Source organism: Oenanthe melanoleuca, unplaced genomic scaffold (assembly GCF_029582105.1).
Source record: "Oenanthe melanoleuca isolate GR-GAL-2019-014 unplaced genomic scaffold, OMel1.0 S093, whole genome shotgun sequence".
Classification (NCBI taxonomy): domain Eukaryota; kingdom Metazoa; phylum Chordata; class Aves; order Passeriformes; family Muscicapidae; genus Oenanthe; species Oenanthe melanoleuca.
Window position 1 is genome coordinate 1 of NW_026612742.1, and position 55,795 is coordinate 55,795.

At 42.0% G+C, this 55,795-nt stretch overlaps 3 protein-coding genes and 1 long non-coding RNA gene across 6 annotated transcripts; 3 read left to right on the plus strand and 1 right to left on the minus strand.

Annotated features, from left to right (window-relative positions):
* The first annotated feature begins 445 nt into the window (after positions 1-445).
* Positions 446-7,792, plus strand: LOC130266584 (DNA-dependent protein kinase catalytic subunit-like). The gene is made up of 9 exons (XM_056515834.1): positions 446-619; positions 885-1,105; positions 1,415-1,507; positions 3,402-3,491; positions 4,704-4,775; positions 4,858-5,059; positions 5,497-5,685; positions 6,259-6,398; positions 7,417-7,792. Exons 2-9 carry the CDS (start codon positions 894-896, stop codon positions 7,619-7,621), a joined length of 1,203 nt encoding a protein of 400 aa, XP_056371809.1. The 5' UTR covers positions 446-619; positions 885-893; the 3' UTR covers positions 7,622-7,792.
* Positions 7,793-15,788: 7,996 nt separating this feature from the next.
* On the plus strand, positions 15,789-17,564 carry CEBPD (CCAAT enhancer binding protein delta). Its single transcript, XM_056515835.1, has one exon. The coding sequence runs from the start codon at positions 16,092-16,094 to the stop codon at positions 17,112-17,114; it is 1,023 nt and encodes a 340-aa protein (XP_056371810.1). The 5' UTR covers positions 15,789-16,091; the 3' UTR covers positions 17,115-17,564.
* A 169-nt stretch (positions 17,565-17,733) lies between these two features.
* On the plus strand, positions 17,734-24,545 carry LOC130266583 (uncharacterized). Of its 2 annotated transcripts, none has more exons than XR_008842922.1 (3): positions 17,734-18,460; positions 19,444-20,459; positions 23,945-24,545. It is a non-coding gene; the product is annotated as an uncharacterized LOC130266583 (long non-coding RNA). The 2 variants fall into 2 exon arrangements; XR_008842923.1 differs by lacking the exon at positions 17,734-18,460 and adding an exon at positions 18,471-18,590.
* Positions 19,054-46,020, minus strand: LOC130266582 (DNA repair-scaffolding protein-like). Of its 2 annotated transcripts, none has more exons than XM_056515831.1 (10): positions 45,865-46,020; positions 36,658-36,745; positions 34,195-34,338; positions 34,041-34,100; positions 30,673-30,868; positions 29,545-29,697; positions 24,099-24,192; positions 22,433-22,547; positions 21,890-21,943; positions 19,054-19,555 (listed from the first exon to the last, which is right to left on the minus strand). In XM_056515831.1, exons 1-10 carry the CDS (start codon positions 45,990-45,992, stop codon positions 19,424-19,426), a joined length of 1,164 nt encoding a protein of 387 aa, XP_056371806.1. In that variant the 5' UTR covers positions 45,993-46,020; the 3' UTR covers positions 19,054-19,423. The 2 variants fall into 2 exon arrangements, with proteins under 2 accessions (XP_056371806.1, XP_056371808.1); XM_056515833.1 differs by lacking the exon at positions 45,865-46,020 and adding an exon at positions 41,628-42,318.
* Positions 46,021-55,795: the final 9,775 nt, after the last annotated feature.

Consider the following 55,795-nt stretch of genomic DNA (forward strand, 5'->3'; position numbering starts at 1 on the left):
TCCCTTAGAAGAAAGTTGCTCTTGAGCTTTATTTCTTATATTGGCTATATGACCCTTCTTTCTGGCCTTAAGCCTTATCTGGCCTTACTTGAAATACTTACTGTTCACTCCTTATCTCTTAAATCCATTCTTAAGCCATAGTCCTGATTTTTAAAACTGTATCTAAGCTTGTATCTCTTACCTAAGAATTTAGTATTTTTTTCTAAAGGCCTGACTCCAGGAAATCTGATCTATAATTTTCTAAAGGCTTGACTCCAGGAAATCTGATATATAAATCTAATACATGTTTAAATCCAGTTCAAAAAAGGTTGTGTCTTCTGAAACCACCAAGAATTTGATTCTAACAGCTAAACAAGGAAAGGGTATCAGTGATTCACAGATAAAATCATACTCTGTGTATGTTGGATCTTTCTTACACATTTAAAAATATTTTCTTCATAGTTGTCATTCTACCAATTTGACAAAACATTTGGATGCGTGTTCTGGTGTTAAATACACTTTAAAATAGCACCAGGCTATGTACTAACATTTTTTTTCCACTACCACTTCAGGTCAGTACGACGGAAAAGGGAAACCACTGCCAGAGTACCACGCAAAAATCTCTGGATTTGATGAACGGGTATGTTTTTAAGATTGAGTCAAAATCCTGTGTGGTATAAATGTGTGTCCATATACCATTTGAAGAATTTGGTAGTAGCAGGGTCATTGCTTGTTTGCACATCTTGCAGCATACAAAGGAAGGGCTGCAAGTGGGCATTTGTTTTTCTAATTGAGTAACTTGATTATGTCATCTAGGAATGACAGATATGCTGAATTCCAGTGATGACTCTGTAAGACCAAGTCTTCTGTCACAAATATTTTTCTTTTTCCTGTTTTTTTGCAAGATAAGTGTGATGGAATCCTTGAGGAAGCCAAAGCGGATAACGATCCGAGGCAGTGATGAGCAGGAGTATCCTTTCCTTGTCAAAGGTGGCGAAGACCTGCGACAAGACCAACGCATTGAGCAGCTCTTTGATGTCATGAACATTATCCTTTCCCAAGATGCTACCTGTAGCCAAAGAAATATGCAGTTAAAAACTTACCAGGTCATCCCCATGACATCAAGGTAGGCATTTATCCTGAAGGGACAGAAATCCTTATGTTAACATCCATTACTTTTGGGATGTTGGAAAGTGGGAATTCTGTGTGCCAGATTCAGATGAAGTGTTTGGTCCTTGGCTTAATTTATTTTATTCCTTTTCCTTTTAAGCAACACTGAAATTGCTTTGTCTGAAAACTGCTTTTCATAATATATTGAAATTGGTAGCTTTTAATCTTCTTTTAACAATCACTAGAATGTATTGCTTCCCATTTGTGGTGTTCCTCTAAAGTTCAGCTCTGAGCTACTTGTTATCTCTGACTTACTTTGTTCCAGACTGGGACTCATCAGGTGGCTGGAAAATACTTGTACCTTGAAAGAATTCCTTAAAAATAGCATGTCTGAAGAGGAAGATACCAGCTATTACAGGTGATGCTTGGTTTAGCTGTCTGCACTACTAGAGACCACTACTAATGGGGTTTTGGATAACTGTCAGTCTTGTGGCAGGATTTTCTTTTTTTTTTTTTTTAATTAAAGAATAAAAGAAAAGCACTTATAAGCAAGGAGGCAGTTTGTACTTCCTGACCCAAATTACTAATTGGCAACTGTTTGTTTAATGAGTGCCATTGTAGCTGGAATATCCTCCACCCAGCTTGTTTAAACAAGAGGCTTATAATTATAATCATGTGTGACGTCATTATCATCACCATTTCCTTATCAGCAGATTGATTTTACAAGCAGAGGATTTTGATCTCTTGATTTGATCAGGCAGGAAATGGACTTAGGTCAATGGGGGGCAGGGGAAGGGAGTAGAGACAGAGCTATTCAGAACCTGAGTTCAGCAGTGAGTTAGTGATAGGGGATGGAAATTGGCAGCAAAGGCACAGAACACAACTGTAACAGAGCACTCTCTGATTTGATACAAATGCTGGGTTTGAATAAATTATATTGCTTTCTTGTGATTGTAATTGCAGGTTTAATATTTGTAAAATTTATTTAATTCTGGCATTTCAGCTGAGTTCTGTCCTGAAGTTTAGAAATGTGGTTTAATTTACAAATGTGGTTCTTAGTTACATAATCTCTGTTTGGGTTTGTCTGAGTGTTGTCATCATTTATTTTTACTAGTTAACATTTATGGGGCAGGTTGGAGGAAACTCCAGCGTGGAGGTTGGACTCCAAAGAGTCTTTATTTCCATGGTGATTTGACTTGTGAGCAGTTTAGGAGCTGCTAGAGTTCCTACATTACTGCTGTCTGATTCACTGTTGTGAACAGCAGTGGTATTATGTTGATCTCAATTCACTGAGTGGGAAAGTGAAGGAAGATTCACATGGAATCATCTTGTGAGGGGAGGAAATTTATCATATACTCAGTGTAGAAGATCAGTATCTTTCTAAAAGGAGGTCATAATTTATTTAAAAGAAAAACTTTGTATATATACTTTAAAACTTTATATATAAATGTTATTATTTTCCCATATGTTATTCAGTCAAGACAATTAAGACATTTTATATTGAGCTATGGTTAAGTCGCAGCACTCACAAATGAAAATTTTGGTTGGGGTGAGGGGGAGCAACTTTCTGAATTTTGAAATCCTTTTCTTTATCCCACAGTGATGGACTACAGTCTGTAACTGATAAATGCTTCTTAAATGGGAATGGCTTTCTCTATCTCAAAACATGCTTTGGAAGGAATAGAGAAGGTGGCTGCTCTGCTAAGTTGCTGCCTCTCTGAAATAGAAATTTAAAGTCTGATGTATTGAGTTAACATGGGAGAAAAATACCAAATTATTTCATGAGCAGTGCAGCTAAAGAATGCTGGCTTCTTATGATTAATACCCTAAGTTCAAGCACCCATTCCTCCTCTCTTGTGCACACTGAGGAGATAGCAAACTGCCTTCCTGCATTCCCTGCTATTTTGGAAGGACAAAGGGCAGCATGTACTGTGATGGACTGCATAATGCTTCTCAAAGGCTACAAGACTGTCAAAAATTTCCCTTTTCCTCCCTGGAGAAATTATTTTGGATCTTTCTTCTGGAGGTACTCACAGTACCTATTGAGAAATTAACACCTTTGAGATGTGTAATCTTCTGTCAGATATGACTGAAGTATGTTCAAAGCTGGGGCAAAGGAGATGAATAGATCAGCCTGTCCTCTGCATAAACTTCATTTCCATAGCAAGGCTAAAATTCATGTAGGCTGTAGCTTCCTGACTTTTCCTTTGCTTAGAAGTCTCATGGGTCAGAGCAGCACACAGCCTGTGGATAATCAGATAGAGTGGTGAGATACAGGGAAATCATCAGTACTTTTCTTTTTTTATCCCTAGCCCTAGAGGACCTCGTGCTACCTATTCTGAGTGGCTGTCCAGGATGGGTGGGAAAGCACAGGGCATCTCTCGATACCTTGCTATGTACAGGTAGGTTTCAAAAGAGAGCTGCCTGTGAAATACAGAAGCTGGAGTGTGCACACACACAGAGATGTAGAAATTCCACGAAAAAAAGTATTATCTGCATTATGATATCATGGTTAGATGTGATTTTTGCTCATTTTGCTGCCTTCTCTTCCTGGAGATGCTTTGCAAAATTTCTCTAGCCAGAAATCCTCCCAGAGTACAGGAATGCTTCCAGAAGCTTGCTCACTTCCTTTAGAAAGTGTCTGGAAGCAGATGCTGCTCTTCAACTTTATTTTCTAGGCGTCTTGTTCCCGATTATGCAGTTAGGTAGGCTGCCTCAGAGCCTGAGCATCTGCTGGAGTTGGACAGAGAAAATCACCATGATTCACTGAGAATTGAAGAATATTTGATGGTTTAGGTTCCCAACTTGAGCATCCTCTCAGAGGAACTTCCACTCCTACCTAGATCTAGCACTGTGGGTAGTAAAGTGAAGTGTCCAGAGCATTTCTTATAAGCTTGCTATACCCGCTTAAGCAAGTGTCATGCTTTTTAAAGGAAAATTTTGACTCATTTAACTGAATTAATACTTGTATTCAGATCCAGAATGTGCTTTTGTAGTTATTCCCAGTCACTTCCACTCATCTTCAGTCTGCTGCATCAAAGGACTGTCCTCTATTTCTCAACTCTGCTCCTTTCAGAGGGAAGTAGAGTGGAAGGAAAGCACCTGGCACATTTCAGCTCTCACAAGCATTCAGAACTGGATATGGGCTAGGACAAAGCCTCCTGCCCCAAATCTGCATGGCATGAATGCCCTCAGCACCAGTTCTGTAGTTCTGTTGCTTCCCCTCTGCTGCACTACTTTCTAGTGTCAGGATAGCTGCTGCTAGGAGGTGTAACTGGGGCCTTAATTCCTCTGCTTGGAAGAGACTGTCCAGCCAGAAGGAGCATGACTGCATTGCTTTATTAAAACTTAACCCATCAACTTAATTTGGAGGAAAATATACAAAAAAACACACGCTCTTTTGGATTTAGAAATAACAGTCTTGGAAATAACTGTCGGGAGAAAGAGGGAGGACGGGGCACTTCTAATATCAGATACAATTTGGGGGTGAACCCTTTGTGGTTTGCTGTACTGTTTGCTGGAGTAGGCACCGCACGCTGCTGGCTGTATCTTGACTTTGACCATCCAGCAGGCTGTTATTTCAGCAGCCACCTTTATCGTGCACTCCTTTGCAGAAATGCCAGCCGAACAGAAGCAGTGACATCCTTCAAGGGCAGGGAGAGCAGCGTTCCAGAAGACCTGCTGCGGTAAGTGCTGCTGATGGCTGCGCTTTGTGAAACAAAGGTTGGTGTTTCTGTGCACTCAGCAAGCGGGTTCTGTTTTGTTCAGGCGAGCCTTTGTGAGAATGAGCACATCCCCCCAGGCCTTCCTGGCCCTGCGCTCCCACTTTGCCAGCTCCCATGCCCTGATGTGCATCAGCCACTGGATCCTTGGCATTGGAGACCGCCATCTGTCCAACTTCATGGTTAACAAGGAGACAGGTGGCATGGTGGGAATAGACTTTGGATATGCTTTTGGTGCAGCCACACAGGTATTTGTTTTCAACTAATTTGTTACAGCTTTTGCATTTGGTATGTGTGATTACATGTGTGTTCTCAGTACTAAATTTGATGCTCTTCAGGTTCCCATTGTTCTGGTGCAAAATGATCTTTGCAAGTTATTTCTAGTCGATTGAATAAAATATCTGAGAACAGATATTCTCAGACAAGCAGTGAGCTATGGAAGTCCACAGACGCAATATGGTGGTATTTTACATAGTTCAGCCATGGTTTCAACCACTGTCACTGAATACTCATGACTAGAGCTTTGATGTCACAACTTGGTTCAGTTCTACTTTTGCATGTTATTTTCAGTGAAGTGGCAAAGAGGGTTTCAAATCTTAAGAAGAAGAAAATATTCCTGTTTAACCCTTCAGTTCCAAGGCTTCTTACTTCTTGTTTTCTTATGACTGTCCTTCCCCTTGGCTAGTTCTTGAGTGTGCCAGAGTTGATGCCCTTCCGCCTGACTCGCCAGTTTGTTAATCTGATGATGCCAGTGAAGGAGTGGGGACTCATTTACAGTGTGATGGTGCATGCCCTGAGGGCTTATCGTTCAGATCCAGACCTCCTCATCAGCACCATGGATGTGTTTGTCAAAGAGCCTTCTTTGGACTGGAAGGTGGGGTTTTGTCCTTTTTCACTTTTCTTCATGTGAAAATTCTTAAGCTGCTATAAGAATAAAACTGATGAAAAAGGAAGTATTCCTTGAGGCTCACTCTCAGTACTCCTTTTATCTTTCTTTGTTTTATTAAATTCTCAGAGAAACTGAACTCTAAAGTATTTAAAATGACAGAATTTTATATTGATGCACAAAAACCAGTAGCATATGTTTGTGTTATCAGTGTACTGTTCTTCATCTTTAATGATAAACCTTAAGAAGTGGATAACTCTTGATGCCACTTATGGCACCAGCATAAATATTTTCAACTTTTTGTATTCGCCCTCTTAATTTGCATAACAGCACTGTATATATCAAACTAATAGCTACAGAGAAAAAAATCTGAAACTAGTTGAACTTCAGTAACTTCAGCTGTAAATTAAAGTCATAGGCAAGTTACATACTATCTCACTGCTTTATCCTCCACTGCATCTGCAGTTAAGATTCTGGCTTGACTTGCTGTGATCTGCAGCTTAAAAACCTTTTTCAAGTGTGTGATTTATGATAAATGGGACAAATATGTTTTCTCCTTAGAACTTTGAGCAGAGACAGCTGAAAAAAGGAGGCACATGGATTAAGGAAATAAACACAACTGAAGTAAACTGGTACCCTTTGCAAAAGGTCAGCTATGTCAGAAGAAAGCTTACAGGTGCCAATCCAGCAATAATCACTTGGTAAGATGCTCTCCTTTTGCTTTACACTGCTCCACTAAGAGCTCTGGAAGGCTCCTATGTCAGATTTTGCTCCCTTTGGATAGAATGGCAGCTAGGAAAAGAGAAGAGACAGACAGGGCAAAATTTCAGCAAACCTTCTGTCAGAATCATTTTGGTCCATGTACAAGCTCTCTGAATCACCCTGCCAGCCAAAACACCAGATATCTCCCTGTGAGTTTTCTTGCTCCAGCTCAGGCCTTCTGAGCAGTTTTACTGCTCCTGGCAACACATGCCTCCCCTCCGTGTCAGGCTGCTTAATCTTATACTCCTCAGGCCCACTGTTCTTTATGTTTGTCTCCACTGCTTTTAGGGTAGGGATAATATTTAAATTAATATATGCTTCTGGTGGAGGATTGCTTGAAATGCAACCTGTACCAGCTGCAGGGGAGGCATGGAGGAAAGCTGCTTACAAGAAACATCAAATTCAAATCTGGTGGCATTCTCAGGTTATTTATGTCAGTCTAGTCAAGTCTGGCTCAAATCAGGATGTCTTTTAAGTTCAGTTAAAAGTACAATTAATCCCTTCCATCCTCTCTTAAAAAGTCATTTTGGATTAATCAGGGGAAAGACAGAAAAGCAAAGAAAGCAAGCCTGTTTTAAAACCGTACAAATATTGAAAAGTGCAGGATTTGGGAGGAGTCCCTTTTGCGGTCAAGGCTGCACTGGAAAAGGCAGCAAAATACTTGTTATAGACACAAATCAGGAGAGCAGGTAAAGAGATCAACAGCTTGGATGTGAACTGCTGCATCCTTCTTTCAGCTGGAGACCTTTGGCAAACCTGGCATATTCATGGTAAATATCCACTACTGAAGAGCCCCTGAAACCATCAGTCTTCACTGCCCAAGCCTTCTACAGCCTCCCCATCTTGATCTCAATTCAAGCTTTATTTTTCAAGTGCTGTTTTGTATTTAAAAATCCATCTCAGGTTTTTTTGCTTGTTTCTTTTAGTAAGAGCTTATTTTTGTGTTCTCAATTTCAGCGATGAGCTGCGCCTGGGCCATGAGAAGTCTCCTGCTTATAATGATTTTGCAGCTGTGGCTCGTGGTAACCCTCATCATGATCTCAGAGCCAAAGAGCCTGAGGATGGACTTTCAGAGGAGACCCAAGTGAGATGCCTCATTGATCAAGCAACAGACCCCAATATTCTTGGCAGAGTCTGGGAAGGATGGGAACCCTGGATGTGAGGAACTGTATCTAAAACCCTGTCTGCCAGGGGACCTGTACCCTAAAACACAGCTGAACCAGATCAGAATTTTAAGGCCAAAAAGGAAAAAAACTCTTAACTATTTTTATCACTGGTTAACTTGACTAGTAGAGAAAATAAACTTTTTGTATTAAAGCTATATTCAAACAGTGATTTTCGTTGCTTTTTTAAAAGTTATTTTTCTTGTGTGTGGTTCTGTAACAAAGCATCTTTATTGTCTTTGTGTTAAAATCAACGCAGAAAGAACTGGAGAGGCTATAGAGCTTAAAGATCTATTTGAAAAGATTTATTATATTTCCACTGAAATCCCTCAGTGGAAAGCACAAAATCATACCCTGACAACTTGTAGGCTTCAATGTAGTGATGTAGTGAGTCTGTGCTTTTCTTTTGCAGAGACCTTGATGGCAATCAACTGAAACCATTCTACAGCCACGTATTATTGTAGTTAAAACTTGAAGATTTTCATATCAGTACTATCCATGGACCACATGGTGAAATTAAACAGAAAAGGTCTCTTAGCTCTAGATAACACCTAAAGTATCTGAACAGCTTTTTCATTACTGGATAACGAGATAGTAATGATGAGACTGTTTTTAGCAATTAGAGGTTATACCCTGTTATCTTTGTCCTTTGGAAGTCTGCACTGCTCACACTGTTTTATTTCCAAATTATTGTTTGGCCCAAGCCAGAAGTACTCACTGCTGTCAGAGCTGAGCACGGTAAGCTTCTTGCCATAACTGCAGCACAGCACAGGAATGTCTACTGCACTTTGGAATTTGTATATTCCAAGCTGTGGAGGTTGTGCCAGATGTGACTTTGTGTCCAGCAGCCAGTTCTCAGGTGTGCTGGCTTTGGCTGAGGTTGAGTTCGTTTCCTGCAGAGTAGCTGGAGTGGGGCTGAGGTTGGGGTTTGTGCTGAAACAGTTGATAACACAAGGATGTTTCATTATTGCTGAGCAGACAAGCCCTGCTGTGCCTCTCACACCGAGAGGAGGCCAGGGCTGCACAGCTGAGCCCAGCTGAGCCAAGGCTAGCACAGCCCATGGGCTGCTGTGCTCAGCCTGCAGAGCTGGGGGAAGAGGAGGGCGAGGGGAGGATGTTCAGAGTGATGGTGTTTGTCTTCCCAAGTCTCTGTCATCCCAGCTTTCCTGGAAGGGCTGACCATCAGCCTGCCCATGGGAAGCAGTGAATGAATTCCTTGCTTTGCTTTGCTTGTGCACAGCTTTTGCTTTAGCCAGTTGACCATCTTGATCTCAGCCCCTCAGTTTTCTCACTTCCCAGTTCTCTCTGAGGGGATTGAGCAGCAGCTCTGGGGCTGAGCTCCCAGCTGAGGTTAAACTGCACATGGGAGTGAGGGAGAAGGAGAATTCTCTCAAACATCACTGTTGTTCATTACCCAGATTTACTGTAGGACATAGATTTAATTGAGGCTTTTAATAATTATGATAAGGGGTGTAATAAAAATTAGTCTTTGCCCTTTCACTGCCTACAAGATTTCCCTCCTGCCTCTGTGGCAGTGGGGCAGTTCTGGTCTCACTGAGGGCCACGTCTGCTGCTGGCACCAGTCTCAAATCTGTCAGCTGGAGAGTAAAGAAATCTGCCTTCTGGATGCTGCAGCTCCATGAAAAACTCCCAATGAGGAAGATTGCTGAGGCCTAGAGAACAGGGAGGGAGCTTGTCTTCTTCCAATACTTTCCAATTATTATTTGTTACCTTTCTTCTTCATAAACATACTCAATGGTTTGTGTCAATAGTGTTATAAATCAAGAAATTCAAAATATTTTATCACTTTATAAATTAAAAATGTTGTTAAGATGTATTTTTGTAGAGGAAACATTTAAAAATAACAATAAACTTTAAGCTGTATACCTCATTTCAAAAGTTAATTTAGGGCACTTTAGTCACAAGTTTACCCATTTATAGAGATTATAATTAGTGGACAGTAAGTGGGGTTTTTTTAATGGAAGAGTTTGATACAGTCTGTTTTTATATACACTATATAAGATGTCATGGTGTTTTATGCTTTTGATCTCTGCTAACAATTAGGACTGCAATCTTATGACTAAAACTTGGTCAGGTGAGGTACCCTGGCTTTCATGCTGTCACTATACAAATATAAGAAAGTTTAAAGCACAATAAAAAAGGCAACATGAAAAGGCAGGGGGCATTTAGAAATTAAGTGGCTGGGTGTACGAGGTGTTTAATGGCACTTCTGGTACATACCTCAGATAGTTACTGGGTACTTTGACCTGCCCTGCAGAGGACAAAGTTTAGGTTTATACTTTAACGAGGCTCTTCTCCTAGGACTTCTGATATCCTCAGCAACAGCAGCTGTTTGTGCACAGCAGGCTCCCTCCTTGGCCTTTGGGAGTGGGAGTGCAGGCTGGTCCTTCCCTCGAGGGGCTGGGGGTCACCTCTCCATGCTCTCTGCTCCCTGAGGTCCTGGTGCACAGCCCTCAGGCTGGGGGTGGGACAGGCAGAAGTGACACTGGCTGACAACATGGTCGTGACAATTTACATAGCTAAAAGCTCCATTTGGCCCCGGAATAAGTGCAATAGTGGAAAGCCTCAGCTACACCAGCCCTTATTAGTCATGTGTTTGTCAAGCTCATGTGTCAGCTGAGGCACAAAGAAAGAGGCTGTTGGGTCTTCAACACAGACACATCCTGTGCAGAGCAAGTGGAGTTCCCCTAACTTTCTTTGGGGAGCTTTCACCATGAAGCTGAATGGTCCTGGAAATAACCTCCAACACATGTGCATGGCAGCTGCTGTCCCAGGCCTGGCTGCTCTCTGTAAGATGCAGCAGCTAAATGGGAAGGCTGGAGCCAGGCTGTGAAGCAGCAAGGAAGGCACTGGCACAGTGCAAACCTCTCATTGCTGGGCTCAGTGCTTTACAGGGTGGGTTTATTTGGCTCCCAGAAAAGAGTTAAGATGATGTGAAGATCAGAGTCAGAGACTGCTTCAGGTCTCATGATGCAAAACAGAACTTGGGAGCTATTCACAAGTACAGCAGAGTATTTCCTTCTCAGATTAAATAACCAGATGGATGGGCACTATATCTGGAAATCCATTAGCTGTATCTAAAAAGTTATGTAAAACATTAGCATATATTCTCGCTAGGTTTTTCTTAGAGTATAGAATGACGTCGTGTTTAAGCTAATCCTTACCATCCCTGCCAATCTTGTAATTTCCCTCTAGCCAAGAATAACAGTACTGCTGAATCCAGAGGAAAACTCTGGAACTGCTGCCTACTGTCTCCTTTCCCAGCTGATAGAGAGGTTCCTGCTGCTTCTTGTGCTCAGGATTTTCCCCCTTAGTCCCCACCACTGCCCCCCAGTTTAAATGTTATCTTGGGGCTAAGAGGTGATGCAACACCAGCACACATTTGGGCACAGGGAGGAGCCTACGAGCTTTACACAAAAACAATGAATTTGGCTCATATTCAGACGTGGAATAAGGAATTTCCTGCAGCTCTTCTGGTCTTACACTTGCAGGTTCAGCCAGCTGCTTCCAAAAGTAAGCATCTATATATATAGAGAGAGACTTCTCCCCAAAATTCTTATTTCTTATCAAAATCAAGTATAAGAATTGATTTCCTCTGCTTTAAAACTTGTTTTTCCCCTGAGGCTGAGGGTCTGCCGAGTCACTTTGTTAATACTCTGCCTCATTTGGAAATTACATGGACTTTAAAATTTAATTTTTAAGTTATGCTCCCTGTAAGAAATGGCACCTACCCAGAAAGCTCACACCCTGGCAGACACCCCCAGCACCAAATGGTGTCACTGGTCTTGTAGAAAAACTACCAAAGAGCCACACCTTATGTCAAACAAAGATGTGTCCAGAATAGGGTGTTTAGAGGGGTATTTTCTTGTTGCAAAAAGGTTGGGAAGTGTTTTGGGCCACAGAGATGATCAGAGAGCAGAAGCACCTCTCCAGTGAAGGCAGCCTAAGAGGTTGTTCAGCCTGAGGAAGAAAATGTTTTGGGGACACTGTATTGCAGCCTTTCAGTACCGAAAGGGAGCCTGTGGGAAAGATGCAGAGAGACTTTTTATCGAGGTCTGTAGAGACAGGACAAGGAGGAATGGTTTTAAACTGAAAGTGGCTAGGTTTATATCAGATATTAGGAGGAAATTTTTCACTGTGAAAGTGATGAGACACGGGAACAGTGAAAAGGTGTGGATGCCCCATCCCTGGGAGTGCTCAAGGCCAGGTTGGATGGGACTCTGAGCAACCTGCTGTAGTGGAAGTTGTCCTGGCCCATGGCAGGAGAGTTGGAATTGGATGATCTTTAAGGTCCCTTCCAACCGAAACCATTCTGATAACATGAAGGAGTGGCCATAAGGGAATAGAAAAGTTTTGGCTACAGTTTCCACATTATTTTCAGGGTGGAGTTTTTTCTTCATCTTTTTCTTTCATCTTTTGGGATAGAAGAGCATAACATTGACTCTACTTGTCCATTACACTCACAGTAAATTATACCACACAAGATTTCATTTGATTACACAGAGGATGTAGCTGTCAATTTGATCAGGTGAATGGATATTCATGAAAAACCTGTATCAGGACAAATTCTGAGTATCCACCAAAGAGTGTGAGAAAACAAGGAGCACAGGTTCTGAGGATTTTGCTGCAGTAGCACTTGGCCTTTTGGGAGCCTGGTACATGGAGGATCTTACTCAGCAGCCACAGGTGCAGCTGGACAAACCCAGCCTGGGCTGACACCATCAGGGCTTAAATGCCTGCAGTGAGACAAAACACCGAGCTTCAACTCAGTGAGCTACAAGGGAAAATCCTTTAAATTACCATCGAGTTCTTCAGCTGCTGAGTGTAGGGAGGCCACAGGCAGGGTGAGTGCAATGATGTACAAGTACAGCACAAGTGACAAAGTACTGTGACAGTGCTGCAGGACAAGGGACAGGCACGAGCCCTGGCAGGAGGCACGAGCAGTCACTGTGCTGGCTGACAAGAGCCAACACCAACCTCAGGCAGGTACTGTCCCTCAGGCAGGTTTTTGACTCTCCCCAGGCAGTCTGTACCTCCCCATTTACGTGTCCCATTCCCTTGTCAGTCCCCATGTGCCATTGCTGGCTTCCAGCTGATGAATGAAAGCATACTGGCATTCCTGCTGCTTCTTGCAGGGAGGAAAAGTGCAGCAAACCAGTCCTCCATCTTTTTCCCCTCTGTCAGCTTGGTCTTTACCCACGAATCCCCTAGGACCTGATGTCCTGCTGGTGCTGTCTCAAGCCCATAATATCAAGAGCAGAGAAGGGCTCCTTAGGCTCCCCAGGACTAGCATGGCCTCACCACGCTTCTAGTCCCACTGTCCCAAAAAGTCCTGCATGCCTGGCTGGGCTGCTGGAGATGAGCATGCTGAGGCACTACTCTATTTCCTTACCTTCACTGAGTGGCCTGTTCCCAATTTCTGAGGAAGAACTAGCCAGAAAACAATGTGATTTAACTTCCATCCCTGAAGGGGTCAGGGTCCTGGTGTTTGAGATTCACAGCCAGCCATCCAGAGTAAGTTAAAGTTTTGGTTTTTTTCTGCTTCTTAGAGAAAAGTTTCCTGTCCTTTCTTGCCAGGTTTAAATACTTGATTTGGAGTATGAACCTCAAGCAAGTTTTAAAGAATTTATTCTGAAGTTCAGATGATCACCTGCTTCTTACTGATGATTAAAATACTGGATCCCAGGGACAAGCTGTGACTCGGTGGGTCAGGTACTCAGCAGGACAGATGAGGGAAATCAAGGGCTTGTCTGTACTTCACTGCTCATGAAAGCACATCTGCAGATGGGAACAGATTCAGCTGCTGAGATGCCAGACAAATCCACCCCAGGAACCAGGAGAGTGTGGATGTCACCTGCCTTCAGTGCACTGCTTTGCTGGGTGCCAGGTATCCCTTGCTCACATGCTCCTGGATGCTTCACTGCAGGTGTAGCAGCACCCCAGGGCCTCACACTCTGCATGGCACATGGGAGAGCCCTCAAACATTCTCCTGAAATCACACATCCCAGGCTCAGCAACAAACACAACCAGCTCACCCTCCAGGGGGTGGCTCCTGCTGCTTTGTGGGCTGGGCATTGACCACAAGCTCTGGAGTTCTGAGCACACCTCCAGGTCCTGAACACCCTGTGGGCAAGCTGCACCCCCTGTGGTGGGGCTTAGAGTGACCCAGGTGGCTTATGCTGAGGTTTACACAGCAGCTCTGTGCCTTCTGCTGAGGGATTTCGAGAATGAATTGCCAAGGAGGCAAGGTGCCCAGCGGGGGTCGGGTGACCTGGCTGGGAATTGGGTGTCTTTTTTGGAGTAACACATGATGGGCATTAAACAGGCATGTTGAGGCTGGCACAGTGGCATGCCAGCGCTGGCTGACCTTTGGGGTAAGGACTTTGGTGAGCTGGAACTTTGCAGTTAAATGAGTGCTTTCCAAGACAAATCATAATTTTACGACTACAATGGGTGTAATTTAACCCCTTCCAGTAGAGCAAGGGGGGAGACAGGAGATACCAGACTGCATCTCATTTCTGAACTACCTTCCCATGCCTCATGCATGCACTCCTCTGCACTTCATACAGAGAAAAAGGGCCCAGGAACACCACGTTCCCTGCAGGCCAGGGGCAGGTGGTGTAGAGCTGTGCATCATGAATAGACCTCAGAGAAGGTCTGGAGTATATAGAATACAAAAAAATAACATAAAATGGTTTGGGGCATATTATTTCTTTGACAATGTGGAAGAAAATAAAAGCAACCATTTCTTGTCTCACTAGTATGGATATAGCTTGTGTATAGATAGAGGTTATGTCACCAGTCCTGTGATGAGAAAGGAAATCAAGTTTATTTAAACATAATATATCTGGCAGCGCTGGAGTTAAAAGCAAAGCTTCACCAAGTGAAACCTTACCTGCCAGATGTAAAACCCCACCTGCCAGGCACTGCACACTGTCCCTGATCCCTCAAGCCTTCCCACGAGGAGTTTACATCCAAAGGAAGAGCATGTACCAGCCTCGTTCCCAGCTACTTATGCTAAAATACACACCCCTGTGATAAACAGCTGCGGTCCTGCAACAGCTGCGGCGGCGGCAGATGGAGCCGGGCCCGGAGAGGGGCAGCAGGCACGGCACGACGGGCATGTCCCCGCGGTCCCCAGAAAGCCACCTCGGGCCAGTGGCCCCGCGCTCCGCAGGGCACAGCTCCAGGCCAGCAGCGTCAGCTGAGTGCTGGGCTGGAAAGTCAGCGCCTGGGACACTCCTGGCTTAAATATAGAAGGGTCTTCTGGAAGATAAATAAATAAGTGAATATTTTTTAGAAGTAAATTTAAGGGCGTTTTGTTGTGTGTTTCTTTAGTAATTCAGTCGGTGGAGCACCTGGGGGTGAAGCCAGGGTTTTAGAAACTGTTATGTAACCAGAAAACTTATCTTTTAGTTGAAAGTATTTTCAGTTCTCTGGTACTTGCCAGTTTACTACTAGTAGTTTGTGGGATGCAAGGGGGGCAGGGGACAACAACACGCATAACTTAATGTAAGGTTTGAAGAGGTGTAACTACATGCAGACAGCGTGAGGCAGCTAAAGATGCCTCAGAGACCCCTGTCCCACCAGCAGAAATCCAAGCGGCCACCCTCTCCCGGGAGCGGGGGATTTACATCCTCCTCGGGCGGATGGAGGGCGATGAGCCTCCGGAGGGCGCTCGGGTGATGCACAGACACGCGTGGGGCACGCAGCATCTTCCCCGCGCCGCTCCGTCCCAGCGCCGCTGGGAACCGCGTGGGGGGATGCAGCGTGGTGCGGGGTAAAATCAGCTTTTTCAGCCAGCTTTTCCGCCGGCACTCGTGGAAAAGGGAAAATGACCGCTCAGTCGGGGGCATGGGGTGCCGGTAGCGGCGCCGGGGCAGCGCTCCCGGGACGGGACGGTGCGGGGAGGGCGGCAGGAGCCCGAAAGGCACCGCACCGCACCGTGCCCGCCCGCGGGCAGCTCGGCCCGGGGCAGCTCGGCCGGGAGGTGGCAGCTCGCTGCGGCCCGGCCCGGCCCGGCCCGGCGGCCGCGCACCCCACCCGCTCCCGCCCCCGGTCCCGGGGGTGCCGGGAACACTCGTTCCCCGTCACTGGGGCAGGAGGCGGGGCCCGCGCCGTATAAGAAGGGACCGAGCGGGCGTTTCACTCCCAGGTCCTGAGACGCCTTGTCCCATCCCCGCCTCCCAGCGCCGCTCACGGCGTGACCCGAGCCCGGATCGGCCCCCTCGGGGAGGCGGCGGCGGGACAGCGGCAGCGCCGGTGTCACCGAGCAGCAGCAGCGGTGCGAGCAGCAGCAGCGGCAGCAGCGGCAGCAGCAGCAGCAGCAGCAGCCCCGCTCCCACCTGCCCGTGGCAGAGGCTGGAGCTGCGGTCGCGGAGCGGCGTTTGGTGCCCGCGCCCCGGAGCCCCCGCGCCGCGGCCGTGCGGCGCCGCGTCCCGCTCGCCCATGAGCGCCGCCGCTCTCTACAGCCTGGACTCCCCGGCATGCTATAAGAGCTGGTGCCTGGAGCCCGCCAACTTCTACGACGCCAAGGTGGGCAGCGGCGGCGGGCCGGGTGCCGCCTGCAAGCCGGGCGCCCGCGGCGGCTGCGGGATGAGCGGCGAGGAGGCGGGCGGCGGCCTGGGGGGCAGCGGCACCAACCTGGCCGAGCTGAGCGCCGCCGCCCCGGCCATGTACGAGGACGAGAGCGCCATCGACTTCAGCTCCTACATTGACTCCATGTCCGCCGTGCCCAACCTGGAGCTCTGCAACGACGAGCTCTTCGCCGACCTCTTCAACAGCAACCACAAGCCCGAGCGGGGCGGGGAATACGGCGAGTACTTGCCACCGGGCGGCGGCGCCGGCCGCGACCCCGCCAAGGACCTCGGCGCTGCCATGACCACCCTGCTGGGCTCCGAGCCCCGCACCGCCTCCTCCTCCTCCTCCTCCTCTTCCTCCTCCTCCTTCTCCTCCCGCGGCGCTCTGAAGCAGGAGCCGGACTGGAGCGACAGCGACCTCTCCTCCTCGCTGCTGCCCTCGCAGATCGCCACCTGCGCGCAGACCATCATGAACCTGAGCGGGCAGCCCACGCCGCCCACGTCCCCCGAGCCGGCGGGCAGCAGCTCCCCGTCCAGCTGCAGCACCCGCTCTCCGGGCCCCGCCGCCGCCGTGCCCGGGCCGGCGCAGGGCGTCCCGCCGGCCGCCGCCGGGGGCAAGGAGCGCGGCGGCAAGAAGTGCGTGGACAGGTTTAGCCCCGAGTACCGGCAGCGCCGGGAGCGCAACAACATCGCCGTGCGCAAGAGCCGCGACAAGGCGAAGCGGCGCAACCAGGAGATGCAGCAGAAGCTGCTGGAGCTTTCGGCCGAGAACGAGAAGCTGCACAAGAAGATCGAGCAGCTCACCCGGGACTTGACCAGCCTCCGGCACTTCTTCAAGCAGCTGCCCAGCGCCTCCTTCCTGCAGCCCGGCTCGGGCACCGACTGCCGGTAACCGGGGGGGCGCGGGACGGAGAGACGGACTCCGGGAGACGGTGGATAAATACCTCAGAGGGCCGTGCCGAGCCGGGCCGGGCCGGGCCGGGCGCGGCAGGAGGCGCGGAGCCGCGGCGGGAGGGACCCGCCGGCCCGGCCGCGCTCGGACCGCGGCGGCGACGCGGGGCGATGCCCGGGTCTTTCACCACGAAACTTGCGAAAAAGGGAAAAAAGCTAAATTTTTTTTTTTTGTTTTTTCTTCTCTCCCCTTAAATTATTTTTGTAATGGTAGTTTTCGTCTTTTCTACATTTTACTCATACCGATGCAGCTATGGTACATCTGTTAAAATGATTCAAAATCCCATGTATTTAGACAGTAGGATGGAAAAAAAAAAAGACTGAGCATGCTCAACCTTTTATATCAATTTTTACAGCATTTCTAAGAATAAAGAAAAGCATTTTAAATCGACCCTGCTCTCGTTTGCTCTGTGTCGTGACAGCAGCGGGCTGGCGGCGGGGAAAGCTGCGCGGCCCGGGACGGGGCTGAACACGGGCGGGGAACACGGCGAGGGGGCCCAGGGGCCGAGAGGGGAGGGGAGGGCAAGCGCGGGGCCAGGGGCGCTGCGTTACTCCCCAAAGCGTGCAGAGAGCGATGCGGGGTGGGGAGAGCGGTGGATGCGAAGTCTGCTCCCCCCGGAGCGCCGCGCTGAGCGGAGTGCTGAGTCAGGGGTTGCCGTGGCGCTGCTGGGACCGAGCAGCTGCGCGGCAAGAGAGACTGCTCTGTGACCAGGAGTCTGCCAGAAATACCGTATTCTAGATATTAAAAAAAAAAAAAAAAGTGCATAGGGCTACAGGAACACAATTAAAAGAATACCACTAGTTAAAATTCCTGTTAAAAAAACTTCCAAGGGGTTTCCATTCCAGATAATGCAAAGTTGCACCTACACTAACGTGTTGTAGCTGTAGTGAGTCCCAGAGGTGTTGATGCCCTCAGGCTTCAGCCCACTGCAGGAGCTGGACACTTTCACTGATCCTGGCTAGTGAAAGTGAGAGTGGGCAACTGCTGCTCATCACAGAGTCAGCGGTCACAAAGACTTTCACTGATCCCTGCTAGTGACAGAGCAGCAACGCTGCTGCTCATCGCTGAGTGAAGATCGGGCAACTTGTCTAAATTTCACTAGTGCAGTGTTAGAGCACTTACAGCATCTCTGGGGCACTGGCAGAAAAATGGCCTGACACAACAAGCACCTCCAGCTTTCCCAGAGACTCAAGTCCTAAATGGCTTTGAAGGGGCAACCCCAGTCTCACATACAGACCTCTACACAGGAATGGGCTGTCATCTCCTTTTTCCTTACACGGAGGCAGGTAAGAGACTGAAACACTTGGAGGAGGTGGGGAAAAAAAGGGGAATTCAAAAGCTGGGTCATTCCTTTAGTACTTGTGACATCCATAAGACTTTTCACTATCGGCCTGAGCTGCAGAAATGACCAGTGTGGTGAGTTTGCTGTTCCTTTTCTGCTGGTTAATCACACATGGGACCTGCACAAAACCACTTGTTCCTCCTCCTCTGAAACCTGCAAGGGGCTTTTAAACACTGAAAGAGTAAGGGGGAAAAAACCACGCAGTCTCTAATTCTTACATTAATTCTTGCAATGCACTCAGAGGAAGATTTTGGCATTTATCTGATCTGCAGTCTCCACAGTCTGGGTGGAGGTAGTTGTGTGGCCCACAACGCAGTTTGCTCCTTACCCATAAAAAATATAATTAAACACTTGCTTCGTGGGAAGCTACAGATAACACACAACTTCTATGCTGAGAGACCAATTAGCTGTAAAACATTAACTTTGTATGTGTTCAAATCTCTGTCTTGTTAACAACTATTGCAAAGTGATAATTCAGAATTCATGCACCACGCAGCAAGTCTGGAATACACTGATAAAACTCAGCTTAAACCAACATTCACTGCCCATAGAAAGGTATTTATTTCAAAAATACCAGTAAAATATTTTCCATTGACACATAATAAATACAGTATTATTAAAAATAAATCACAACCATTCAAAACTTCCAGAAAAAGTTATTTTACATTACATAACAGCAAACATGACAAAGAACTGTATTCTTAGATTCTGCACTGACCAGAAAGAGTTCAGAAAGTTGAACAATATATGGATATTTTTTTCAGTCTTAGCACAATGTGCTTTATAAATCACAGTTTTAATAAACTATCTTAATGCTTATCACACTTGCATTATACATTATCTGTGGCACTAGTTAACAGATAATCACATTACAAAGTCCACAGATACTATAATAGCTGACTAGAGTTCAACTCTGTCTTGCTGCAGCTTCCAGAACAATTTCCTCCAGCGCCACACAGTTGGGGTGACTGGCTATGGAGTGGACGTAGCAGTTCAATAACCCCACCTCCTTTCCCAGCACGCTCTGCACCTCGTAAGTCTGCAGGAGTAAAAGCATGGTGAGTAAAACAAACAGTGCTGGACGTTCTGTTCTAGGCAGCATTCAGCTGGGAAGATGCAGCATGCTAGATCCTCTTCCAACAGACAGTTTTTTTAAAGGACTTGAGAAGTGCATTAGAACTAATGGAAAGAATGAATGTATTAGATTTTCAATAATTAGATCACACTCTTGTCTCAGTTGCTGCACTACCAGGCTTTAAAAATGTGCTGTTTAAAAAAGTTATTGTGACTTCGAACTCAGTTTTGCTGAAGCATAACCTACACAAGCTCCCTTTATCTTCCTTTCTGACACTTGCAGGACTTCATGTGTGCTGGCAATGTGTATATACATACTATATGTTGATCACCTGTGCTAACTGATCCACTAAAGGAAAAATTTTGTAACCCTTCTTGCTGCCCTCCCTTTTAACTTTTTGTTGTTCATGCATTACCACCAGCAGCACCAACACAGTCCCTCCTGTTCAATGACCTGACTGGCATTTCACCCCCGAGTTGTGCCTGAGAGAATTTGCAGAGGCTGTGTTCTGTGTGGAGGAGAGGGATGCAAGGCTGGCCTGGCTGCACTAAGAGGAGACAGCACGTTAACACAAGAACTGGTAACACTCACAATTGATATTTCACTTGAGAGGGTATCTCAGGTGGCAGGTTCACATCCATTTCTTTCCTTAATAGCCTACAACCACCTCTGACTGTGCCCCTGCCTTCATCTGCTCTGTGCCTCTGTACAGGTATGTGATACCCACGGCGCTGCCTGGCTCAAGGTATAAACAATCTTTTTTCTTTTTTTTCCCTTGGATTATTTTTACCCCAGACCGGTTCTGCAGTCCAGTTCACTCTGCAGCTGCACAAACAACTCTACTGTGTAACAGAAGAGCTGCCACAAGGTGAGGAACAAGTGGCCAGGGCCAGTGACAGCTAAAACCAACCTCCCTGCCAAAAGAATTGATTACAAAGCTACACCCTTAGAAACTTCAGCAGCACTGGCAAAAAAATGCCACCTCAAGTGGTATTTATTGTAACCAATCTTTATCCCTGTGTTTCAGCCAGAGAATAAAAAAATCTGAGTTGCCAGGCTTCTAAATATTGGCATTACACACACTGAAACATGAAAAAGAGGTTGTTTGAATTCTAATAACTCAAAAAAGAACTATGTTTTGCCTGTCTGTAACCAAACCAGACACATCCTGTAAAACTCAGCAAGACTTAACTGCTATTAAAGGAGCAAAGACATTTTGGAAATTTCTTGTATCTCTCTGCTTAAATGAAATATACACCTTCCTCCAGCATAAGAAAAATAATTTATTATTTCAGAGTAACTTTCCACTTTAAGTATTACCCACAAATCTCACTAAAAGCATGGGGCATGTAATAGGAAAATGCTGGAAAACTTGTAAGACAGGGAAAGCAAACTGACCCCAGCACCTATCACCTAACTGAAGATATTTAACTGGGATGATTAAACAAGACAACAAACTGACCTTTGCTCCCATTCACGTGCAAGGGAGAGGGAAAATCTTGGAATCCTAATTGGACTTAATGGTCTCTAAAGGCTGCAGACCATCCAGCAGCCAATGTCAGCCAGGCACCTACCCAGGTGCCTCCCTCACCCACGATAAATCTGGGTCACTGTGCCAAGTGTCAGGGTTCTTCTGATATCTCAGATTAAAGGAATAACTACTTCACGATTACATAAACTGTACTTTAGCCCATGGATCTCCATGGCTCATGTGTGTTTCATTCATACAGTTAGGAAGGAGTATCTCGCATGTATTTTGCAAATTCTTCTACTATTTCCACCAGCCAGTACTTTCAGTGTTGTGCTGTTACAAAGTGGTTGTGGTTTGTAGGATTTAGGAGACCAGACACAAAAGGTGAGGTGCTTGGAGGGTATCTTTGGATCCAGAGAACAGAGGCAAGTCCAGCACTGCCTGTGGCAGCTCTGAGTGCAGTCTGCAGGCAGCTCTGCAGATCACAGCTGAGCTGAAGCTACACAGCCCATCTGCTGCATCCCCCTTCTGGAAAGGAGGGTGTGAGTCTCATGAGATGGCAGGGCATCAGCAGCTGCAAGGTGGGATTGCCAAAGGGCACAGCCCACTCAAATCACAGCCTGGACATGGGAAAAAAAAAAATTCACTTGTAGTGAAATCTCTTACCTCTTCTAGTGCAATTTTGAAGTGAACTGCCTGGAAAGTCAGAATCTCCACCACTGGGGATTTTCAAGACCCTGCCACTGACCTGCCAACACACTGGGTACTCTGCCTTTACATCAAGTTCTGTAGTTTAACCTTCTTTGGTCAGCATTCATTATACCTACCCCATCCTCACTGGCTGAGGACATCAGGAGAGAAGAGATTGTCTTTTGCAACAGCTGGAATGAGAAAATTCACAGGTTTTGTTCATGACAAAAATCTTAAGTGTGCAAAGACGTTCTGTTTGAAGTCACATAGAACAAAGATTTATCATTTTAATATCAAACAGTTTTGTTTCTCTGGCCAAGAAAGCAGAGGAGAGGTGACACAAAAGATGTTCAGAGTGGAAGTCTAAAAATACACATTCCATTTAGACTATGTAGACTGAGGCTTCCAAAGGCCCAACCTAACAAATCCCTTCATCTGGGCCATAGAACAGTTTGCAAACCTCAGGGTGAACTCAATGACTGCATTATTTGAGCAAGATCTGGGAACTGGGTTCTTAGCCCATTGAAGCACAAGTTTAGTATTAGATTAAATTATGGGATAGCCTCACATATTTTAATTTGCCTTCTGACAGAACTGTTCATAGAAGTGTGGCTTAGAACACCCATGTGTCTACACATCTAGTCTCAGTGCACTGCAATATGGCTTATTTCATGCCATACCTTTACTTTCACTGTACTTTGAGGTCGGGATGGACAACTCAAGAAGACTTCCAGCTGCATCTTCAAAACTGGTGTTGTGACAACTTCAGAGCACTGGTTACAATACAGCAACTCTCTGAAACACACAAAATAATGATGGACAAAAACAGAGAAATGAACAAGCCATAAACCAAAATAAATAAAACCTCACTTAGTGTATTCTCTAAAATACTTTGTTGGTAGACTTTCAGTAGCAAAGCCCTGGTACAGATTCAGTTGATAATAGCAAATAGAACTCTTCTATTGGCAGTAACTCTCTTGGAGGACCTAAACTCTTTTGGCAAGAGGATCTTCCTTTTACAATTTCTGGCAGCATGGAGAGAGGTTGCTATTTATAGTCACCCCACTTAAGCAAATATTAATCTCATAACCTCCTAAAAGTTATGGCAAAAGAAAATTTGTAGTATAGATTTGGCTGAAGTGAATTATTGACTTAGGCCCTCATTCAGCAAACGTTCAATGTTTTCAGTGCACACTTAAGTCATGCACAAAATTAAGCTCAGCTATAAGCACTTGTTGGAAGCACTTCTAAAACAAATATTGATACTTCATTTGTTCTCCAAATGAAGCAAAAGTGTCCCTCACAGGTGAGATACTTTTTAAATTGGACTACACTACTATGTGAACACATCCTTATTTTTTGCATGATGGTATAATACAGAACACCTGGTTTTGATTTTCAGCCTTTTTTGTACAGCAAAGCATAAAGGGCAAACCTTCTCATTTTCAGGAAAATATTATCTATTTAAATAAGATCAACCCAACTTCCCCGTATGCTTTTTTAAGCTTTTTCAGTAGAAAGAACTTCCTTCCTTCCTTCCTTCCTTCCTTCCTTCCTTCCTTCCTTCCTTCCTTCCTTCCTTCCTTCCTTCCTTCCTTCCTTCCTTCCTTCCTTCCTTCCTTCCTTCCTTCCTTCCTTCCTTCCTTCCTTCCTTCCTTCCTCCGACTGATCTTATCCCTTGGGCTTTTATTCCACCAGGTATCTCACATTCTGCAAGCACAAGCTGGCTAGGCAGCTGCAGGGGAGGCTTTCCAAAATTATGTCAGTGTGACACAGGTTCAACATTTCAGGTGGCAACAGGTCCTGTAGGCTCAGTCTTTACATTCAGGACAGACATACTGCCAGAATTATTCAACATCCTTTTAGAAAGGTGACTAATTTAATAGGTCTGAAATGCAACTCTTTCACAGTTAGATAAATTGTAGCAGAGATCATAGTCCAGTATAAAAATGAGGCGAACTGGGGATACACAGCTTAACAAGACAAGGCACACAAACACATGTACCTACTTCTAAAGGAACTTAAAATCAGACCTGTGGCTTATGGGCATATTTATTAAAAGTAATATTATAATCCAGTGGGCTACAAAACCTTTGTAAGTGAGATTGGTTTAAAAAAAAAGTAGTAACTGCAAAATCAAACCATTTCATATCTACTTGTATCTTTCTTAATATATGAATGTAACCTTGCAGGTTTTATCAGTTCATCAGCAATAAAAATACTACGTCTTAGCTCTAGGAAGGAGCAAAGTGCAGCCTGTGCCTGCAGGAATCATTGCATCACCTACTGCTGTTATGGCTACATCTACAAAACACCTGGAGTGCTCTGGAGCATGCTGACTCTCACCTGTCCTGGGGACACACTTCCAACTTTCCATTGCCACATCTGTTGCATGTAGGCCAGGAGAAAGCAGTGCTCTCATTAACTCCAACAACGGTACCTGCAGAAGATGGAATTCTTACAAAATGCTAACATTAAGCCAGCAAACACAGTCACTCTTGGCTTCACAGCAGGTTTGAGCCCTTCTGACCTACAGCTTAAGACTTGTCAGAGCAAGAATCAGCTCTTCCAACAATCTCACTCCCTTTCTCCTTTGCCCCTCCAACAAGGGATGAAAGTACAGCAGAGTGTTACATTCTAAAAATACCAGAAAGTAGATAATTGACAATTAACTTTCCAAACAGGCTCTGTCCTTTTGGTTTGGATTTTACTGCTTTTCTGATTTGTTTTTGCTTGTTTGCTTTCTTTCTGGTCCTCTGATGTTTTCTTGGCAATAAATAGCTCTAAAAATCATCAGATCAAATAGCTTGATATTGATATTTAGAAAATACAAACCAATAAGAAGCCCCAATCCCTTCTGAAAACAACAATGCAGATTAAATTCCACTAACAATGGAGTTATTCCTCATTTATACAGATTTAAAGAGATTAGATCTGGCTCACAGTCATAAGTGTATGCGTAAGAAGGGGATGCCAAAGATACTTTGGACTAATAAAAAGGGCCTCGCTAGTTTTGGCAAGAAAAATTATATTCAGAATTTTATGAGAAGCCAATAAAGAGTGTATTATGTTTTATGGTAACAATATGCTGAAATTATGAGCATTATTTATAGAGAAAAATATTCACCTGCAAGAATGAAATTACACTAAGATAAAACCTCACTAGTACAACAGAACTACAGACTTAAAAATCCAGTCTCTGTTGAGCAAGAATCCCATGGTTCTACACCCCATTCAACAGAAGAAAGCCTTGGAGACTATGGAGCATTTACAGTGTCTGGAGTGTAAGACAGGGTGTTAATCCCTTGCTTTTCTGGTTCTCCTGGGACAAGGAGGGAGCTACACCTAAACAACAAAACTGTAATTTTCTTTGGGAATTCAAAGGACAGCAAGTCTGAAGATCTGGAAAGTTGCTTCTCAGATACAACTTTTATGACCCAATTTCTAAGTGTACAACAAAAATTTCAGGATTTCTCTGACAGAATGAGATATTCTATTTAACCACTTGGCCTCTTAGAAGAATAATTTTGATTCTTCAGTGATTGTGATAAACTGGGAGTTTCCATGGGTAAGTTTCTCTTTGAATGATGTGAATGCTGAATGGAGTTAATTCCACTTGGTGGCCAGTCACCAGTGGTGTTCCCTAAGGTTCAGTATTGGGGCAAGTCCTGTTTAACATTTTAATCAATAATCTGGATCAAGTCCACTCTCAGTGAGTTCACAGATGACACCAAGCTGGGTGGGATGTTGATGTGCTGGAGGGCAGGGAGGCTCTGCAGAGGGATCTGGACAGGCTGGATCAATGGAGCAGTGGTGTGAGGTTCAACAGAGCCAGGTGCTGGTCCTGCACTTTGGTCACAACAACCCCAGGCAGTGCCACAGGCTGGGGGAAGAGTGGCTGGAAAATGACTCAGAGGGAAAGGACCTGGGTGTGGCTGTCAACAGCTGGCTGGACATGAGCCAGCTGTGCCCAGGTGGCCAAGAAGGCCAGTGGCATCCTGGCCTGTATTAGCAATAGTGTGGCCAGCAGGACTAAGGAAGGGATCATGGCTCTGTGCTCAGCACTGATGGGGCTGCACCTCGAGTCAGCTCTGGGCCCCTCACTGCCAGAAAGACATTGAGGTGCTGGAGGGAGCCCAGAGAAGGGCAGTGGAGCTGATGAAGGGGAGCTGGGGTTCTTTAGCCTGGAGAAAAGGAGACTCAGGGGGAACCTTTTTGTGCTCTTCAACTGCCTGAAAGGAGTTTGTAACCAGGCAGGGGTCGACCTCTTCTCCCAGGTAAGTGTCAGCATGAGAGGAAATGGCCTAAAGTTATGCCAAGAGAGATTTAGATCAGATATGAGGAAGACTTTCTTCACTGAAAGGGTGGTCAAGCATTTGAACAGCTGCCAGGAAAGTGGTGGAGTCCCCAACCCTGGAGCTATTTAAAAGACATGAAGATGTGGCACTTGGGGACATGGTTTAGGGGTGGACTTGGCAGCACTGAGTTAATGCTTGACCTGATGATCTTAAAGATCCCTTTCAACCTAAATGATTCTATGATTTTATGATTCTTATTCATCGAAAAGCTACCAATTAGTTTGCTGAGTATGTTTCCTTCTTCATTAAAAAATCATTTAAAAAACAAAACAAACCCCCTTTCTCTCTCAACCTTTTCACTTTCTCCCAGTTGTGTGCCATATTCCAACTGCAAGATGCCAGAGCAAGCACATTTGAAGAAAACCAATCAGGATCATACTGATGATATTATGTCTAGTGGAGAAGATTATTTTGATAATGTAGAGTTCCCTTGAGAAAACAACCAGACATCACTGAAGTCAGACCAACTCAAAGCAGCAACAGGAGTAGTAACCTAGTGACAGTCTTGAGCACCCTTTATGCAAAGTGATTTGTCAAGTTCAGGATGCTGAACTGCTGCACATCTTTTTCAAGACTCTAGATTTTGCTTGACATACACAAACCTTTTGGATATTTTCCCTAGATCCTTCTTTTAAATGAAAATGCACATAGCCAAAATTTGATTTTTACCTCTAGTCTATTTTTAAGGGTTGTGGCTGGCACCACTAAGAGACTGACAAGAGGAAAACACCTGGAAAAGCAGGTCTGCCATGTGGAATGCCAAGGAACACTTTGGTTGAAACAATTAAAACACGGAGGTGTTGTTTTGAATTTTTTCCCCCCAATCATTTTTCCTGATTAATGGAAGTGGAAAGGCAAAAATTCAATCCAAAAAGGAAACCTAGGTAAAGTGACTGACCCCATTTCAGTCCCACTCTTCAGCAGAAATCTGAAAAAACCCCACACGCCTGAGTAAAGCTTAAATATGGTAATATCTGACGTCAAATTCAATCACTGTTGGTGAGTCACATGCTAGGCAAATAGCATTAATCAAAGTAATATTCCCACATATCATATGTGGTATAACTAAGTAGAATTTGCTCAAAGCATGATTAAGAGGAAAAAGTTCTGTGCCGTATGAGCTGCCAACATGTAAGTCATCCTGACTGCTACTCTACAGCAAAAAGGGTTAGAAATTACTCTGCAATGCATAGTGATAAGAAAACAAACCTATTAACCCTAACATCACAGGTGAAAACCACAGATTCATCTTGCAATGAAGAATAAACTTTTCATTAGAAAGCAACCACAGGTTTTCACTCATCTGTTGAAGAGGAACACACTCCATTATCCCAGAGCTGGTATGACTGGATCTCCCTGAAACAGGGATTTCTGACAAACTCATTGCATCTGCTTGAACTAGAACATTTGCTGTTTTGATGGGGAAGGAACCTCTGAAAAGCATCCAGTCCAGAGTTGTGTCAAGCTGCTCAGAGCCCAGCTTTAAGTGGGAGCTTGGACTGGGGGGACTTCAGATGTCTCTTCCAAAGGAGCAGGAAGGCACACTCCTTCAAGAAGGGGTAGAGACAGCCTTTGCAGCCTTTCTGCTAGCTGGGAGGATGCCAGTGTGCAACACACACAGGTAACCAAAAGTACAAGAAATGAGAGGATGCACAAAGGACAAGAATGAATGAGGTAAAAACTGCTCCTCATTGAAAGCCAGATTAACAACTCTCTGACTTAGGAGATAAGAGACAGTGACTGAATTTCAGAGATGATGCATCTCTGTTCATGTGTTACTCCAGCAAAAGTACATTCTCCCACCAACAAAGTAGGGTCAATGCCATTAGTTTCATTAGTTCAGCAGAAAGCTCTAGGCACTAACTGAAACCCAAACCAGAGAATATATCTCTTGAACGCTACGAAATTATTTCAGGACACACAAAAGTGAGAGTTTTCATCTAGATATTGCAGCAGCCTAAGTATAAAGAAGGTATTTCATATTCTATGTTGGTATTCAAGTGTAGGAACATACTGATAACAGCTACCCTGCACAAATTTCAGATTAAACAAGACAAGGTTTGAGGGATTAATTTCTCCCTTTGTCAATCTTCTATCTGTAATATAGGACAGGCAGAGCATGACATCTCCCATGTGTGTAAAGTAATTACTTGTTTACACAACAGATCACAAAGGTGTACTTTCTTTGCTCTGCTGGAAAAAGAAAGGACAAAGAGATGTTTTCTTTATCCTCCTATGAACACAGTCAACAAGAAAAAAAGAAGACAGGCACTTCTCATAATCACAAAAATAACAGTAGAGAAGTGACAATTCTTAACGTAACTACTGGAGAGGTTAAAAAAAAAAAAAAAAGTCAAAAAGCATTTCACACCCAGCAACAGAAATACCTTTCAAGTAGCTGTATCAATGCAAGATGTACATAACAACCAAGGCTTTGAGTGAAGTGCCTCTAGTTGTGCTTGGTTTTCATTATGCACTGTTCAACATTTGTCACTGCAAGGTACTCAGTAATTAATCACAGAGGCATTGCTAAGTTGTGGCTCTACCATAGCAGCAGGTATGTTTAGTAAAGGCTTTGCTTGGTTTCAAACTGTATTCTCAGTCTGTCATATTATAGCTGAAGAATTAATTTGAAAACCATAATTTGTTGTAATTTTAAAGTTAATTTCAAATGCTCTAGTGAAGGTGTAAAAGCAAAAGTATATCAAGAATTTTCTACAAGGGCTACTGGAATAATACAAGTTAAATTAAGGAGGAAAATAGCCTTGAGGAGCTGCTGGGCTTCAAGGACATTTCCTCATAGGCACTGTACAACTGGGAGGTTTAAGAAGCTGTCTGGACAAACCATTAGAAAATACACTGCATGACTAGAAACACTAGAAAATCTGTAGAAAGAAATGTTTCTGCATGGTTAGTGGTAAGACCAAGATATTATACAAAGCTATGATCCAAAGTGGTTGGTGAACAAATACTGGCCACATCATGCTAAATTGCTATGGTAAAATAATAAATTGTCCTACTGCAGCAAAGCTCCAGGGAAATCAGTCACTAACCCCTACATTCAAGATCTGGGTAACATATCTTACCCATCTGCCCAAAAAGTATTGGTATAACTCATTGTTGCCAACATCAACAAGGCTGGTGTGAACAGAAGGCTCCTGAAAGAAGACAGTGAAGGAAGGAACATAATGAAACAGATTGTGCATTAAACATTTGTTCTGAGGTATGAGTGAGTGGGAGCAGAGCTTGGCCAGCAAAAGGCAAACAGAGCCCACAAAGAAGCATAAAATCTTAAATATCCTAATGACCCACAGCAATGCCATGCTTTTTTTATCCCTCCACGCTGTTTGTGCAAGAAATCAATATAAAGACACAAAAGATTAAAGTGAGCACAAATAATTAACTGCATTCATTTCAGGCAAGGCCATACAAACCTCTGAGAGCACAAATGGAGCTGGCCTGTGTTGTAGAATCCAGCTCATCGAGTCTGACAGGGCCAGTCAGCTCACTGAGGTCAGCACCGGCAGCCGAGCACAAAAGAGGCTTTTGTAATAAGAGAACAGTACGTTCAACACAAATAATCCTACCTGCCAAAAAAGACATTTCAACTCAGTACAGTAACAAGGAAAAAGGTGACCATGTTAATTGTCACAGCCAATAAAGACAACAATCTCTGCCAGCTACCAAACAGATGAATAGACTCCATCAGGTTTTCTCAATGACAAAATATTTTGCTTTCAGCGATACACGCTCTTGTTACACTTTGCAACTCCCAGGGAGAAAAAGCAATCTGAATTTGAAGAAAAAGAAATTTAAAAATTAGAACATGCCAGAAGAGAGTCTGATGCCACCTAGCATGCATCACATCTCACTCTCTTGGTAGTAAGCATGGGCACCACTTTAGGTGGGCCTACTTAGCTTCCAAGATTACAAAGAGTAGGTGCATTAAATGCTTTATTCTCCAGAGTAGAGATTTTTGCTTCAGGACACACAGCCTTCTGCACAGCTTTGTATGCCAGCTCATTTACATTCTGGAAGTGACTGAAGGTGTGAGATGTGAACTAGCCCTGCAGTCACCCTACAGATCCAAACTTGAACCTCAGAAAGCGTGACTGAAAATGGAAGTAAAATGAACAACCATAATTTCACGATCTGTATGGAAGCGAAGGCATGCAGCTAAGAGGATTTAGGAGACCTTGTAAAATTTCTCTATCTAAGCACATGCAAATTTCTTAATATTTTTGAGCCTTCTGTCAGCTCACAAATTTGACTGACACTGGTCACCAGATTCAGCAGTCACCAGAAAAGACTGACAGTAATACTGGTGGGCATGCAGCAACATCGCTGAATTTCTCCTTCACTTTCGAGATCAAGCCAAAATTACAGAAAAAGAAACCTTACAAGAGAGTTTCAATTACAATCCCTTTCAAATTTCTCATCCCAAACTTGCAAAATATCATCTCCATCTGATAATGAAAGTGGCCTGTCTGAAGGTCACATGCTGTGGTGTCAGAGATAAGGGTGCTGTTTCTGTGGGACTCCAAGCCTCGTGCAAAGCTCACCATTTCCCCACAGAGCATCCTTGAAGAAGATAGGAGAGCCAGCACTGAGGGCTTCTATGACTTCCATACTGAGAACACACGAGGCAGTGACTGACACAGCAACAACTTTTGGAATCCCATGAGCCACATTTTGCAGTGAGGAGTCAGTGACAAACAACAGCATTTCTCTTTGATCTACAGGAACACTGGGCTTTGTCTGTGATTAGGGGAAAAAAAGAAGATACAAATTTGGAATGAAATTGTTAATTTTTTCAGTAGAAGGAAGGACTAAACATATTTAAATAACTCATAAAACTGACAGAAATTATTACAGTTATGACTTGTACAGGATAATGAGTTTACTAGAATTTTTTGGTATTCCATACTTCAGATAGAAACCTTAAATTCTCTACCTTAAATTAACCTTCTGAGGTTGACTCTGGACACTTGGCTTTACCTCAGTCAACCATCACACTTTATCATAATTCTTTTGGACTGTTCATGGGATTTGAAATTATATTTTCTAGAAAAATATGTATTATATATTATACTATATGTATGGCATACATAAAAAGATAATGGGATGGTTTTATTAAGAATTACATCATTTTAGTCTTGAAAAAACAAGGAAAGAGCATTTCTACTACTAATATTATTCCTCTGTGGGCACATTTTCTAGGTACTGTTATCAGACTCCCAAGAACAATCAAGTCACAAAGTGAAGCTTTTTCTTTCAGTTGAACAAATGTCCCTAAATAATTCAATGATGCATGAAGTTAAGGAAGCAGATGATTCCTAAGTAAGAGATATATGAATATGCAATGACAGTGCAAGTTTTGTGCCCCAGACAGGTATAAAAATATAATATCAAAGCATATTTCATGTTTACCAGTGCAAGGAACTTGGAAATTTTCAGATTCTATTATTTTAAAATATCTAAGATTAAATAACTTCGTAAATTTAAAAATTTTGTTACTCCTTTTAATTAGTCTGCTGATCAAAAATTAATACTTAAAACATTTAACTGAAAATTAAATACTAGAATTCCTGGAAAGACACGTAGCATTTTATTCTCAGAGCACATGCCTGTAGCAGAAGGTAATACAACAAAACCCCCAGTACTTTGTCTTTGGATGAATTCTAACTTTGAAACCATCAGCCACACTAAACCTGGCTTTCTGCTCATGCTTGCAGCTCTTAGAGCAAATGAGGTAATTGTAAATAGTGACTGGAAAAATTCACAGCTCAGACATCACAGTTATGCCTTAATACAGCATATGCTGCCTATTGCACTATTGATGTTGTTGTTTTGCCTAGTAACTACATACATTTGGGCACCTCCTCTGCAGAGATAACATTAGGACATTAGCTTCAGAGAAAGAATTTTTACATCTGTCCCATGAGAATTACTAACATATTAAAAGTTGTCTTTCAGGAAAATCATCCAAAAAAGTAAATAATAATAAAAGCAAAAATCACAAGTTAGTATAAAATCATCATCTTGCTATGTGCGACAATTTGTTCTGAACACAGAGGACACAACAGACAAATAGCAGCAGGATTGAGTTATAAGGAAGGACAGCTCCTTAACCACAGATGGAATATATTTCCTCATATTCCTTCTCAACCACAGTTCAGATTCTGACTAATAAAAAAGCGTATTTCCATTCCTCCTTCACACAAATTAAGTCCTATTAATTTAAATACTTAATACTGTACCTACAGAGAGCAAGTACTACTTTTTAAAGTATATCTGAATCAGCTCACATGGCAGATTATTTAACAATAAATCTGCAAAACAAACCAAATCATTGTCCCTACCTCACTTATTACAACTTGGTGATTTTGCATGTGAAGGGTATGTTCCCTTGGCAAAGGCAGCTGCAGGAAACAAGTTGCTGTTCTCCTGGGAGGACTAGGCAAGTGATACACTAGCACCAGGTAAACACCTTTACATTCCTAGAGCAGTTGTCCAGAAAGTTAAACATCACAAGAATATCTTCTATTGCTTTTCCATCATTACTTGCAAAAAATTATGAGCACTCATGTTGATTACTTATAAAAATTACAGTTCAGCAAGTAAATAACCATTAAAAAAAGAACTAACAAACCTCCTAGGAGCAAGAAAAAAATCACAGATCTTTTTTTCTGCTACTCAATATTCCATTCTTCAAAATCACATCTGTTCCTGCATGCTTCATCTTTTCTCTAATTCAGTGGTGAAGTGCTTTTACACAAGAATACTGATAACCTACATCAGAATTTCAGATGTAGACATTCCTGAATTCAAAAATGTTTGGCTAGGATGCCCCTAGTCTGCAATTTTATTTCATTTTTCACTAGAAGAGGTTTCTTGGAAATAGGAATTTATTTCTGCTGGCACACTGAAGATCCCATCCAGCTAGTCCTAATTCCATGTCTGCAAATACTCTGTTACATTCTCAATTAGCATGGAGAAAGCACAAGAGATACCCCTCATCTCAGCAGTTAAAAGTACTCCCTGCCTAAAAATTAAATCATAATTCATTGGCTTTTGAAGCAAAAGGGCAAGACCTAAATTAAATTTATGTCTCAAACTTGTGGGAAGCATCTCCAGCTATTTTGCTGGCCGTTCTGGAATTTCTTTGTCTTTGGTTCATATGCTTTGATTCACACTTTGTTCCTTGTGGAGCTGATGGACAATTGCAAATTATTCTCTGCTAGAATTCAGTGCTGGCTGTACTGAGGATACAGTCGCCAGGAAAAAATAAATAAATCAGCAACAAAAAAAATTCCTTTAACTACTAAGGGAGCTAGCAACATTATGAAAGAACATTGTAGCATCATTCAGAAACAAATAAAACATAATTGTAAGCTTTCCAGCACAGTATGGATGGCAGATGTATTTACCTAAGAGTTCCTCCCTTTTACTACTTACTGGACCATAAAAGCCAAATTTGCCTGAGGGGCTTCTATGGAAGTCAATGAAAATCACCCACACATTTGCATGAAAAGAGCAAAACTGTATTTTTATACAACCATCATCTGTTCCACGCTATCCCCCAATACCCAGTTGACTGGGAGCTTCTTGCTACGTTCCTAAGGATAACATTCAGTTATAAATTGAGCCTCACCTAACCTCCTGCAAGCTCCCTTTACAGAGTGCAGCATTACCTCTGGTTAAATAGCAAGTTATTCAGGAATAATTCCCTTTCTAGATTGAATGGCATTGAAAATGGTGATGCAGTTTGCTTTACCTTCCACAAGCATTTTAGACATGGTGATAATTCTGCCCATACAACACCTGAAGATAATCCAGGCATTGGGGTTACCCCTAAACAAGATTAATCTTCTTCACATAAACATGATGTAGATTTTATGTCGAATTCTTTGATAAGGAAAAAGATTACCTGCAGCCTTTGATAGAGCACTTGGGCCCAGAAGCTACACCGCTCGTTACAACCACCCATCTGAAAATAGCACAGAAATAGGGAATGAGACAACTGTGATACCAGAAATCCAGTGGTAAAAAGTATGTGTTATCTGATTTGTAAAGCAGATTACCCGAAGAATTTCCTTTAGACCATGAACAGCTGGTGGCTGGTACAAATTAGAAATCTGTTCTTCCTCATCCACTTCCACATGTATTTCACCAGACTGAACAGTAAGGATGTAACAGAAGCTGGGAGGAGGAAGATCAGTTGTCATCTATTAAAAAATAAGGAAAAGAAATGTGACCATAAAAAAGGCACTTTAATTTAGCCAGTCAAGTTTTACAATAATAGGCAAAATGAACAAAACAATTTACATTTTAAGATGGATGGGGAAACAAAATTATATGGTAAATAACAAGGACTCTGATGCAGAAGTTGAGTTAATAAACTAAGTGTCACAAGTTATAAGTGAAATCAGCTTGTGTGTATCATTCTTTCCATAATCTAACATTGATCCTCATCACAAAAACAGCTCATAACTTGGCACACTTGGCAAACACAGTGACTATATCAAGTGACTGTATCTTTTTGCTGCTTTGCCTATTTTTGTTACATGGTAGGAGTGCATCGATTAGGTGGGGTTTTTTGTTGGGTTGTTTTTTGGGGTTTTTTGACATCCATAGCTTTCCTGAGATTTGGGGACTTTTGCATGTGGGTGGGTTTTTGTGATAGTAAACAGCTGCCGAACTTTTAAAGCAGCCAAATTAAATCCAGGACAGCACAAGGAGATAATGAACAACAGGAATGCAAGAGCTGCAAGAACTGCTCTCTTTGTGGTATGCCAGATTTTTCTTTTCCCCTTAAAAAGTACCATGACGTAACAACTTTATCAATCACCACTTAGAGAAGTCCCAAGCTGGAAAGACTTCTCAGAAAAGAAAAGACAATGCTAGAAGATAATTTTTATTGCAAATATGATAATATACTCTTCTAGCAATGTTTGTTGTTAATAGAACTTTTAATAGAAGAAATATGAATATATTAAAGACATTTGCCCACCCATTAAAAAGAATCTGCTTAAAGAAAAACAAAAGCAAAGAAAGCTGATACTTAAATTCTATTTGCCTCTGACAGCATTAAAGAAGATATTTGAATGTACATATTCCATAGATCACTTCCCAACAACATTATCATCATGCTGGCAATATTATTTATGCACTGATGTATAAAACTGCTTCCATAAAACTGTGCATAAAACTACACTGTTTGTATCAAGAAAAAAGTATCTCAATTGAAAGAACTACACCCAGCCAAAAATGTGGAGCATCAGAATGTAAGTTGTGGTTCTTTGTGGAATTAATTTCTATTTCAAACCCACAACAGAGGTGTAAATTACGTGATTATGGCAAGTTTCCTCCATTTTTAGGTTGTTAATGAAACAGAAAAAATGAAGAAATAACAAGAGTCATAACAACACTAAGTGACATTTAAGAGCTTTGCCTCAGCCATAGATATTCCCATTCTGTTGCCCACATTATTTTAATGCACAAACCCATCCATTCCTCTGAGACTTCCAAAACATTTCGATGAAAGGGAGAATCAAAGAGAGCACAGCTATTTCACTCAGTTTCAGTCTTGATTTTAATTTTAACTGAAGTCTGAGCTTTTTGTTCTTCAATATAAACCCCTGGACAATGCAAAGAACACTCTACATTGCAGAGGAAAGATTATTGGACTTCAGAAATAAATAGCAACATCCATCTTCAATACTCCCTGGTTTTGAAACTTGTTTATTTCCATCTTGACTCCCATATTGACTCCTTTGGTCTAAAACCAATTTTTAATACCACTAACTTCTTCCCAAAGATCAGCCTATACAAGAACATTAAGAAAGCCCAAGCACCTGGCAACCCAGAAATTTCTCAAATGGTGTCGCACTACCAAAATGATTTGATGTGACAGAACACCTTTTCAAAAACAAAAGCTAATGGAAGTAAAATTACAGATGTGATTTCAGCTTTGTGAATATATAGTAACATACTTTAAATCCATTTCTATACTTCCCCACCCCCTAAGTTCACAGAAACGTTCACTAATCTTTAGTAATTACTTTTATGTTCATCCTTCTGACCTCACATGAAACAAGTATCAGTCAAAGTCATCCTAACTAGTAAGAGACTTGATTCCAGCAGTCACTCTTCTTCACAGAAGTTAATCTTCAGAAAAGTACTTTCAAACCTAAGGCTGAAAAGTGCTTTAACAAATGAGTTAACATCCTTGCATATAGATTTCTCAGCAGCCTCCATGATACCTAGCATCTCTTTACTCCTGCAAGGAGAAGAGAGGAAGAATTTGTCTGGACATCTTATCGTTCTAGCTCTAGAGGATTAATAAGGGGCTAATTGCACCATTTTGGAAAGATGCTGCTGATCCAGAGGGCTTCAGGTTAGTCTGGGTGGTTGTCAGAATCAGTGAAACAATACTTGGTAGGTAAAAAGAGGGAGTTTTGATTCCCAAAGTAAACATGATTATACTACCACCAAAAATACTAGCTGTGAGTGAAAAAATTCATATCTGTAATAACAAAACTTACCATTTCAGAGTCTTGACTTTGTCCAGGAACTTTTACAGGCACTACTGGAGGCCACAGACTGTCTATCAGACTAAACAGTCCCACTGCCCTTCAAAGAGACCAATAAAATCAGGTTTAAAATGTTTTCCAGTGTTACACATTCTATTAAAAAGATTCATTAAGAAATGTAATCTAAACCATTGCATGATTATGAAAACAATTTAAAATCATATTTGTTTTCTGGGAGCTGGTTTTGATTTGGTCTAGTTAAATCTCCACTGCTTCTGCTGCTGGGTGGAGAGGGAGGGGAGGGATGTATCACATGCATGTCATGTTTAATCCTTTGCCACAAACAGCTTGCTACACCATACAGTTCAGGGGAACTGGGCTAAATGGTAGCTTGGGAAGGACACAGATATCAGCACAACTACTTTTAAAAAGTAGCTTTTAGCTATTTAACTTTTTAAAAGTTTTGCTTCTAACATTTAATTTCTACTGAGTTTTTTTTTGGGGGGGATGTTGTGTGTGCGTGCTTTTTGCTGGGTTTTTAGTTGTTGACAACCAATTGTAACTGCTTTCAGGAAAGTCAGCAATTATCAGAGAAACAATAGGCAAAATTTTCTTAAGTACATGTGCAGAGAACGATCTCCTTCCTACACAGCTGCTCACTCAGTTATGGTTTGTATTTATTGATTTTGCAAGTTTCACACTTTGTTTGTTTTTAAAAAATGAACATAAAAGTCCATCCCATTAAGGTAAGATGTTGTCCAGTGTTCAGCAAAGCAAGATGTACCTTGCAGCAGTTCAGTGGCTTTCTTGTGAGCTGATGGAACATCTTTGCTGGACAGCCAGAGTAGCTGAGGCAGGGGAAATAGCTACAGATAACTAACTTGAAGAGACACGCATTTTTAAGTTAAAGCTCTGAGTTATCTTGTCCCAATTCTCTGTTCTATGCAGTTGAAACACAGAGATCTGGATTTTAACCCCACACTGCCTCTAAGTTGTCTGTTCCTCCAATTAAGAAAACCACTATTTCTGAAACAACTCTAAAAAATGAAGTCCAAAACTTGTTAAAAGCAATATTAGCTTCTAAACCCAACTGTTTAGAAGGAAACCACACAGCCTGTTTACAGGGCTGAAACACATTGCAATATGCTGCTTCTCTTCAAGGGGTCATGGAAACTTTCCTTTTAAAGTTCTGCTTTTAGCTCACTTCTGCTTAAGCTTATTTATTTCTGCATTTCCTTAGTCCTTCTCTGGATCCTTACACTTTGGGTGCCTACAGTGAGCTTCTCAGTGTGTTTTTTTCACTGCCTGTGATTCAGTATTAATAGTGATGCCTTTGGACCAGCTCTGCAAGAAGTTTTATGGCTGTAAATTTGAGGAGATCTTGGGGAATACAACTTGAGGCTCACAATTCAGGTACCCAGCTGGCAGACTAAAAACACATTGTTGCTACCTGTAGTTGTGTTCTCCACAAGAATAAACAGACTAGAGACAAAAAAGTGTAGCTCTTTTACAGAAATGGACTTCCTGACTTACAAAGCATCATCCCCAAGTCTGTAAAAGGAGAGAGACTGGGGTAGCTTTGGTGTTTGAAAGTTTTTTTTGTTTTAATTTGGATTGGGTTTTTTTGTTTGTTGTTGTTGTTTTGTTTTGTTTGTTAACAGTGATGACATTACAACACACAAAGCAACACTCCCTAGGTACTAAAGATCCTTTCTAGCAAGCTGACCACTTAAATCCTTGACCGGGGCAAGATTTTCTGGTTTGTATTTCACAGAATGATATCTGACACAAGGAAGGGCAATGCCTAGAGGAACTCACTGGTCTTGCTAACTGAGAGATGAAAAAGGAGAGCTTCAAAACAAGGGCAGAGCCTGCTGTACAGCTCAAGCAGTCACAGAAGTGGCCTCTCTCACACAACCCAAGCACAAGGTCAGAGCACAGATATGAACATACCACAAACTGTGTGCACAGAGATTGAACATTTATCAACTTAGAACAACCAAGCCATGTTGTTTGTTGCATGTTCACATCTTCACACAGATTGATCCCTCATATGCATTTCAAAGTGTTCACAAAGGACATGAAGTTGTCCTTTCTTCTTCAGCTCACTTCTAATTTGTTGTCCTGTGTCAGAATATCTAAGACATATGGTACATTTTCTCCTATTCTTTGTGCCCTTTTGGAGAAAACCATCTATTGCTTGAACTAGGAGCACTTAATTAATAGTAAATTATAGCATTTGTTTGCAAGCAGGCAGAGGATCAGTGCTGTGTGGGCTAAGTCTCCTGAACATCTTGGCCCCATCATTTCTTTGACACCAGTCAGGCCAAGGGCAGAGACAAACCAAAGGATTAGCAAGTTCCAAATCACATCCTGCTGTGACCCTTGTCTATGAGCTGGGATGTTCTCTCCTGGAGCTCTCCCTCCATCAGTCAGTGTCCCTGGTGGGGAGCTCCCTGGTTGTTCCAATCACACACCTCCAGGAAAGTTAACTCTCTCTTTGTGCTTACAGGCTTCAGCTTGGCAGAAGGGAGAATGAAGTGGGGGCACTGACAGTGGAGAAATGACACAAAGACATTGTGTTCTCCTCTGTAGAAGATCATTATTCTCACAGAAAGAATAAAATTAATTCCCTTCACTGGCCAAGTAACACTCAAACTCCAGTTCAATCTGATTTGAACAATGGGTGCAGTTCATTCAATATGTGTAGCCCTGTTCAGCTATAGAGGCAGGACAAGAGATGAACAACTGGCTCTGTGCTGCAGTGAAGGGGCATGGTTAGCTCCCATGTGCACATGGAGCCTCTCTGGATACACAAGACAAAATAAAAACGTTAAAATTTTGCTCTGTAATACTAGTTGCTTTTGAAAAAATAAAGATCACAAAAAAACAGATTTCTAAGAAAGGAAAAACAGAATAAGAAGTGAGAGAAAACAGGCTCAAGGATCAAAAAGAAAAATGAACATGTAAAGTATTTTGAATAACTTTTTTTTCTTCTACTTCAGAGACTAGGGCTCTATTGTAGTACTCTGTAACTTTGAAAAAAAAAGACAATCTATAGCAGAAGAAAGGCAAAAATCATCTAAGAGATTCTAAATGACAGACTCAACTCTACTCTCCATGCCAGGCTTAACTCTGTGTTTGCTAAAACAAATTTTGTCCCATCCCAAGTATGTATATTTCCACTGTTCAATACAGTAAGACTATCAGTAACTCCAATGGAGTGTTACAGTTAAGATTTCCACAGAAATTTGGACTTATGACAGGTAGGTATGTCTCTCTTCTATAAACCCACATCTTCCAGCTATGCTTACATATAATGAGATTTTATATAGGTGTGTCTGTGTACATACATATAATAAGCAAAATAGGGGTTTTTTTGTATCCTTAACTGTTTCTATTATCCAATGTCCTCAAAAGACATCTCTCTTAATTTAAACTTTCCATGCTAAACCTCAGTGTAGCTTTTCTCTGTTTCCATAAATGCAAGCTGCCTGCTGTGTACCCAGACATCAGGCAGAGAATTTAAAAGAATTTTAAATTTTTAAATACTGTTAATCAGGCTTAATACATGATTGATAAACCAGCACTTACACTATGAGAACAATCCTGATCCTGTGGAAATTCCATTTATTTCACACTACAAGCTGTGTTTCAAAACTCAAACAACTCTGATTTTTCAAAACTGCATTTCACTGATTCTGACCTGACAACTTATTTCATAACCTAATAAGAAGGTTTTGTTTATTTCTTTCAAAAGCATGAAGTTTTAGCTACAGTTCTGATCCAAGAACTTTGTGTGTGCCATGCCTGATCCAACTTTTAACTTATGGTTTGGGGAATTTTTCAACTTTAATGATCATAAAAGGCTCAGGGGAAAATTAGTAGAGGGAGGAAACACCAGCAGTATCAGAGAAAAGAAGGCACATAAATAGGGGAAAAAGGAACACTGTGTAAGGTTTACAGCAAGGAAGAGAAAGATGCTAGGATTCTCTTCCAACATCTTCCACAGCTTTGCTCTGAGGACTCAGGACTTGGAACTCCTCTGCTTCTTCCTCTCCTACTTTTTAAGCTTTTTCTCTAAAGCAAAGCAGTTTTCTTTGGCAGTGTCAGTCTCAATTATGAAGAACTCAAAAATAAAGCAATTCCTAGCCCTCTGTGCAAAACTAAGAAATTCCTTAATAATCACCTGGACTGCATAAGCTTCAGCTGTCAAGGGACAAGCAATCCAAATATAAAGCTGATACTGCAGGCTCTCTCTCTCCCTTTAACTGACCTACTAAGATCTTGCAGTGCACAAACTATGCAACATCACATTTTCTTAGTCTTGAGTAATAAAAGCAACAAAATCACACAGTAAAAATCTGAGCCTACTATACCAGCATCTTTGCCAAAACACAACCAGGGAGGAAGGGCTGCTGACCTCTTTTTTTCCTCCAAGTTTTGTTTAGATATATGGAATTACACAGCTGAATGATTAACATACTTTAATAATTTGATTTTCTATAGTATTTTAGAAATTACATATACTACACTAAACCACTGAAATTATGATATAAAAGTACTTTTGATACAATATGGATATGCCTATGTCATTCTCTAATGCTGTTACTAAATAGATTAATGATACAAGCACTAAGATACAAGCAGCAGTCCATGTTTACTAAAGAATAAAAAATTCAGGAAATAAAAAACTTCATTTCTGATACAAAAGCAGCTGCAGAAATTATTAAAAAAATAATACAAATACTCAAAATTTCAATGTGATTACTGAAATTATGTTTTAAATGAAGCTCAACTTTCAACCACAGAAATTACTGAAGTGTTTCAGGACCTCAAAACCCAGAGACGTGGGTGGATCTTCTAGATGGCAGTCTTTTTGGAGGAGGGAAAACCAAAGGAAGGAAGTAATGACCTCCTTGCTCTGCAGAGAGTTCTTACTATTACATTTCCTGTCAATGTCTAGTAGTTGAAATACTTACTTGTGCAGCAGTTAGCAGTGGTCCTCTCTTCTGAGGGCAAAACAAAATGAAGAGAAAGTATCCAGTGAAAAACAAAGGGGAAAAATTAGAGAAATTGAGGCCAGAGAAGTATGTGACTCAAAAAAAAAGGGAAAAAAGTAGAAAAGAATGAAAACCCTCAAGCACAATAGTGACCACTACAAACATACAGGGAGATTTCACATTTCAATGCCTAACATTTGAAAGTTTAAAGTGACAAACAACAGAAGCCAACTGTATTTGCAGATGCAGAAATTTCTCAGAAAAACATAACACTGGTTGATGAACTCAATATTCAGAGCCTGTTTACTGTAGAAGAAAATGCAACAGATAGTACAGCCTGCCATGAATTAAATGTTGGCTCAGAAAGTCAAAGCTTGTAAGTTGATGTATCCTTCAAAATGTTTTAGCCTATCCAACACAAGTGTGGATTTTAGCATTCTACATGCAGCAGTTGCCTCCTCTTTTGAAGATTATCAACCATTTTTTCTATTTAGGGACAAAATTTGTACTGAGTCCCTGTGTTCTTCCTCCCCCCTCCATTTTTAAATTGCTGTCATCTTTCTGTTCAGCTGGAGAGAAACTCTTCATATTTCTAACATATAAGAAAGCATAAAGAGAAGAAGCAGGTACATCTGCTATACTCAGCAGTAAAACAACTCAATGACAGAAAAATCAGGTGAAAAGACCCAAATTGTCAAAATCCAAAAAAATCAGTATTTTTTGTTGATAAAACAGGTCTCTAACTCCAAAGATTATCTCAGATCATTGAAATTAATTTCTGGTAGGAAGCAGCAACCATGACAATTTAGAGGTTATTTACTCCTGAGGCATTTTACTGAGTGCTCAGCCCCTGCATCTAATTGCATTCATTTAGTTCCTGGTTATACCTGACATACCTGAAACATGCCTGGGATCTATTAAAACAGGGGGGTTGCATGTGCTGCATAGGGAATCTTAAGCAGCACTCTTGCCTCTAGCAGCACAGCCCCAAAATCACACTTCCTCTTTCTCAAGGGGCTGAATTTAAGACAGACAGGAGGCAGTGGAAGGGTGAGGGAGAGAACATGAGCCTCTAAGGAGGCAACACCACCAGCAGCCTTTCAATTAATACTTTTCAATCTTCTCCCTTTAAACCACTGTACCTTTTTTCTTCTCTTTTTTTTGCTGATACTAAGCAGGCAGTCCAGGGAATAGCTGTAGGAAAGGTTAGGTGACAAGTGTGAATGACAGGCTGAAGAGAAAAGCTGCCAGGAAACAGATACTGAACCACACAAGTTCAGTCAGTTGCCACACTACTGCTTCCTACCTTAGCCAACAGCCTCACAAAGAGAGGAGAACTGCTGGAAATCAGGCACTGAACAAGCCATGGAAACTCTGCCATGACTCAGCCACGTCCCTCTCCTTACAGGATTGCCAGAAACTGGGCTGCAAAGGGAAACACCATTTCCTTTACAGGACTGGAAAGAGAAGGATTTCTTGCAGGGATGGTTCAGGGAAGTGAACCATGCTTTATGTGGGGTATAGGCCTGGCTCTGAAAACCATCTAAATCAGTAAAAGACCTTCAAACAAACTATGCAAGACCCTACTACTTGTCAAAGCATATTGAAAACCGATATTCAACATTAAAAGTGTTTCTCTCAATGCAAGGCTGCTATCATTCCAGTTTTTCACAGAGCTGATCTTTGTCAAGACAGGACATGGTTGTGTAAGTTCTTATCCCACTTTTCTCTTGGAACACAAGGGTTTTCTTATCAGAGAAGAAATGTGTTTAGTTTCTTTAGCACTCCTTAACAGTACAGGTCTGTTCCAAAGATCAAGTAACGTGTTCAGCAGGGCTTTCCCCTGAGTGTAAAATACCCTTTATCATAGGCTTATTGGTTTTTAGCCCTTGTAATGAAACTTCAGCTTACAACAGTGATTTTTAAATTGCATTTACTGGAATGATGTCAAATAGAACTTTAAATTAAATATTTGATGATGAGTATGGATGATAGCCTGGAAAATTTTTTGAACAATAACAGTGGTTCATTGATACAAAACTCTTGAGAAGATCTTATATCTATTAGCAAATCTCTATCTCACAGAGGGACTGAGGAAACACTCTGATTACAATCCATGTGACTGTGGGACAACATGAACATATGGGATCCCATTAGCCATTCCTGGCTTTCTCTACATCATGTGCTTCAAAGGCACACACAGAAAAAGTCATTACTTTTCCCTCGTATTTCCTACATTTTCTTCCCTTTAATCCACTTTAAAAGACACTGTCAGACTCCAGGAAACAAACAGTTTCAAAGCCATCTCCTTCCAAAAAGCAATTGGTCTTCTCAAAAAAAAAAAAAAAGGCAGCAGTCTTTCTTGCAGGGCAGACCACATAGTTCTTACTCACTCATGTGCTTCAAGCCAAGGTTGGGTGCTCACAGGCATAAACCATCATGTGCTTGGATACACCAGTGGCTCTGGAAATCCATTTATCCAGTGGCAATGAGTTCTACAGCTTAATTATGCTCTCTGAGAGTAAGTACTCCCTTGTATTCATTTTGGCTATGGCTTTGCTGTGGTTTCCATCACACCTAGAATGTGTCCCAAACACTTAAAAGTAATAAAAAGTTACAAAGCAGAACTTAGGCTAAAACAATTAAGAAGAATAAACCCCTGAACAATTCCCCCACCCACCCATCTCGTACAATGAAATCACGTTTTAACCGCTGCACTGTCCCCGAAGCTACACTATATCCATTTTCCTTTAATGTTCCCTAGCAGGGTTACCACCAGCACAGCTCCAGCTGAGCCACCAGCATGTTCAGCAGTGTGTCTTCTAAACGTCCTCAGAATAGCCAGAAGTAAGTAACTGCTGCTTTGAAACAGAATTTACATTAGAAAAAGTCTGTCTCTTATTAGTTAGGCAGAGTACTGGAAGCACCAGCAGCCAGTTGTAAAACTTCATTTGTATCCAGAATTCCAAAGCCATTATTTAATTTGTTTGGAAAAAATGTAACTTGAAAAAAAAAAAAAAAAAAAAAAGCCAACAAAATAATTAAATAAGAAGACGTGTTTGTTATTAAAGATCCATAAAAATGCAAGTAGGCTCAAAATCCAAAGGCTCTGAAAATTAACACTGCAAGTACATAAAAAGAAAAGCATACTGAATAGGGCTGGCTCGAAAACAACAATTCCATTTTGCTAAACATTTCAAAGCTTTGAAATTTGTTTTTGTTCCAATATGAAACAAAAATGAGACTTTCTCAAAGTTTTCATGAAACGAGAATGAGAGAAAGAATATTCACTCCCTCTGGACCTGAAAAAAATCTTCCCAACAAAGCTGTCTCCAAAATAGATAATGTTTCCATGAAACATTCTGGTTTTGATGAAACAGCATTTTTCAACAGGAAAAAAAGTGTCAGCAGAAATACCATAGCCATTCTAATAGCAAAGGCTTATCTAGATCGGATGCTTGTACGAATAAATTATGTTGAGAACTGAACCAATCTAATTATATTTATATAGGTCCCCATGAGAACATTGTATCATTCTCCTTAGAAAGATACTCTGTAAGATAATCGATCTATTTAATTTTTTCTTGACTAAAGATATTTTATTTGAAGAACGTAACAGGAATCACAGAATAAGCAAAATCTGAGATACACCAAAAGTCAATTTGTTACTTACCTGAGGGAATTCTTCTATAAAGCTATTGACATTCTTATTCCAAAATAAGAATGGTTTTAACATTTGCAGGATTTTTTTTGTTTTAAGAAACTTAAACTGTGGTCCTAAAACCATATAGACTTAACAGAATTAAACCCTCATGTACTAAAGGAAAGCCTGTGCCTGAAACTTCAAGCCACACTGGGCAGCACTGTAGAAAAACTTAGTGCAGTAAAAAATTCTGCATTGAAAGGGAGATGAACAAATGTTTTTAAGTCTCTGAATCTGCTGAAGAGGAAGAAAACACTCATATTTTATGACATACTGCACATAGTAATTCCTTACTCTGCTAAGTTGCATTTGTGCATTAGCTTATTTATGCTCATTTTGGAGAAAGGTTGGCTCAAGCACAGTTGGATGCCCCAAAAGTGGCAATGAGGACATTTGATTGAACAAAGACAAGTTCAGTTGTTGCAAAGAATGTTGGTCACAGAAATAAACAAAAAAGCAGATCCCCTTTGCCTGCCACATCAAGCAATATGTTCTTCCATTAATTGTTCTCACCTTCCTCTTGTAGTTCTCTGCAAAATCTTCATTCCTGCTAAGCAGCAAGATTTTCCTTCCCACCTCCTGCAGTACTGTTCAATGTCATCTGTGGAACCCAGGGACTGCAGCTGCACTTCACTGAACATGCCATAGGCATCCTGCACAAGGAGGCATAACCTGCAAAACATTCCTCCATTACTCACTGGCATCTGCTCATAACACACCAGTGAGCAAAGTTCTGAAAACAATATTACAAACTTCAGGACAGGGCTTATCCTCTGCAGTATCTGCAGAATTCCTACAGAGTAACGTACCAATAAACAAACACAACACCATTAAGGGTTTTGTCATGTACGTTTTCAGGACATAACAGGGCCAGGAAGTAGAGAAGCATGACTGAAACAAAGAGTACAGAGCTTGCACTGGGGATTAGATTAATTAACTGCTATGGACTATGTGGCTTGTGTACTTAAAAAAAAAGAAAGTTGAGTTTTTGTCTTACTTGAGGTGAATTCTACATTAAAGACAGAACAGCAACAGAAACATAAATATGTGTGGGTTTATAAATACAAAAATTCTGCTTAGAGGTAAGCAAAGCAACACATTTCACAAGCAATAATCACTGAGACATTTTCTCACTCTTCATTCAGAAAAGATTCCCTCAGATGCAAAAAAGAGTGAAACATCAATTTTTCTTTAAAGAAGAATAAAACTAAACAAAACAATATAAAACTGGAGATTGGCATATTCAGAGTTGGGTACGAAGCCCAGAGGAACTATTTTAAGAAGGCAATTAAAGAACCTGCTAAACAAACAATTTGATAAAAATCTATGGAAGTAGGGGCTGTAGGGCTGGGAAGTATTGCTTAACCAAGTTGATGGCATTTTGAGAAGATAGTACTGTCATAACAGATAAGGCAAAATCAGTGGATGTCATACATTTAGATAGTCAAAAGCACATTTCACAAGATTCTGCACCTGAGATGAGCAGTCATGATAGCATGAATCATGCAGGGCTGGAGGAAGGAGGCCCCTGTCTACAAGACCGGTTTTAATTGCCTCAGAAAGAGACAGTTAAGCATGGAAACTTTTCAAAGGGGAAAAAAATTACCTTTGAGGGCAGCACACACATCTTTTTTTTCCAATAAAACTCAGGGGTGCATCAGGCAGCAGAATTCAGTTCATTTCAAAGGTACATGCCAAAACTACCCTCCCCAGAGCAGCGCCACTGTTCCCAATAAGCCAACTCCAACTGGTTTTGGAACACAACCTACAACATACATGCACCCTGAAAGCATTCAACAGCAGTCATTATATCTTTATAAAATATAAATGAGCTCCTACACTGAAGAAATCCATGTATTTTCTTCACATGGAGAAGTAGGCACGTGGATGAGCACCAATCACACTTTCCTTGTTCATTGTGAAGTGTCTGACTTAGGCTCAGACCCTCAGAAGGCTGCATTTGATATAAGATACAACCCCAAAGGCTTTCTGACATCAGCAATTGTGCAAGCACCAGCTAAGAGCCCTCATTTTTTTCAAACTCTGGCACTGGTTGTAAGGAGCAGGAAGGGATAGGACTGGGTACAAACAGAGACTCCCATATTTTCCCCATACCTCTAGCTACAAAGATTCCATACAAACAGAGTCATCATCAGAAAAAAACCCAAAACAAACTAGAAGAACTATGTTTGCCTACTGCTTTCCACGTTAGGACTTGGCAATCAGTTAAGAATTCCTCTGAGTTTTAACTGATTTGACTGAAGCTCACAGTGATATTGTTATGTTTGGAAAACCAGAGTTCATATTCTCTGAACATTTCTGAAAACCAGATTGAGGGGAACCGGAAAAACAAAGCAAACAGTTTTGCCTATGTTAACAAAATGTTGACTGTTAATTGTGAAAAATTAGGCCTCTACATCTTGGAACAAGAAGGGCCAAGTGAGTTAGTGCCTCAGATCAGATCAGTTCAGCAGTCTCTTAACTGATCACTGGAATTTCTCATATCTTTGGTGAGACATAACTGAACACAAGTAAGTCTCAGACTAGCTGGCAACAGGACCATATTAAGTCCTCTGGGACATGTTAATTGCCCAAATAAAACTAGCTTGGTTGGTGCTGAAGACATCAGTCACTAAAAGAGCATTTTCCAAGTCCTTTTAAGTTAAGCAAAGAGATGGTTTCTGTCAGACATGGGAATCTCGACTCTCCGCATCCCTGGCCACAGATTTCCATTCCTTTGTGATGGCACATAAATGGTTAGGACAGGAAATTGATCTGACCAAAAAATACTGTAGCCAAATCAGCAGCAGGAGCAGCATCTGAGCTCTTTGAAAATCAACTCTGTAAAAGTAAACTCCCACTTGCATGGAGTACTGCTTCTGGGCAAGGATGTATTCCCCCTGAAGCTCCCACTCCAGCTGTCCAGTATGCAGCATATACAGGAATCTCAGGTCATATGATGGGGAATGGTCATCTTATGACCATGCTCAGTGCAGAGAAGAACTGTGTCATTTCAGGCTTCCACTAGTAATGTTCCCATTCACACTGGGAATACATTCATGATTATTGGCATCATGAAGGAACTCAGAACAGCAGATTCCAAGCACCTTTGCTCTGTTAGGTTCATACACAAGAGCAGACAAACACTCTATTTACTACACTTGTTCTTAACAGTGTCCAAAAGGTAGTCACAGTTTCTCTGCAACATGCCTTTAAAATGAAACGTGTGTATACACTCACTTGGAAGTCAGAATTTAATGAATAACCCTTCAGATACCCAATTTCAGACTAAAGGAGAAATACCCCAGATCAACACCACGAACAGAAGTTCACAAACACATTCTCCCTGCTTCACCACACCTTTAAAACAGTTATTAATGAATGATGGCAAAACCTTGAAATGCTACAGGTGTTTGAGGGACAACTGATTTTCTCATTTAATGACCATCATGAAATCAGCTGTATCCCACAACAGACTGAGCAATGCACTTGGAGAAGTACCCCCTTGTTCTTTGGAACTGGTTCTGTTCTTATGGATTTTGTACATGCTGTCAGCATCACTGACAGCAGCTCAGCTGTATTCAAGCCTATTGATTCATTACCTTAAATTCCTTACCAGTACTCTTTTTTTCCCTTGATTTCACTTTATTCCAGGAACAGTGCATTTGGATTATTTTCCCATGTTGCAGTGTTGCTCTTATATTACAGCAAATGTTCTCACAAATTAATTTTTAGCAGGCAGTCTAACTATGATTAAAGCAAACAGCTTGTCCCATTACTTTTTTCCCCTCTTTGAACCTCACTACCATGATGAAAACCCACATCAAAATTATGAGACCAGCTGCAAAGCCAAAATGAGTATCTGCCCCCCAGGAATTCAGCATTTATGTTTTGTGCACATCTATAGGAACTACCTTTTTTCTTCATAAAATCTGGATTTGTATCAGTTAATAAGGTTACGCATACCTTTACCAATGCCTTGTCAGCATGCACTGTACTGAACTGTTAAAAAAAAGGCAGGCAACATCTCCACTTTAACCAGTGGTGCTTGTGCAGGGAGGAAATAAGGGCCATCTTTTTTTTTTTCACAACAGGAGGTAACCCTGTGTAAGACTGTCATCTTAAAATATGGGTTTAGAAACTGAAATGAAGTCTCAAGTAAACTAGTAGAAAATTCACTAGAGGGGTAGCAGGAAAGCCAGTAGAGGAACAAATGTTGGAGACTAAGGAAAAGGTGAAGTATGACACATTGGTAACAGCAAAGGGGGTAAGGATAGAGAATGATAAGAAGTGAGGCAGAGTTTAACTTTTTTTTTTTTTAATGTAATGACACAGTAAGTTTCATGCAAAAGCTTGGGAAGATTTTGTTAATTTGCTAATAGCCAGAAGCAAGGATGGGGGCTGGAGGAAGATGAGACTGATTACTCTGCATTATTTCTATGACTGTGCTGATCTTTAGGACAAAATGTCTTCCAGCAGAAATCTGGAGAGGATTACAGGATTAATGCCATGCCCTTCTCCCAGTTAGTCACTCTTCATGGGTAAAGGGTAAGCCCTTCTTTTACTAATATGTTTTTATGCATGAAAAATGATCTCTCTCCATACTGCTGCCTTTTATCAAGCAGCTGACTTTCTGGAGAGGTAAGGGCAATGAAAATTTTCTCCATTTTTGGTCACCTCCAGCCTCCTCAGCAGCAGAAAAGAGTAAGGAAAGGAAGATTTGCCTGCAGAGGAGATGAGAGCACAGGGAGGCCAGAATGGACTGATTACACAGACACTGCCTTTACTGAGTCTTGGGAAAACAAACAGCAGAAATTTGTCATGAGCAGATCTTAACCAACAAGTAATTGTTTTAGCCTTGGGTAGGAGGACAACTGTGTGGCCCAGGGCAGCTCTTCTCCATGCACAGCTAGGCTGTGCAGTGCAGCTTGAGCAGCAGGACAGCCAGGCAAACACCACCACCTTTGCAGCACCCTGCACAGACATCAATAGTCGCTCTTTCTTTGGAAGGGAGTGAAAAGGGGGAATGGGAAAATGCCTGAAAACTAATTGACTTGTGTTAACTCTGACATTTGCTCATTCTTTATCTTAACCATCCATGAGACAGCTGCTGCTGCTTTGTTTGTCAGGAGGACTTGTTATCTCTGTGAGGTGCGGTCCTAGCAGAGGCATAAAGCACACGTACATAAACACACACAAACAAAACCCCTCTCCTTCATCACCAGAGGCACAACACTACCTACACAACTCCAATCCAGCAACTTGTCTGGTCAAGTCTCAAGGTGGAGCTGATTAACTCCTGCTAATATGGCTCAGATTCAAATTGTAACCTGCAGGACACCACCCTGCCTGGGTTTAATTTATCCCTACCTTAGGAACTTCTTGCATCCACCATACCCAAACAGTAACTGAAAAATCAAACTCAGAGCACAGGCACAACTGTCCATCTTCCCCCTTTTAACACTAGCAGGATTTCTCTATTAAAGCATATAATGAGTTCCTTCATGCTGCCTTTTGAAAAGAATGCACCCACTGTAGCCTCCTTTGGGCAGATACAAGATTCAGAGTTTTCTGCTTACAATCCATACCATTTGCTGTCAACAGAAAGTGACACTCTACAGAACAGAACTGTGGATTGAATGCTACAAATACAAATTAATAATGATGGTAACCATCTCCTTCTCTGCATAGGTTGCAGAGGCACACAGGTAGAGAGGAAAACACAAGCATCATTGTTTCCAGTTTATAAGGGGAATTTCAAGCTGGAAGAAGAATCCTGGTCCAAGTACAGACATTTCTAGCACCCAGCCTGATGCTCTGGTTTCAAGAATTGACGTGAACAAAATGGCAATAATTTGCTTTGAAAACTGGAGGTTTAAAATTACTGAATAGTACATTTTGTGATCATGTATGTTTTTATTTGGCAACGTGGAAGGACCCAGAAGGAAAGAAAGAAAAAAAAGGCAGTTCTGGAGTGCTGGACCTGGCAGAAGTATTGGTGGAAACTGCGCAAGTGATTGGAGTATCACCAGGGAAATGACCTAGTCTTATCTCAGCATCTCAAATAGAAAATATGTAGCAGAGGCCTCTCTGGTCTCAGGAAAGGAAACTTTCAGTTTTGCAGACACCCCCTAACAGAAGATTTCTGCAACACACTTGCAAATACTCACTACAGTAACTATACCAAGTCCCTCATTTTGGATTTCCCTTGCTTTTTGTTACAATTTTCATACATATGTTAAAAAATTGAGTGAGAGTGGTTGTAAGACAACTGCCGCTTATTTTTATTCACTTCCTTGAATCTTCACACAGCTCAACACAAACTGGAAAATCAAATACCACTTCCACAAGGTCTTTCATGATCCCCTGCCTGCTGATTGCTTTTTCCATTTCTTCATTCATGTTAATCCTTCCACCTACTATTTTCTGCCTGTGGCCTGGAGAAGCAGCCCTTCTGTGGGAAACAGCTTTTGTGCGTAGGAAGAGACCTGTGCGAGCCAAGCGTGTCAGCAGAGCTACCTTGCTGCAGTGAGAGCAGGGCTGCACAGCACTGCCAGTGCTCCCACTCAAAACATGGAACACCACCTGCCTGCTGGGAGCCAACACACTTGTCAGGAGCTGGTGCAGCTTTTTGTGCTTGCCATGGCAACCACGGCTTCGCACGGGACAATTCCTTCTGCTAAAACCATTTCTTACACCAAGTTTTCACGTGACGCCACATGAACTTTTTAAACTCTCCATCTGACACCGAGTGCACTTTTGAATGAAACTGCTGATGTGGGTGTTTTATTTGTACATGGAATTTCTCTCAAAAGTAAACAAAACACTTAAAACCATAAAAAGACATTCCTGACATCCACTCAAACACGATATAGAGCCTAAGCTGTAATTTCAAACAGAGTTGCATTTGAAAAATATTTTCAGTATCATAGATAAGTTTTGCTTATGTCTGATTCAAAAATGAATACTGAAGTTATTCTACATTCATAGTTTAAATCCAAAGTAATTATGCCATGCAAGTCAATTTTTATAGTGATAGCTAGTTTGAAAGAAACAGGGAGTTAAGGAAAAATAACTTCCTATCCAGATCCCCCTGGCATCTCAATGCCCCATGGGACATAATTTATCGTCCTTCTGCTAAGATCCATCCCCATACAGCTTGTTATTCAAATAAAACCAATTTTGAGTGGTAACAAAAAAGCAAGCACACCAGATCACCCCAGCTTGTTTCACTCACTGTGCTGTTAATTGTAGTTGGTAAGAAAAACAATGATGCACACACTCCTCAGGTTCTTCAGTGTACCATTACCTCAGCATGGAATTCCATCACAACCCCTTGGTTATTTCAGTATACAATTCAGAGAAAATATTATTTCCCTGCATGTCACAATTTACTAATCAAGAATAAAAATGTATATTTTAAGAAACTCACAGGCTCAGTTGAAAACTGCAAGTCTTTCTTATGGATGATGTCCAATAGAAAAATTATGTTCCAAATATAACATGTAATTACCACCCAGTCATTTCAAGTACTTATCTATGAATCTGAGGAGGGGTTCTTTGTTTATTTTTTTAATCTCAAGACTTTGTAATTATTGTTTTGGCATCCAAGAATTCCAGCAGTTGACGGGGTGCTGCCAAAAAGATCTTTTCTTGCAAGGTGCTCAGCACCCTCCTTTCCAAGAAAATCAGCATTCAGTTGCTGGTTCTGGCAGTGTTTCACATCATTTTTGCTACGCTGCGTTTCCTCCACGCCTCAGTTCCTTATACGTAAAAATCAGAATAAAAGTCCTGTCTTCAAAGGGTGATCTGAAAGCAATAGCTGAATAACACGATTGTATCTGGGAGGGCTGGTCCACAAAGTCTATTATGTGTGCTAGATCCCATTTGAGTTAGGGGAGGAGGCTATATATATGTATGTGGATATCTAGAGAGGAAGGGCTTCCTTGCAGTATCAACTAATTTCTTTCACACTAAGAGACTCAGAGAACTCTCAAGTTGCCCTGCAAAACCCACGGTGAGGGCTTTTCAGCATCTGGAATGAAGCAGGAACACTGCAGCAGTGGTACTGGGGTCCCTTATCTTTCAAGACTGTATTGCTTGTGGATTCACCAGATTTACTTCTGAACCACAGGGAACCATGAATGGGCTCTGGGAAGATTTTATTTTAAAAACAAAAAGTCAACATGCAGTGAGTATTTTAAAAACCCCTGCCCATTTCAGCAGGCACAGATCATCCTAAATCCATTCTCGGTAGCACAGCACTGCTCATGCTCTTCCTATGGCATGTGAAAGGAACATGAAATGTAGTGACCCTGCAGGATTTGTTACACAGCTGTGGCTGTATTCAATAAGACACTCTGCTGCGTCAGTGCCACATCATCCCACTGAACTAGCAGAAAAGTCTAACATTCATCAAAAATCAAGGGCAGAGCAAAGAGCCAAGAAGAAAAGCAGAAGTGCAGTCTTGCCAGGGCTCCCTACCCAGCAGAAAGGCAATTTTCCACCTTGTGGCAGGGCCTGCCGGCTGTGTTTTTCTCTCCTGCTGTTTTCCTCAGCCCGTGCCGGTGGCTGCCTGCGCTAGGTGTGTTTCTAAAAGAGGGACACTGCGTGTTTGTGTGCGCGCGCCGCGTGTTTACAAGAGCCATGGCAGCACTTCTCAGCAGTCCACCGAGAGTTCTAGGAAACGGCCCCTGTTATTTTATTCTGGGGCAATGTCAGCTCGTGTCAGGCAGCAAAGATCACACAGGACAGCCCTCTCCATCTCAGTGCTGGCCGGAGGCCTCAATGGGAGAGGGAGCGGGAGCGAGCTGCGAGTGGGCGGAGAGCCTTCCCAGCACTCTACCAACCACTGCAGGAGGAATTATGATAAACACCACTCTGGAAACCAGATACAACAGTACATTGTGTTCTTCTTCGGAAAAACAACCCGACTTCAGCTCACTTAAAGTAAACAGTTAATCCTGTTTATATTTTTTTTTTCTTTCTTTCTTGATGAGTTGTTAACAGAACAATCTCTTCTGCAAAGCAAATAAGAGATCAGTCCCTTAAATTCATACAGATTTTTTCTTTCCTCTAGAAAAAAAAAAAAAAAAAAAGCAGTTTGATATGTAAACTTTCTACTATCAGCAAACAGTGTGGAACAACAATCTTTCTTGGCTTAAACTGGCTTAACGAAGCGATGCCAAAACTGAATGAAACCTTTCCCTCACTTACATATTTTATTTTGGAAAACTGAAGTCCCAAACAGAATGTTCTATTCATCCCATTTAACTATTCAGTTTCTGAATAGAACAAGCAGCACAACTGGTAAACCAAAAAAAAAGAAAAAAAAAAAAAAAATCAGGATATTTGTTGTCCCTGCCACTGGAGCACAGGATGCCTGGGGAGTAGAGATCAGCTGCTGAGCAGGGGGGTGGCTGGTCCCAGGTTTTCTCTGAGAGGTGAAAAAAGAGGAGTCAGGCTAATTGACTGCAACTAAGGTAACAAACTGCTATCCTCCTTTTCGAAATATATGCTTACTGTGCAAATTCATGGTGTCCCTGACTTCCAATAATAAGGGTGATTAATCAGAAAAGCAGATGGAATTGATTATGTTGTTTTGCTGGAGTCACCACAGTCTACCTATTAACTACTTCTTATTGGGGACTTCAACCCAGTCCACTGAAAGCTACAAGCTTTCCCACAGGGAATTTTAATTTTTAGCACTCAGGAGTTTAAATAGTTCTGAAAGTCAAAAACAAAAGTGTGCTTAACATCTCTGGTCAGTAAAGTTTGTTGACTTAGCTATTTATAATCAAAAAAATACATGATTTGAAAAACTGTAAGAGGAGAAGAAAAATATTTCCGTGCTTTATTTTTACTCATTTTGCAAGCTCTGACATTCTGTGTTTTCTGTGCAAATGATGTCATGAGGTGCAAAAATGTAAATTCATGAAAGTAGAAGTCTGATTTTTAGATTTAAAAAAAAATTTTACATGCAAAATTTTTATATTTTTCCTGTTTGTTTGTTGGTTTTTTCCCTCCTTAAGATCTTAATTTAGTTTGTGTTTATTTTTAAATCTTTTGCAGGAGTTGCTGAATTTACTCGGGTGAGCTCTAATGTGACAGAGCAGGAAAAAGCAGAGCTATTTCCCATGGCAGAAGGGAGGCAGGCTTGGGCAGCAGCTATCAGTGTCAAAGCCCCAGAGGAGCAGCCTCAGGACCATTCCCCCAGTGCACCTCTTAGCCCACCAGGGCCTCCAGGCAAGACTGGAAGAGCCAGTCTTGGTGGGACAGGACTGCTGCAGAACACTTCATCTTGCTCCAGCTGCACCCTGTCATCAGCCCCCACGCTTCCAGTGCTGCACCTGCACAAGAAAAGCACGGTTGCTCTCTCATGATCATGCCTTTGACCTGCCAAATTTGTCCCCAGATTGACGGACAGTCCACAGCCCTATCTGTG

What these genes read in the sequence shown, in the direction of transcription:
- LOC130266584 (XM_056515834.1), top strand. Translation starts at nt 894, where the DNA reads ATGGAATCCTTGAGGAAGCCAAAGCGGATAACGATCCGAGGCAGTGAT. An exon ending in CGATACCTTGCTATGTACAG is followed by an intron (nt 3,492 to 4,703) that starts GTAGGTTTCAAA and finishes ACTCCTTTGCAG; the next exon opens with AAATGCCAGCCGAACAGAAG. An exon ending in CTTTTGGTGCAGCCACACAG is followed by an intron (nt 5,060 to 5,496) that starts GTATTTGTTTTC and finishes CCCCTTGGCTAG; the next exon opens with TTCTTGAGTGTGCCAGAGTT.
- CEBPD (XM_056515835.1), top strand. Translation starts at nt 16,092, where the DNA reads ATGAGCGCCGCCGCTCTCTACAGCCTGGACTCCCCGGCATGCTATAAG.
- LOC130266582 (XM_056515831.1), bottom strand. Translation starts at nt 45,992, where the DNA reads ATGTTCAGTGAAGTGCAGCTGCAGTCCCTGGGTTCCACAGATGACATT. An exon ending in CAGAGAACTACAAGAGGAAG is followed by an intron (nt 36,746 to 45,864) that starts GTGAGAACAATT and finishes GTCTCTTTGAAG; the next exon opens with GGCAGTGGGACTGTTTAGTC. An exon ending in GGATGCTCTGTGGGGAAATG is followed by an intron (nt 29,698 to 30,672) that starts GTGAGCTTTGCA and finishes CTTTTTTGGCAG; the next exon opens with GTAGGATTATTTGTGTTGAA.